At 40.7% G+C, this 66,131-nt stretch overlaps 6 protein-coding genes across 9 annotated transcripts; 3 read left to right on the forward strand and 3 right to left on the reverse strand.

Moving 5' to 3' along the window:
- The first annotated feature begins 2,326 nt into the window (after positions 1-2,326).
- LOC102704781 (protein TIC 55, chloroplastic) lies at positions 2,327-5,135 on the forward strand. Its single transcript, XM_040521115.1, has 3 exons — positions 2,327-2,865; positions 3,705-3,807; positions 3,890-5,135. Exons 1-3 carry the CDS (start codon positions 2,432-2,434, stop codon positions 5,006-5,008), a joined length of 1,656 nt encoding a protein of 551 aa, XP_040377049.1. The 5' UTR covers positions 2,327-2,431; the 3' UTR covers positions 5,009-5,135.
- A 227-nt stretch (positions 5,136-5,362) lies between these two features.
- LOC102705052 (probable serine incorporator) lies at positions 5,363-9,036 on the reverse strand. Its single transcript, XM_006649059.3, has 6 exons — positions 8,668-9,036; positions 8,311-8,550; positions 6,780-6,891; positions 6,504-6,678; positions 5,990-6,230; positions 5,363-5,914 (listed from the first exon to the last, which is right to left on the reverse strand). Exons 1-6 carry the CDS (start codon positions 8,849-8,851, stop codon positions 5,622-5,624), a joined length of 1,245 nt encoding a protein of 414 aa, XP_006649122.3. The 5' UTR covers positions 8,852-9,036; the 3' UTR covers positions 5,363-5,621.
- Positions 9,037-10,732: 1,696 nt separating this feature from the next.
- LOC102705604 (zinc finger CCCH domain-containing protein 18) lies at positions 10,733-14,492 on the reverse strand. Its single transcript, XM_006649061.3, has 4 exons — positions 14,227-14,492; positions 13,139-13,450; positions 12,296-12,356; positions 10,733-12,030 (listed from the first exon to the last, which is right to left on the reverse strand). The coding sequence occupies exons 1-4, from the start codon at positions 14,362-14,364 to the stop codon at positions 11,027-11,029; spliced, it is 1,515 nt and encodes a 504-aa protein (XP_006649124.2). The 5' UTR covers positions 14,365-14,492; the 3' UTR covers positions 10,733-11,026.
- A 320-nt stretch (positions 14,493-14,812) lies between these two features.
- Positions 14,813-17,822, forward strand: LOC102720679 (putative pentatricopeptide repeat-containing protein At4g17915). The gene is made up of 3 exons (XM_006647975.3): positions 14,813-16,703; positions 16,814-17,318; positions 17,492-17,822. Exon 1 carries the CDS (start codon positions 14,905-14,907, stop codon positions 16,354-16,356), a length of 1,452 nt encoding a protein of 483 aa, XP_006648038.2. The 5' UTR covers positions 14,813-14,904; the 3' UTR covers positions 16,357-16,703; positions 16,814-17,318; positions 17,492-17,822.
- Positions 17,823-20,936: 3,114 nt separating this feature from the next.
- On the forward strand, positions 20,937-29,608 carry LOC102705888 (nudix hydrolase 3). Of its 3 annotated transcripts, none has more exons than XM_015834104.2 (21): positions 20,937-21,117; positions 21,227-21,406; positions 21,980-22,057; positions 22,196-22,292; positions 22,564-22,697; positions 23,300-23,381; positions 23,518-23,604; positions 23,748-23,854; positions 24,374-24,545; positions 24,726-24,967; positions 25,035-25,116; positions 25,667-25,732; positions 26,617-26,694; positions 26,764-26,859; positions 27,465-27,571; positions 27,693-27,861; positions 28,234-28,317; positions 28,572-28,666; positions 28,805-28,895; positions 28,970-29,116; positions 29,226-29,608. In XM_015834104.2, the coding sequence occupies exons 1-21, from the start codon at positions 21,044-21,046 to the stop codon at positions 29,244-29,246; spliced, it is 2,289 nt and encodes a 762-aa protein (XP_015689590.1). In that variant the 5' UTR covers positions 20,937-21,043; the 3' UTR covers positions 29,247-29,608. The 3 variants fall into 3 exon arrangements, with proteins under 3 accessions (XP_015689590.1, XP_015689589.1, XP_040377081.1); XM_015834103.2 differs by having other exon boundaries at positions 29,236-29,608; XM_040521147.1 differs by lacking the exons at positions 20,937-21,117; positions 21,227-21,406; positions 21,980-22,057 and having other exon boundaries at positions 22,217-22,292; positions 22,549-22,697; positions 29,236-29,608.
- A 4,415-nt stretch (positions 29,609-34,023) lies between these two features.
- Positions 34,024-36,849, reverse strand: LOC102720955. Of its 2 annotated transcripts, none has more exons than XM_006647976.3 (2): positions 35,413-36,849; positions 34,024-34,307 (listed from the first exon to the last, which is right to left on the reverse strand). In XM_006647976.3, exon 1 carries the CDS (start codon positions 36,704-36,706, stop codon positions 35,423-35,425), a length of 1,284 nt encoding a protein of 427 aa, XP_006648039.2. In that variant the 5' UTR covers positions 36,707-36,849; the 3' UTR covers positions 34,024-34,307; positions 35,413-35,422. The 2 variants fall into 2 exon arrangements, with proteins under 2 accessions (XP_006648039.2, XP_006648040.2); XM_006647977.3 differs by having other exon boundaries at positions 34,024-34,310.
- Positions 36,850-66,131: the final 29,282 nt, after the last annotated feature.

A 66,131-nucleotide genomic window follows, 5' to 3' on the forward strand; every position in this document is an offset into this window, starting at 1 on the left:
TTTTCTAAGTATTTGTTTTTGATACCCGAGAACACGTATACAAGAATTTACGAATAAATTTATTTTATTTTGTTTGACCATTTATATTGGCAGTGAAAGTGACGCGAGAGCGATGCCTCTCCTTTGTACATTGTCAGGTGACTGGACCCATCATCGTGTGGTAGTGGGAGTACGAGAGATCGGTGCAGATCGCGGCAGATGATCCTACAGCTACAGGGAAAAGATCAAAAGAGAGAGCTGTGTAAGTATGATGATACAGTAGATAGAGGAACGGTTTTGATGGCGACGACGATCAGCTGGTAATGGTTGCAAAGGTGCCATTGGTGAAGGCAAAAGGTAAAAGTTGCATCCATTTTTTTGCTAGTCGTAGTAATAGTTGATGGAGCAATGATGAGGTCTGGGCCGGGTTGGTCATGTGCTGGGCCATGCCGTGTTTGTCTGGGCCTGCCACCGCATAGTGAACCCATTTACTTCACCTTTTTGACAAGTCTGTGCGATCGAATTGCCGTGTAGTCCATGGGACACATGACAATACCCTCCTCTTTTCTGTCCTTGTGAACGACGACCCCACATTCAAATCTCACTGATTGGGCCTGTTAGGCAATGATCTCGGCTAACTGAGAATTAAGCAGAGGAAGAGGCGGTCCAACTTGATCCTTCCGCACATGCCTTCCTAATTTAATCATATGTTACTTCCCACAGTGATGAGTATGGACCGATGAGTCAATAATTTGTGGTTGGCAATACATTTTATTTGAACTTACGAATTAACCGTGAGCGGACATGTGCCCATCCCTACTTTTCTAAACAACTACTCCTATGTTACATTTATAAGAGCCAATGACCAGAGTGGGTCAATCCTGGTCCGGTTCATTTACTATGTGCATGATGGCAGTGGTGATCTGTTGACATCGAGGGAGTTGGACGCATGGTGGTGAAGCATGTGACTTGTGTGTGTGATGACAAAACAGAAAGATGATGGGTGCCGAGAGTGGAGAGCCTCTCGCACTTGGGCAACCGTCGGTGGGTCGTGGTTTTCTCATACCTTCTTCATCAAGGTCCGTCTGGATAAATTGGGACAATTATGGAGGACGGAGATGGAGAGGTTCCACTCTATAATCTAACTCACAAGTATCCACCATATCATTGTCCTTAATGCATTGTAGTTGCCCGTCCTACCTCCGTCGAGCTTTGGATCCACGGAGACAGTTACAGAGGAAGAGCTAGAGGTGGAGGTGAGACGGTGGACCAACAACGCTGTTCTCAATGGCTCCATCCCTTCCTGCCCTACTTCCATATATATGGACATGATGTATATGCCCCACTGCCCTAACTGCTTAAGTGGGAAGGAGAGCGTGGGACAATAACAAAGTAGAGGAGATGATCGGGGATGGCGGAGGAGGAAGGGCAAAGGCAAAGGTTGAGGAGAGAGCAATGGCAGGAGGGCAGCAATAAACCAATAAACCAGTACTTGAAGGAGATCATGGATACAGTTGCTAATTGGAAAGCCAATAGTAGCATTAATTGGAGGGGTGATTCAACTCGAAACATTGGTAGTTAGGTAGCACTCCCTCAGTCTAGAATGTACTTGTTTATATCTATGTTGAGAATCTCTTGTATTTAAGTGCAGAGGCAGTAGGATCCAAGTGCAGAGGCAGCATATACTAATAACATATATAGGCTGTGTTCGTTTGAATGGGGTAAGTTAACTTACCCTGGCACGGAAAACATAGTAATAGATTAGTATATAATTAATTAATTATTAAAAAAATATAACATAGATTAATATGATTTTTTAAAACAACTTTTCTCTAGAAAATTTTTACAAAAAATACACGTTTAACAGTTCGGGAAACATGCGCGTGGAAAACGAGGAGATAAGTTAACTTAGAGGGGGACGAACGCAGCCATAATAGCATAGATCGTTTAGTGAATGTGAAATCACTTCCCTAGTTAGCCAGAGTGGCCCTAAGCTAAAAGGGATGATTCTTTGACAACATATTTATAAATAAAAATAAATTATAATAAAATTATATGTACGTATTTTTAGCGATCTAAAAATTAATATTGATTGATAAATTTTGATGAAAAAAGTCTCAAAATCAACTTTAAATTTAAGGTTATTTAAATTTTTACTTATAAGCATAAGAATAATTGTAAAGATGAGGTTGCAGGTACTCCCAAGTATAGCTGTCAACGTAGCTTAGGGCTGAGGTGGCGAGGATGTTGCGTGTGCGTATGCGTGTGCTTGCCAAGTGGCCTGCAGCGCGAGGGAGACCGACGGCGAAGTGTACTAGCGAGACCGCGGGAGTGTCGTGTGCGCGCGCCTCACTGGTTTGCGTATTCACGTGGTGAGATATCAAGCGAGCTCTCTCCACCACCAACCAAATCGATCGCCGAGCAAGACATCCACTGATCCACACCCGCACACATGACGACGCCGCCTCCCGCCGCCGCCACGACGTTGCCCTTCTCTCTCCTGCTCCTCCCCCGCGCCGCCGCCGCCGCGACTCCTTCTCGCCGCGTCAGGAGCAACCCGGCGGCGGCGGGACGACATGGCGGCGTGCGGTGGACGGGAGGTGGGGCTGGGAGGAGGCGGCAGCGGCAGCGGCGGCGGCTCGTGGGGCTCTGCTGGGCGGCGGTGGTGCAGGAGGACGGCGTGCTGCTGCCCAAGGAAGGGGAGGACGAGGCGGCGAGCGGCGCCGGGGGGAGGTACGACTGGAGGGAGGAGTGGTACCCGCTGTACCTGACCAAGGAGGTGCCCGACGACGCCGCGCTGCCGCTCACCGTGTTCGACCGGCAGCTCGTGCTCTACCGCGACGCCGGCGGCGAGCTCCGCTGCCACGAGGACCGGTGCCCCCACAGGTGCCTCTCCATGCAGCTTCCCTTTTTTTTCCCCTCTTCTTCAGAATACGCAAAATGATCGTTTTTTATACGTGTTAGAGTGTTACCTCACTGTACATGTTGCCACTGCTTTAACAGTTTAACTGATATCAGTAAATAGCTCATGCTACAAGATTTAGCGATGGAGCTGAAGAATCTAGAATTTCACGTTGATAGATCGATTTAGTGAAAAGACAAAGCACAAACGTTCTAATGAACTCCCATTGCCTTTGGCATCTGGAGCGCACCGAACTGGTTCTCCCTGAAATGCATGGGATAAAAATGTGCATTTTACTCCGTTGATCAGGAGTAGATCATCTTGCCAATTCGTAGATGATCCACAATACTAACAGAAAACAAATCAAGATTCTTCAAACTTTATCCCGTAGAGTTATGATCTAAATTCATTTGTACTAGTATAAAAAAGTTCGATTTCGACAAAGCGAAGCGGAGGCGAAGTGGCCTATTGGGCCGTGTGCTGTTGCGGTGTTGTAAGTTTATCCCGATATAGTGAAGATGTTTGTGGACCGACGTCCATGATTTTCCTCTTCTACTTTAGGAGGGTTTTCGACATTAAATCTCGTGTCTTATGTGATTGATCTATTATGTTCATCGTTTATTTGCTCAGGGGCAGATCTAGAGTATAAGGCCCACTCAAATTTAATAATTAGTGTATTACTAGTATGTAATTAAATAAAAAAATTTCAGCACACTAACAATGCTAATAAGGTGCTCCTGCTCGATTTTTGAGCTAGGTCCGCTCCTGTATTTGCTAATTTTTTCCTAACATATCCAAGCTATCGTGTTGATCTATTGATCAGGTTAGCGAAGCTGTCAGAAGGGCAGCTCGTCGACGGCAAGCTGGAGTGCCTGTACCATGGGTGGCAGTTCGACGGGCAGGGCAAGTGCGTCAAGATTCCACAGGTTAGTAGCAGCAAGTGTGTGTGCAAAAGAAAGCAGGAAACTTTGCCGCCTTAACGTGCGACGTCTGCGTCTGGTACCGCAGCTGCCTGATGGCGCGAAGATCCCGAAGAACGCGTGCGCGCGCAGCTACGAGGTGCGGGAGTCGCAGGGCGTGGTGTGGGTGTGGATGTCGGAGTCGAGCCCGCCGGAGGAGAAGAAGCTGCCGTGGTTCGAGCCGTACGCGCGGCCGGGGTTCAGCGACCTGTCGACGGTGCACGAGCTCCCCTACGACCACTCCATCCTGCTGGAGAACCTCATGGACCCGGCGCACGTGCCCATCTCGCACGACCGCACCGACTGGACGGCGAAGCGGGAGGACGCGCAGCCGCTCTTCTTCGAGGTCACCGAGCGCACGCCGCGCGGGTTTGCCGGGTACTGGGGGCGGCAGCGGACGCCGCACCTGCGCAACCTGCTCCGCTTCGAGGCGCCCTGCGTGCTCACCAACACGCTCGAGTTCGTCGACAAGGACGGCAGGGAGCAGTGCTTCTCGGCGCACTTCCTCTGCCGGCCCGCCGGCCAGGGGAAGTCGATGCTCCTCGTGCGCTTCGGCTCCACGGCGAGGTCGCCGCTCGCCATGGTGCTCCCGCCGTGGTACCTGCACCAGAACGCCTGCAAGGTGTTCGAGCAGGACATGGGGTTCCTCTCGTCGCAGAACGAGGTGCTGCTCCGGGAGAAGGTGCCCACCAAGGAGCTCTACCTCAACCTCCGGTCGTCGGACACCTGGGTGGCGGAGTACCGGAGGTGGATGGACAGGGCGGGCCACGGCATGCCCTACTACTTCGGGCACAGCACGCTGTCGCCGCCGCCGGTGCCGGCCGTCGTCGAGCAGGCGCCGGCGGGGGCCGTCGCCGGCATCTCCGCGTCGTTCCCGGCCAAGGGCGGCGTCGGCACGACGCACGCGCCCAACCCGACCAACAGGTACTTCCGCCACGTCGTGCACTGCAAGGGGTGCAGGGACACCGTCAAGAAGTACACCTCCCTCAAGAACGCCTTCGCCGTCCTCGCCGCGGCGGCCGTGGCCGCGGCCGTCCTGGCGGCGACGAGGCAGTGGAAGGCCGTCTTGCTGGCGTCCGCGGCGGCGCTGGCCGCGGCGTCGTACGCCTGTAACTGGGTGCTTTCTCTTATCACGACCAATTTTATTAGGACACACAGGAGACTGTAAATGGTACATACTGTAGTAGCAATGTAGTAGAACGGTAGATATTTCTTTGTTTTGTTCTTGTATATTTGTATCCTTACATGAGTAAAGACGTTCAGTTATTGATAGTATAGTTTTGTTATGAGTGATGCTTGCTTGCCTTGAATGCCACAATGCAATTTGTAGTAACTTTTTTAAAAAAACATTTAATCATTTATCTCATTAAAAAATTTATGTGACTATTATTTATTTTGTTGTGATTAGAATTACTACTAAATGTGTTTTAACCCCAACTTAAAATTTTAAGTATTTGCACAAATTCTTTTAACAAGAAATAATGGTCAAATATGATAAAATAAGTCAACGGAAACATCAAGATGAGGCAAACCAACTCCAATATATATACATACAAAGTAACCAAATTTCACAGTTAAAATACCGGCATAATGCCTGGTCTCACGTTATTACGTGGACAGACTCGATAACCATCACATGAACTGGGACTTCTTGCCACGGGTTTGCTCACGGATTATATATTACAGACCACACCGCAAGAGACGGCTAAGATATAACAGCACACAAGATAGATGCTCCAAAAGGATGCATTCACAGCATTTAAGCACTAACGTTGGTTGATCTAGAACTCCCTGTCAGGGAAGAGGAGTGGAGCGACAAGGGACCAGATGTACAGACCTGCCGTTGCCCACTGGGTTGCAATCCTGACCCAAACCGATGGCCACCCAACATCAACAAGCTTTCCGCTCTCACCAACTGAGGTTGACCAGCCAGTCAAGAGCATCGCGGAGTACATGCTTGCCAAGGAGAAGATGAGGTGGAAGAACGAGTAGGAGTATGTCACAGGCCTTGGCACATCCTTCTTTTCCGCTTCCTCATCTGCCTTACTGAAAGGAAGCAATGGCTTGTCGGCACCTGAACAAAGGAAAACATGATTATCTACACATAAATATGGAACATTAGTTCAGTAGATAGAGAGCGCAATCTAACCAGCACGTGGTGAGTCTGGGGCTGAGAGCACAGTTGCGGAAGAGCCAGCACGGACAGCCGAGTAGACAACAGAAAGGATGGTGGTTAGCAATCCCAATGAAAGGCTACCAGTTGACACAGCTTTGGAGTGATTGTGCAGTCCATTGCATTCATAATCCCTTGGCTCACTGGAAAGTCCACTGTAGCACAAATAGGTGCAGTAGAGGGCGATAACTGATGCTGGCAGCAAGCTACCATTGATCTGTCAAAATCGTAAAAAGAATCCATTCATCATTGTTATAAGCAGGCAACTATTAACAGAAAATTTTGTAGCAATAGCATGTGGGCATAATAGCTATAACTCAAAAAACAGACCCATAGCAGATCTTGCACAAACAAATCATAATGCAGAGAAACATTTCCAACAGGTTTTCATGATCAAACTATGGACTACATATTGCCAACGATCAAGTTTACATAGACTATGTTACTCTGTATATCTCATAATGAGACAGAGCAGGCCAGAAGAAAATACCTTTGGGTGCAGCGCAACAATAGCAAAAACGAAAACAAGAATCAATGTGAAGACGATGAAGAACATATTGAGTCCGCAGTCATGTCCAGATGGAGTGAACCAGTGAAAGAGCAGACCCGAAAAAGAGAATGCACCGATGTAACAGACAACTGAGACAACCAATAGAGCCATGTACCTGCAGTAATAAACAGAAGAATTAATAAAAGAATTTAATAAACAGAAGCTCACACTACACTAATAGAACCTGAAGGTAAACAAGGGGAAAGAGGTACCAACCAGAACTGTTCATCCTTGGCAACCCAGTTCTCGTTCCACCCATGCACAAAGTCCAACAAAAGAACAACCTGAACAAGGAGGAACAGTCCAGATCCAAACTTGGAAATTGATTCTGCAAATACAAATAACTGAGTAAGGATCGGCAACTTAGAACAAGGAAGCACAGACTCCAATAGGAAAAACAAAGTAACATGACATCTAAGCTGATGATATGTACGTCTGCTCGGCTGCTTCATGCAGCTGGTTGCAGCTGTTCTGCTTAGACGCAGCCACAGCAGCCGATCAGGCCCATAGCTCCATGCAAAACAGATTGACGGCTCAAAACTGTTTAAGAAGCAGCAGAGGGTATCAATCTGGTATGTGGTAACTTGGAAATCAGACTAGAAGTTACAGCAGCAGCAAGCTTATCGAGTACTATACATATCAACCGATCACCAATGACCATGCTACCAACTCATGTTTTTTTATTACCAATAAACAAGAATAATATCAGTAATTGATGGTGTATCTCATAGAACTAAAAAGCTGGAGCAGATATCAGCATCCACTTTGTTCCATGTCTGTTTCAAAATACATGGACACTTGAAAGGACCAGTGGAATACAGGTCAAATATAGGCACACGCAAATGCAACAATGGCACTAACAGCTTTTCTGACACAATTTCATTTCTCTGTTTCAAAATACTCAACCACAGGGACACATGCCTCTTGAAAACGACATTGGACCATTGGAGATCACTGCAATATGTCTACCAACAGGCTACAATTGCTGTAGAAGCTGAGAAACTTATTGTTCATGTAGTTTCAAAACTTCTCTTGATAATGCATAACCCATACATCCAAGTAATATTTTTGCAAATTAGTCGGTCTGCAATTCACATTTACTTTAATGATCATACTCTTCTAAGAGAAGGCAATGATAGTGGTAATGAATCTGCCATCCACTAAGTTTGCTATATATTATTTTTTATCAACTACCTCTTCATGTGCTTTAATATTATGAAATAATTCTACATATTGATTCGCGCTTATTTCATCTCTAAAATACAAGTTTATCATGCAAAAGATATCTATAGGGATGAATTGTCGTAAAAACCTCAGAATTAATTTGTTCCAAACAGTACTAGCAAGCCATATAATTCATATTTATCCGTAACAAAGCACAAGCATTTGGACATTTAGCTAGTATCTGAAACTATTCCAGCTTAGAACTTACTCAGACTAATAGGAACATCCTTTTTCCAGAAAAATCTTCTAGAACAGGGTATCAAAAGTGAAATGCATGCATTGGGAAACTCCTACTCTCCAGCTCCCACCTTTTCCCTCTTAAAAGTATTGACGACACCTTTGGTTAATCCTATCGTTTATTCTTTTATGAATTATCATATACAGATATACTACTTTTATTGATATTAGGGCTAACATCTTCCAATAAAATGTCCTTGCGGTGTCTCCAAAATCCCGTTCAATAAATGCAACACATCATATGCGATGAATTGATGGTACACAGTGCAAGGTGAAAGGGGCTCACCATAGAAGCTAACGACACCGTTAGGCACGAAGAACATAAGGAAGACGATGACAACCCAGCAGAATATCTTGGCCATCCAGCCACCATGGTGTATCTTGTCGCGGGGGTCCTTCTGGTCCTTGATGCCAGCCATGATGATGGCGAGGATGGTGAAGAAGACGAAGTTGCCGAGGCTAACCCTAAGCACGGCATCGGTCTCGAACCACTCGCGGTCCGGCGTCTTGTGGAAGTGGTTAATCCCTGCACAGAGAGGAATACGCGCCATGATAAATTCGATCGATTCGAGAGAAAATCGAACTGAATCGGGGGAGAAGGGGGAGAGGCGACGAGGCGACGAGGCGGGTAGCATGTACGCACATGGGATGGACTGGAGGAGGGGCGCCGCGACCTCGCGGAGCGCCCAGGAGGCGAAGAGGGAGAGCGCGAAGAGGCCGCAGTAGGCGATGCGGGCGGAGCGGCGGCCGATGCTGCCGACCGCCGTCCGGCACGCCTCGCACGCGCACGCGGCGCAGCACGACGCCAGGCACGACGCCGCCCACATGGCTGCCCGGTGGTCGTCCTCCCTTCTGGCGGCGGCGGCGGCGGCGGCGGTGCGATAAGATCGAATCGATCGGTGGGCGAAGGCGGCGGCGGCGGCAGCGGCTTCTTCGGAATTGGGGATTTCTGCGAACTCTCGAGGGGAGGATTTGGGGGAACGCGTGAGGAGGAGGGGACGGAAGAGAAGAGGCAAGGAAGCCGGTCCGATTTTTGTTTTTCCTTTTTTTTTTTCTTTTCCGTTACGGAGTGGGTGGCCGCCGGGCCGGTTGGGTTGGGTTGGACCGGACCACCCCGGCCAAACAGGAGACCGAGTCAGCTGTCGGCTACGTTTGTTCAGGATGCGGAAGATAAAGGTTATTTGATTTTTTTAAAAAAATAGATATTTAATGATATAAAAGATGAAATTAGTTATTATAAAAATTAAAATTTGATTTTATAAACGTGAGAAAAATCTAGAGGAACACAGAGTCGGTCAACTACTGTATCAATCAATGGCGCTAAAAATTGATCAAGGCATCAACTCATTTGGACTAAAGTATTATAGTGGGAATTATAAAAGAATCAAATCCTTTGAAAAATATTCTAGCTAGATTGTTGTTTGGAGCATAGTATTCAAGGTTACTAAATTCCTTTGGATTGCTTTATATGCTTTATTTTTATAGAATTTTAGCATAGTAGTATACTGCTAGTGTGTTATGACAGGATTTTATAAAAGAAAATTATTGTTAACATGTTGTTACCATTACTTTTTTCATACTAGATAGGTACACAGTGGTTTGCTAGATAAAACAAACTATGCAGTATTTTGGAACTAGTTAAGTTAATTATGAAGGTCTCTTTGTTTCACAGAAATTTTACATGAATTTCAGAGGAAACAGTTCAATTCCTCCAGTTTTTCTGTAAAAATCATTTGAAACGAAGAGGCCCTGAAATTTTTCAAACAATTTTATTCTTACCAATAGCTTGCACGGTAAGCTTGTATTATAGAGATGAAATAATATATTAATAATATATAGAAGGTTTTTTTATAAAATTCAAGCACATAAAGTAATTTGTAAAAAAAAATCGACATAGGTGGTGGGGGTGGTAAAGTACAAAGGGTGATTGCTTGACTTATTTAGGAAAAGTCAAACGGCATATTTATAAATAAAAAATGATTTATGAATAAAACTTTATATGCATATTATTAGCAATCTAAAAGCCAGGTGGAAAAATAAAATACGATAAAAAAACACCAAATTTTTAAGTTTGCAATTTAAGTCTTGGCTTATATTTATTACTAACATATGACTCTATTAGGGCATGTTCGATGGTAGAGTTTACTATGGACTCTATCTCAAAATGTTAACAAGAAAAACTTCTCATATAAAGAACAATCTTTTAAACTAACTCTTCGTAATTACAGGCTAATTAATTCCTGGTTTACACTTTATCTGATCAACGTCTCTGATTAGAGTCAGCACACGTACAAAGCAGAAAATAGAGTCAGCATACGTATAAAGCAGATTTTCTAGTTGTTTCCTCATTTTATGCGTCAAAAGTCGATGTTTTGCTGACTCCATACAAAATAGCCATTTTTCTCTCTCATATCATCTCTCTTCCATATCAGCAAGCATGCAACTATAGAGATGATAATAAGAGCCTTTTGTTACCCTTAGACACCACGATCGTAGATGGGCTCCAATCTCATTATATTTTTTCTTTAACAAGTCGAAAGCGGCCATGCATCTTTTCTACTCCTTTGTCTCTCCTCTTTAGAATCCATCCAAACTCATGCGTGGGAAACTCTCACTTCTCTCTCTAAAGCTATGACATCTCATTCATGCGTTTTTTTTCCGTATTTCATATATTTTTAAAATCATGCGTTTCAAATGAGCCCAAGCAAAGTTAAGACATGATATCAACGTATCATCATCAACTTCCATAGAACAGAATAGATATCAAAATGATCGGTGTAAGTTTGCGAGTTCAAAACTTCGAAAGAATATGGTTCTGAACTCCTGATGGACCAATCTAGCTATCACACTCTACCTCTTCCCTACAAAGCTACAACAAAGCTCCTAAAACATTACATACACTGTAAGACATGAGAGAAGCAAGCAATCTGAAGTTGCCTCAGGACAATCTTTAAGCATTACAATGGACATAGATAGATGTAAATTGATACATCAAATTAACATCAGAATTTCAACCACTTCTTCTCTTTCTCCTTTCTAGCAACTGCGTTGGTTGCTGAAGCATGGGTTGCTTCAGCATCAGCCAGAGCTTTTCGGGTTTGTTCCAGTTTCTTCAAAGCTGCTTCGTAGAATGCCTTGTCCTTGCGGTTTCGCTCCATCATTTCTTCTAGCTTCTCAACACGGCTCCTAAGTTCCTTCACTTCGTCGTCGTATGCAAGCAAGGATTTTCTGTCTTCCTTCTTAGAATGTCCAATTGCCTCACCAGATGAGTCCTTTTTAGATTTCATGGCTGAACCTTCTGCAACATCTTGAGCCACTAGTTGACTATTGATAAAGCTGAAGACAGACCTCTCCTCTTCTTCAGCCTTAGCAGCCCTTGCCTGTTCTGCAAACTTCTTTTCACGCTTTCTTTTCCCACCCCGACTGCGCTTTTTTCCAGGCCCTACACTATCATTAACCTCACTTGCAGCCACAGCATGATCAAGAGATTGCTTTGGGGGCAGTACCTTAACTGGGATTGGATCGAGCATGCCTTGGCCAGATGCACCTAGACCCATTCCCTCTCGGTACCCCATTTTTGCCATCATTTTGGAGGCAACGCCCCTGGTATGATGCTCCCACTTTGCAAAGATCGCAGTCTCAGTCTGAACACCACTTAAATTTTTGGATTCCAAAAGGCCGAGACCCTGATGGACAGAATCATCCTCTTGATCTCCATTCTCACTGAAATCAGATCCTTCCTCGCTTGAGCTTCCTTCACCATCTTCATCGCTCACATCAGCATATTCTGAGATAGAAAGAGAATCACTGGGAAGCCTTGCAGAACTCCCATCATCTTGAAAAACAATATGACCAAGATTCAGATCATCATCCCATGACTCAAGCTCGGCTCTTCTCCAAAGGCCAGAATGATGCCCAGAAGCAGCCAGTATGCTGGACCCTACCAAGGACTGTTGCCATCTAGTCGGAGTGAATTGCCTCAAGGACAGAGTAGGAATTACAATACCTGAGGATAAACTTTGGATTATGACATTTTACATATTATATCTAGGAAAACAGAAAGAAGTAAATTTGTGGATGAATACAATGTTCACAAAAAAAATTGCAATGTCAACCATTTGAAGGAACAATCCATCATATGAAGTCGACACCATTACATGGTGTATTTATTGCTTCACATGAAAGGCAATGGAACAAGAGCTCAATGTCAAAGCACATTTGTAGGGGCAAACAATCTTTCCCTTTGAAGGGCAAAATAAGCATTTACATACCATGGGACAAGCGGCAGTTACTACCAAACCGACATCGTTGCTGGAGAAAGAACTTGCACATCTGCACTATGAGCAGATTGATTAGTTTATTTGCTGGTAACAATGAACCTTTCGTTCTGCCCATTACATTCCTATCAACCAATAGAAAGATATGGTTGATGGAGAGTGAATGGTACCCACCTGTGACCTTTTAAGGGTCTCCCCCTCAATCCCATTTATTCATGTATATACATTGGTGGTGCAATGCAAGAGGATAGGGGGACACTCTCAAGCTTTGCTACAAGGTTTATTTCAGAGCAGATGGCCATATGGCTTCATTGCAAAATAAAATACTAGCATATGCGCAATGCACACATGGTTTTAATAAAAAATAAAATAAAACATGTATTGCTGAGTTGCTTTGGAGAGAACTTCAGCAACCGCTCACAGAGAAGAGCTTAAAATAAACACAGGAATAACCCCATTAACAACAGTACCCAGCTCGGCAGCCCAGTATGGACTTGTGTTGATAAAATTGGAACTTATTTCCTTAAGCTGTTAGGCCATGAACCTATCCAAGGCCATTCAGCAAAATAACCACACAGGTCATATGATGTATCTCCTATGTGCCGGCGTCATTATATATCAAGGAAGAGAAAAGTAGAAAAAATAGTAAATACTGACAAATAACAATCCACTTCAAAGTAGCTGGAGTACCATTAATCCAAATAGATAAAATAGCAAGTTAACAAACATACTGGCAGGTAGAGGGTTAAGTGTAGGGTTTAATAGGAACCATGAGTGCTACAACTCAAAAGGGAAAAATATATTTATAAAAATGATAGATCCAATGGCAGTACTCACCAACATGTTTTCAGACGTGGGTGTCAGAAATGATATCCTTGCATCACTTGAGCCTTCAAGTCCTATAATACATCCATTATACCAGCGCCCGTCTTTGTGCCTGAATCTACACTTAGATCCAACCGGAAATTCCTGTGGCTCCAATGGTTCTGGCTCAACATCATCTAGTGTCTCAGCAGAAAATTCTGGTGCTTTAGATGTTGACTCCTGGTTAGGAAAGATTTCATCTATTTGTTTCACTAGCCTAGAGCGTTTCAAGTGGAGAAGTCCCTCCTCTGCATCCTTAATTGCAGCAAGAAGTTCCTCATGGACCTTCAAACAGTACACATTGTAACTTAGAATTTGCGTAATAGAAGTGTAGAATATATAAGTCAAAACTACCAAAGACTATGATATACTAATATCAATATATGGTCTGAAATGTCAAAAAAAGCTCCACTGCTTTCTCTAAATATTTGTTAGACATTGTTCTCTGAAGATTTTTTTTTTTGGTTACGGAAAGTCGGAAACCTAATTAGATATTCACATCTCAGGAATGCAAAAATGCAGAAACTAGTCATCTTTCCTACAGGTATTCCACTGGCGAGCTATAATGTGAATATCACTCAGCTCTTGGTATATCAGACTCAACATGTTCAGTCGACATCTAAATAAACTGATGTACACGAATTAACATCCATCTCCAGCTAATTTCTCATATTAGCTGACATACTGACTGCCAATGACATAATCCATGAACAAATCACATCAGAAAAGCGCCATGTCTCACAAAATGCACATGATTCTCATATAAGGACCGAAGCAACCATACCAAATTAACAAGTAACATCGTCCAAATACTCCTCGTTGCAACTCATTGCTAGAAACAGATGATATACTACCTAATCCCAACATCTACGCGAGATGGATAAGAGCAATAATCCGAGGAGCACATCTGCACTCATAACCATCTGGGGATCGCCCATGAGTCCGTGAAATCCCCACAACTTGGGAGTCAAACTTAGGAGCCCAGGGGTAACCGAAACTTCAACGACCAGTGGCCGCGGAGGATTGGGAGTTAATCAAAGCGAGGTGATACCGAACCGTACCTCTAGGAGGTCGGCGTTCGAGGGGTCGGCGGCGAGGGCCTCGTCGACGGCGGTGAGGGATGCCCGCTGCTCCTGCAGGTGCTGCTCCAGCTGCAGCTCGATCGACGCCGCCTCGTCCTCCCCTTCTCCCCCCGCCATAGGTGGCGGCGGGACGGATTGGATCGCCGCCGCCGCCGCCGCCGCCCGCTCTTCCTCCGATGCGACGGCGGGGGCGGTGGGAGGTCGGAACGCCAGCCAGCGGCCGCTCTCTGCTGCGCGAGGTCAGTACCGTGTCGCGATGATGTGGGCTTGGGCTGATGGGCCTTGACACGAAGAAGACGAACTTTTTGTTCCGGCCCAGGGATTCTGGGGGGGACGGCCAGTGCGTGTTGCCGCCTGGGGGCTTGCCGCCGCCTTGTACGCCTTGGGCAGCCGGCAGCGGCAGCAGCTTCCTGGGCGCCTCCGCCGTTGTGGGCGCCGCCGCCCCGGCGCCGACGACGATTTCCGTTGCCCTTGCCGTTTTCGGAGCCGCGTTGACCGCCTTCGCCGGAGCCAAAGCCGGTGTTGTGCGCCGGGTTCTTGCCTGTGTTGCTGGTGGCGATGAAGGCAGCAGACGTGCTGGAGGCTCGTGGTGTCTTGGTGAGTTCCTCCAGGCGAAGAAGAGACCAAGACTCGGCGAATGTGGGGAAGGGACGCTGCATGGGGATCAAACAACCAAGCTGTATGCCCGCATGGTATTCCAAGGCGTCGGGAGCAATGGCTCGGGGTCGGGGTCGGGGGCGGTGGCTGCTGCCGACGCGGCTGTTGAACGTCTGCCTCGCCGCGCTCTGCCGCGGGGGGAGCCTCGCCCTGGCGGAATCCATGCTCGTCGATGCCATCCGCCTCGGCCTGCCCCCCGACGCCGTCACCTACAACACCCTCCTCGCCGCCCACTGCCGCGCCGCCGGGCTCGAAGCGGGCATCGCCGTCATGGGGCGGATGCGGGAGGCTGGGGTGGAGCCCGACACCGTCACCTACAACTCCCTCATCGCCGGCGCCTCACGCCGCGGGCTCCCGATACACGCCCTCGACCTGTTCGACGAAATGCTCCGGGCGGGGATTGCCCCCGACTCCTGGAGCTACAATGCCCTCATGCACTGCCTGTTCCGGTCCGGCCACCCGGAGGATGCCTACCGGGTGTTCGCTGATATGGCTGAGAAAGGCATTGCACCATGTGGCACCACCTACAACACTCTCCTCGACGGGATGCTCAGGGCCGGCTATGCGATGAACGCGTACAGGATGTTCAGGTACCTGCAGAGGGCGGGGCTCCCCGTGGGCATCGTGACTTACAACACCATGATCAGCGGGCTATGCAGGTCAGGCAAGGTGGGCTATGCCCGCATGGTCCTTAGGGAGCTTGGGAGGACTGATCATGCCCCAAATGTTGTCACTTACACAGCAGTTATGAAATGCTGCTTTAGGTATGGTAGGTTTCAGCAAGGGTTGGACACCTTCTTGTCATTGCTGGACAAAGGGTGCATTTCTGATGTCTTCCCATACTGCACAGTGATCAGCGCATTGGTCAAGAAGGGCCGGATGGAAGAAGCCAATACCTATTGTGACCTCATGCTGAAAAATGGATCTAGGCTTGACAGTGTGTGCTACAACATGCTTATTCACATGCGATGCCAAGAAGGGAAGCTGGATGACGCATTTGAGCTTGTGAGCATGATGGAAGATGGCGGCCTGGAGAGTGATGAGTACACATTTGCAATTTTGGTTAACGGGCTGTGCAAAATGGGGCATATTGAGGCTGCAGAAAAGCATTTATGTTACATGGAGATGAGGGGCATGCAATCTAATGTTGTGGCATACAATTGTTTGGTTGATGCGCTCTGCAAACTTCAAGAGGTGGATGCAGCTATCAGATTACTGCAGTGTATGAAACTAAAGGATGATTTTACTTACACATCACTAGTCCATGGTCTATGTAGGGTGGGTAGGTACCATATGGCATCGAAATTCTTGCGAATCTGCTTGCATGAAGGTAATAATGTTCTTGCATCTGCAAAGCGTGCTGTCATTGATGGGCTTCGTAGCTCAGGGTTTAAAAATGATTTGAGGAAAGTCCAGGTAGCATTAAATATGGCTAAGCTGTTACGACCATAATACAAGAAAAAATTCCTGCAACTTGGTTGGATGATCCTGCAACATTTGAACGATCAATTTACAAGAGAAATGACTGGATGATCCTGCTGGAGTTTAAAGATGAAATATCTGGTCGGTGGGTTCAGTACATCATGCTGTAGAAGAAGGAATGAAGGATAGTGGTGATACTCTTTTCCTGGAGATACCATAACCATAGGCTGGTGATATGCAATAAGCTTTTTCACTGTCAAAACTAAGCAGAATAAAATTAAACATCTAGTTGGCAGACGGTACCAGCTCAGTATGTCCACAAAGCTAGCACTAACTGGCGTACACCTTGTCTAGTTGCCTTGGATTTTGTTGGGAAGGTAATAGGATATTTATTTTAAATTAAGTATCTTATGCTTAAATTAGTTCTTATAATCATCATTCACAGTCAATTATTCTAAATTTACCCTCTTGTGGGTGGTTATTGCAGATTGATTCGATTAGTTATCTGTTGCTCCAGACCAGACGACACACAGCAAGCAATTTAAAAAAAACGTACAAAAAGCTGCAGTTTTGTACATAAACTCATTTGTTCATCATTTTTTTTGTTCTGTTCTTTAATTCTTATGGTGCACCAGATGTCATAGTATTAACATGTTACAAGTTTTATACGCTAATGAAAAACATGGCAAGGGGATAAACATATTTTTGGTATGCTGCAGTGCTGCCTGTCCTTTAATTTTTCCGTTTCACAGTAATTTGATATGTCAGTGGCTGCGAAGCTCGAGCAGTCTGTTGAACTTGACAAGATGACAAGTCGAGTACCTCTTTATGATGGAGCACCATATATTGTTTGCACGGCGGCATATGAAAATTGAACTCAATTGAGGTAAAGGTTGGTATCGGTTGAAGAAGTGGATTGATCTGGGTTGGTAGCAATCAAGAGATGTTTGGTGGATTGGATTAGTTCTGGGAGGTACAGTTTGCTAACATAGGTAGGTCTGGAAACGGTTTAGTTTTTTAGTCATTAGCAGGTCTAGTCCAAATGTATAGTTATTGTCACATTCTACCAGCTATTTTTGAAGGATATGTTGAGAGAGAATTAATTTACATATCATGGCAAATTTATGTTCGAGATGGATTTACGAAAGTATTTTCTGTGATCCAGGGAGTTTTCAAACGACTGCTTCGAGTGTCAATAAACTTGAGAGCAGCACCAGATCATATCCACGCATCGGCATGTACTCCACTTGCCAGAATGCTCGTGCCGATCCATACATTAGAAGTATGAAGGCATGAAGCCCAGTCCAGGAACAGATGTGGTATCATCTTTGAGGATGCAATACAGGCTGAGGGCAGCTGCTACCAAGCGGCTAAGAATTACATAGACACCCAGCTCAAGGCAGCTAAACCTTTAAAAGCGCTGAAGAGAAGATGATCAGAGAGTAATGGTAAAAGAAGATGAGTACCATTCAGCCGTTTATTATGTAATTCCTTCAACATGAATTTTGCGAAAGCAGTCCAATTTTAACTTGATTTGGGAAATAGAATCCATACGTCAGAACTTCGGGAACAGGCATATCAGGTGAAGATGAGCCGTCCTCTTTGTTAGGAGACGGTAGATTCTAATTCTAAAATATCACATATATGAGTTTCAGCAAAAATTCCACAAAAGGTTTCTGCTACTCAATTCACACTTTTGTATACACCGTATGATACGGTATTGAGTTTTTTTCAAAAGAAACTGAAAATTGATAATTATCTGGAAATAGCTTATTTTCAACTGTTTTCTGTCCATATAAATTACCAAATCTATCTATGAAAACACAACTTTTAAATAAGTCACCACGTATAATCTAGATGCTATAAATTATTACATCCGAGAAATCTGACTAAAATAAAAAAAAATAACTTTTAGATTACGGTGGATCCAAATAACAACGTTATAGATTCATCAATATAGTTATACATAAAATACAATTATACTGGTAACATCCCAGCCCAAGTCTTAATAGAATTTGAAAGATACTCATACCAACAAGTTGTAACTTCTTTTCTAAAAGCTTATCTCAAAGGAACTCTAAGATTAAGCGTGATTGACCTAGAGCAATCTTGGGATGGGTGACTGAGCACAAGGTGCGCAGAAAAGACATGTGTTGGTTGTGTGAGAAAAGTCTTGATGTTTTAAAGCACGGGCCCGACCTAGGGGTTCCTAGGGTCGGGGCGTGACAATACTAATAAAAATAACAACAACCAGTTATATATGAAATCTAAGAATATAAAAATAGAATCAAAGATTTACAAATTACAAATGAAATATAAATATGTTTGTTGGATCTATAATATAATTTTAAAGTTGTATTAACTCCGTGTGAATTATCTATGTGGGCAGTCCCTATTTGTTCAGAAAACCCAACACAAGCAAATCATCTCTTTCCCTATCGAGAATTTTTAATTTTAATTTTTTTAATAAATAATTTTATTACTAGACCTCGAATAAAAAAGTTCACCGTAGAAACTTTTTGACCACATCAGTGTTGGTTTATATGATAAAAAATATTTTTCTTCGAGACCTAGTAATAAAATTATTTATTAAAAAGATTTAAAAAAATAAAAAAAATTCTCCTATCAACGGAGACATATTTGGCTAATGGGACAGGGTGAAAGAGTATATCAAGGCCTAGAGGGGGGCTGAATGGACGATTTAAAAATTAAATCTAAAAAGCGGAAGCTGAGACTTTCGGAAGTTCCGGTCAGGGGCTTCGGAACTTCCGGCCTTCGGAAGTTCCGTTGATCTTCGGAACTTCCGACAGCACCAGATTTAGAACGAGAAATGAGTCGGCCTTCGGATGTTCCGTTGATCTTCGGAACTTCTGACAGCACCAAATCAAGAACGAGAAATGAGTAGATCTAGCCAACCAAATCTTAGATAAGCAAACTACCTTAAGTCTTGGCACAACCAGCAACTAGAGTACGCGCGGTAACCAAAAGCAAGGCTAAAAACACAAGTTAGAGAAATATCATTACAAGTAGAGACGGAGACTTTTTATCAAAGTTCCAATCATTGAGGGATTGTACTCTCCGTTAAGAAGCTCAAACTTGAGCCGGGTTCTACAACCCTTTCCTCGGGGTTGCACTCGTGCACTCCCCCTCACTCGAGGTGTCTATTTTCTTTCGGAGGTGAGACCCAACCTTCACAAACCTTTCTCGGCGCACCACAAGAACTTTGACGGCTCTAGGAATGACGCCTAGCCGTTTAGGTGTTCTCAACCACCAAGAGTAACAAGCTAGCAAAGAGATCTTGGGGATGAATCTAGTGCTCAAGAAATTTCTCACGAAGTCAACACCAAGCACTCAAACCAACTCAAACCAACCAACTCTCACACACACAAAATCCAAATCACTTAGATCCGTGGAGAGGAGGAAGTGAGGAAGCGAGGCTCAAAGTGAATCTCAAGAAATCAAACTAAGGGCCAAGAGGATGAACAATGGAAGTAGCAACCCTAGCTTGAGGGGTTGGGGGAGGGGTATTTATACCCTTCTCTCAATTTCTGTCCGGTGGGGGCAAAAGATTCTCTCTTCAGAACTTCCGGAGGTCTTCTTCGAAACTTTCGGTCAGTTCAAAATAATAGCCCCTAACACTTAGAAAATTCAAAGTCAACTGCGAAAGGTCAAGTCAATGGAAGTTCCGGTCAAGACCTTCGGAACTTCCGTGAATCTTATAGAACTATTTCTGGCTCATTTGGAACTTCTGTGATTCTTACAGAACCGATTCTGGCATCTTCGGAACTTTCGAAGGTCTCCTTCGGAACTTCCATGAATCATACAGAACTGAATCTGCCCTCTTCATAAGTTCCGACAGTACCTTCGGAACTTCCGTAAATTCCGCACAACTTCAAAAAGATAGTAAAAGATGTACTTTAAAAATATTTCCGAGCACCGGATTCATTCCTAGATTTTATTTGCGCACCCCTACGTCATTCCTAGTTGACTCGAATTCAAAGTAAACACATATGTCGACACGAATATACCGATTTTTCTTCTCTTTTCACGTGGGCGGTGCAATAACAATTTTTCCATGAGGACTATCTATACCTTCATATTCTCATACACATCATCAGTTCTCATCATTTGATAGTCATTAATCACTAAAACAAATTAGGGGCCTAGACGCACTTTCATAGAGAAATGAATTCCCACCCAACAAAGGATATCTTAAAATCTCATTAATATATTCTTCCCAGGCTATTTCATCCTAACCGTCCATACATTGTTATTTCCACCCCTTGCAACCCATTATTCAACAGGGTTATTTGAGGGGTATTTGTTTATAGGGACTTAAAGTTTAGTCTCTAGTCACATTGGATATTTAGACACTTATTATAAATAGTAAATATAGACTATTAATAAAATCTATCCATAATCATGGACTAATTCACAAGACAAATCTGATGAGCCTAATTAATCCATGATTAGTCTATATGATGCTATAGTAAATATTTGCTAATTATAGATTAATTAAGCTTAAAAAATTCATCTCACGGATTAGCTCTATAAAATTAGTTTTTTATTAATCTATATTTAATATTTCAAATTAGTGTCTTCTGAACAACAGCGAATAACCTTACGACTCCGATTTCCACGCGATCCAACCTAAAAGTCCACTTCGACCACTTCACCCCGTCGCCGCCGCCGCCGCCGCCGCGACTTCGGTTCCCCGATGGCCGCCCAGCCGGAGGAGCGCCTCGACGTACTCACCGCCGGCGGCGAGAAGACAGGCACCTCCAAGCCCAGGCACGACGCAGCTACCCCAACGTATTCACTTCCCGCCGCTTCGGTTGGATTCGATCGGATCGCGTAACTCCGCCGCCCGCGGTCTGCTCGTTTGGCTTGTTTCCCGCAGGTCGGAGGTGCACAGGGACGGCGATTACCACCGGGCGGTGCACGTGTGGATCTACAGCGAGAGCACCGGGGAGCTGCTGCTGCAGCGCCGCGCTGACTGCAAGGACTCGTGGCCCGGGCAGTGGGACATCTCCAGCGCCGGCCATATTTCCGCCGGCGACTCCTCTCTCTCCTCCGCGCAGTGAGCTCGCTTACCTTGCCCCCCTTAATAGAATTTTAGGACGCCATTGTATGAATTCTGCATGGGGAATCGTAGTGGCGTGGAGAAACACTGGCTACTCTGCTTTAAAACACTGGCTACTCTGCTTTATTTATGCGGGAATTCTAGTCTCTGAGATATTGCTCTTCATCTTATCGATGCAGCTGCTGAAACTAGATTGAACTTATGTGATGAATGGTTCCATATATAACATTGTGACATAGCGTTAGAGATATTGAGATGCGCTTCTAGCGCAGTTGGCAAAGGTGCCAGGGTTCGAATCCTGAACCCCTCGCGGATTAAATAAAGGGTTGGAATAAATATGTGGCTCCTCCTTTCTTAATCCATTGGATGGCTAGCTCCTTCTAGCCATCCCAACATTTAGTGTTTGAGATATTGTTCATGTCTTGTGTTAGTTTATTGCATAGGATCACTGACTTATTTGCAATTATTCGCTTGGCTATTACTCTATTGCGTGATTCTGTGCTAGGCTAGGTAACTGCAATATTAAAATGATGCATTCTAATTGGTAATAGCATTGACATGGATCATCAGGCGGGAGCTCGATGAAGAACTAGGCATCAAACTTCCATCCGACGCTTTTGAGCTGCTATTTGTTTTTCTTCAGGAATGGTTAGTATCATTGTCTCTTAGTTCATTATCTTATCGTGAGTTTGCGAACTATGTAACAAACCAATATTCTTATCTTTTTGCACTGGGTAAAACTATTCAGGGACGTTAAATAATGATATCCTCTGATTCTTGATGCAGTGTTATCAACAATGGGACATACACCAACAATGAGTACAATGATGTTTATCTTGTGACTACGTTAGCTCCAATTCCACTTGAGGCAATCACTCTCCAAGTGAGAATACAATAATTAGTAATACTTTACATTATGTCCTTTTCACTTACTGTTGTATGTTCGTGGTTGACAACATCAAGTGTGGAATACAATAAAGTCCATACTTATGTTGCTGCCACCAAAGGAAATATATCTGAGCACGTAAATTGTGCCAACATGACAAAATGAACACTATCAAAATTTTCCAGTATTTAACTATTTATGATGTTATGTCTTTATTTACTGGTTCTATTTCTTATTTCATAATCAATTTTAGAAGTTTTAATTATAGGAAAGTGAAGTATCTGCGGTTAGGTATATGCGTCTAGATGAGTACAAAGGCTGCCTTGCAAAAGAAAGCAGAGAATATGTACCTTACGATGTGGATGGGGCATATGGTCAACTATTTAGTATTATTGAAGAACGGTAAGCATCTTAATTCTTTGTCCACTCATTTTTTTTTCAATTTGTGGCCTCGACTGTCTAAGGGATAATTGTATTCACTTTGGAAAAATTGAAATGGAACTTTTGTGTGATTGGTACAAAATTTACTACCACCAACAGGCTGTAAGAAAGGTGCTGGTTTAGGTTTAAACATCGGGTAGCTGGAGTGAGTATTTGTGTCACTGGGATGCCAACAGTCGGTTCTTAGGAGTTAGGATTCATTGTTTAGTTCTTTTAACTCATCAGAGGAGTTCTTTTTTTGTTGAAAATGTGATGTGATGTGATGTCATCGAGCATTTTATTTCTCCTAATATTATCTAATAGGTAGTCATGTGATGGGTAAGTCTCTAAGCAAAGATTTAGCTTTTGGCGAAACATGGATTGGTACTGTATGTTTTGAGCAGCATCTGCTCCCTGTTAACAACCCACCATAATTGGAACTTTGGAGGAATGATTTCTTTATCTTCATCTCTTTCCACTTACCACTTTGAAGCCATTCAGCATATCATTCCCTCTGGCAATCCTTTTTGCTCCACGTTTTTGTCTAAATTATCTTCCTTGGACCTTTCATGTCACGTTCATAGGTACAAAGACAATATCAAATCCCGCAGTTTAACCTTGCAAAAGCAAATCAACCGTTATGCTCCCATCCATTTGGAACCAGAGGTAAGCCGTCTATATTTTTTGAAACAATTGGATGGAGACAAGGAGTTTGATTCATCATATATATAAATATAGTATGGCATGTCGGCATGCTTTTATGTATTTGGGATCCTTGAGGTTTCAATATTTGGTTTTGCAGTTGACTAGTCTGTCTGAAGGAGATAGGGAAGCCTTGGGGTATATTCTTAAAGCATCAATAGTTATTGATGACATATTTTATGAGCAGGTACATCCATCATCAAATATTTTTCGAACACATTTTTTTATTCTTATTGGTTGAACGTGTCACATACAATTAATTAGAAAAAATTATCTTCAGTAATTTTTTTTACTGCATCCCAACCTCTTACTACCTTGGTTCCTGATTAGGTTTGGAATAGCAACCGTGCACTGAGAGACTGGCTGAAAGCACATGCTAACTCCTCATCTTTTGATAAATTGAAGTGGTCATATTATTCTATTAACAGGAGTCCATGGTAAATTCTTTTTCAATCGAAGTTTCTTTATTTATGTTGACTACTTTAGGTTTTTTCATGCACCGGATATTTGTTGGTGGCACGAACTCTTTCCTATGAGTTAATATTCATGACCTTCTGCAGTCTGCATTTAGAATTTATCTTTTGGTAGCTATATCTTGGGGCAGAGGGGGTATGTTTGTTTCAAACCCATGTTATCTAATTAGATTATGTATTCCCTCCATTTCAAAATATATGGTGTATTTTGTTTCATTGGTATAAGGGTTTGACCAAAGATTACTCTATTAGGATAAATTTTTGTGACACAAAATTAATATTATTAGATTTGTATTCGAAAGTATTTCCTTGTGATTATACTTTTGTGTCACATAAGTGATATTTAAATAGAGTAATCTTTGGTCAAACCCTTTTCCTAACAAACTAAAAATACGCCCTATATTTTGAAATGGAGGGAGTAACTACTGTGTATCCTTTTAGCATCTTGATAGATGTTATCATTTTAATATTTTTCCTTAACAGGTCCTGCCTTGATGAAAATAAGGCTTTTCTATCAACTGCAGATTCTGCTGTGAAATTACTCACAGATGCCACCAAATCAGTTTCAGGATGGAAGGGGATCGAGTATCGTGCTGCATTTCCTCTAAATAAGCCTCCTGGGGCAAATTTTTATCCTCCTGATATGGACAAAATGGTAATAGTGCTTAGGCACTTTTCTGCTTCCTGTGCTCAAAATATACAGTAGAAATTTCATGTGTATACTGCAAACCTGAGGGTACTGTCTGCTTACTGAGTTAATGTACCAGTACATTGGATGTGTACTTGGTCCTGTATTGACTGAAACTGGGTTTTTTTTTGGGTGCTTTGTCTGTAGGAGTTTGAAATATGGAAAAATGGACTGCCTGAAAAGGAGCAAAAAGATGCAACTGGATTTTTCACTGTAATAAAACGCAGTGACGCTTTATTGCCTTCAACACTAGCTCAGTCAGATGGATCAAATCAAGCCAAAACATCAGATGATCTTTTTATTGTTCCATACTCTGAGGAGCACAAATCATCCCTTGTGAAAGCTGCTGAGCTTCTTCATAAAGCATCTGAGTGTTCTGATTCTCCAAGGTTAGCTAGTAAATTATCATCTTTTAATTTCTCAAGTTATAATTTATTTGCTTTCATCTTCTTGTAGCCTCAAGAATTTTCTCAGAACCAAGGCAGACGCCTTCCTTTCAAATGATTACTATGAATCTGATATAGCTTGGATGGAGCTGGTTAGTACCCTATACCCTAACTCTCAGTTTTAGTTCATTTTTTTCTTTAAATATTAAAATGTATTATTTGTCTTTCTCACTGGCTTTGATTCCCTTGTTCTTGGAGAAATTGTTCTTGAATGTTTAAGGTAATGTTCAATCTTTACTTGTGAAAGAGAACATTAGGACAGTTCCCTACTGTAGAATGTATATTTGATAGTGCAAACATACAAGGTCTGCAAGAGTTTTATGGTGAATTTTGTCTTCAATTATTTCACCTTCTACCTTCCATAACCACATAGGGAGTTTGGAACTTTGGATGATAGTAACTGACCTACTTAGGTGATCATCAGAGCATGTATATGTTTTGTAAGTTCTATAGGACAAAATAAGTTATGCTAGACATTATATAGTTTATGAGCTCTGGAGTGTACAATGAAGTATTACTTCTTATCTGTTGAATGTGTATCCATAAAAATGGTTGTACTGGTCACATTTAACAGCAAGGTTTGGCTTCTAAATGTACTTGCTCATATAACCTATGTATTTGGCATTTCTGTCTTCTGTCTAGGACTCCAACTTGGATGTCACTATTGGCCCATACGAGACATACAAAGATGACCTTTTCAGTTATAAGGTATTTTTTCCCCTTTTGATATCTATAAAGAATTTTCCCTCTGGGAACCTTTCCTACCTTTTCTTGGCATCTAGCCATCTGCTGATCAAACAGCACATATGTTTTTGAAACTTCAGTAAGATTGCTCTTTATCACATATAATGCAAGTCTGAACATTGTTGAGTAACTAAATGCCCCTGCGTTTGTTACTGCAAAAAATAAATCAGAATGATACACATTTGGAGTAAATTAGTGAATTAGTTGTTTTTTTTTTCTAATTGAAGGCACCCTCAGTACTTTTTGTCATAGGGAGCACTTCTAAAATTAACTTTAATACTACATATAAATGTGACAATTAGGTCATCTTAGACCTTTCTGAATTTAAGCTTGAACTTTAGATACTAAATAAAGAAAGGGAAAACAATGGTACGTGAAGGGATTAATATGTAATGTTAGTAACTTCAGGAAGAATTTGGTAAGAGAATGTAGTGTAGAGGTAGGATGGCAGATACACTGCCACCACTGCCATTGGCTTCTTGTAAAAGGAGTATAGAACTATGGATCTTCTGATGGTCATGTTCTAGTAGCTGTGCACTTGTGCTAGCCATTCTCTCATATATCAGTGCTGGTTCTTGAGGCTGCCCATGTTATTTGGGTTAAATCCTAGGGTTTAAATTCAGTTAGACACCATCTTATCCCCAGTGAAGAAAGAAAAATATTGCCTATGATACTATATGGATAAAGCAGGGAACATTACCACTTAGATTAGGACATCTGTTTAAAGGATATGGACATGCACTTTTATGTCTTGAATCAAGTTTAACTGCATACTTCATGTATGCATAGAGTTCAATAAAAATATACCATGTTATTTGTTTTTACTAGTATTTTCTACTCTCTCAAAGGCCACCTTTGAAGCATTTGTTGGGGTGCGGGATGACATTGCGACTTCTCAAGTTAAACTCTTTGGTGATCAACTCCAGGTAATTGTAATTTATTTTCTGTAGAGCAACAGCACCTTTTGATTTACAGAAAATTTGATCTAACTTTAGGATTTGGAGAAGCATCTTCCACTGGACAATATTTACAAATCTGACACTGTATCTGCTGCTCCAATTCGCGTTATCAATCTTCTATACAACTCTGGGGTATGTCCGTTCTGTAACAAACCTTTAGATTTGTTGGGGCTCATTTAATGCTTGATTTTACTACTATAGTTTGTGATAACCCTTGTCGTTTGTTACAATCTGTGTGGCCTGAACTCATCAGTATATAAAGTTTTCATATTTGTTGACACGGAAAAAACATGCTTATTGTTCCTATTTTGCTTAGTAGTAGATGGGCATCACCAAGAACCTTATACCCTTAAATCCCTTAGAAGCAAGTATTCAGCCTTTTTTGTATCTAATGAGAATTGATGATACACAATTTCATGATAGGAATGCTTTCTTTTGCTTTATGATCAAAAGAGAAGGTTGTTTACTTTGTGTGCTTTTCTTATTACTTCCTCAGTGGCATGTTGGCCATACAAAATGTTTAGTGCCATGGAGTTATTGATTTATCACTTCATCTTGCCTGGGTTTGTCACTATCTTGGTAATCATTGGCTAAACCCTTCTTTGGAGATCTTGAGACAATTGAGAGGCTAAGAGCATGGAGGACTTGTGTATGTATTGAAGATGATTTGTTGTGCCAGTGGTTTCATATCCTTGGCAAAAGCTTCATGATGAACTGAACAGGGACTATTGTTGCAGGATGTGGAAGGCCCACAAACTATTGCTTTTAATTTGCCCAATGATGAGCGGATTGTGAATGAACGAGGAACTTCGATGGTTATGCTTAAGAACATTTCAGAAGCTAAGTATGTCCTGTTAGTGATTATTGTCTATAAATTTAAGTCGGTGACTCAGATAATTCATACTTCAGTGGCAATCAAAGTACAGGGGTTCCTGTTTTGACTTCTAATTTTCTTTATATGTCAGGTTTAAGCATATCTTGAAGCCTATAGCTAATGCTTGCATAAGAGAGGAACAGGAAGACTATGTTGATTTTGAGCCTTATTATACACATATAGTTTGCCACGAATGCTGCCATGGAATTGGACCTCATTCCATCACCCTTCCAAGTGGTAAAAGATCAACAGTTAGAATGGTATGTAACTACATATATACATAGAAATGAACATAAATAATTTCATGAACCCTAGGTGCAGTGGCTATGAACCAGTGCTTTGTTACCCTCAAAATTTTGCCACTTTCTTCAACTGTTTTATTCACAACCAAATTTCTCGTCAGATTATTCAGAAATATGTAAAAATAACAAAATTTGTAAATATGGACATTTTACTGAAGAAAATGTGTCATATTCACTTACCAATGGAAATTAACTTTGCTATTACACATGTAGAAAAAAAATGCCATGCTTGTTTATCTGTCTTCACACTTTAAATTTGGAATGCTGACTATTAATTTTATTAATGTCTGATATCTGATTCATTGATGTCCTCTCCATGAAAAAAAATAGGAACTCCAGGAATTTCATTCAGCATTGGAGGAGGCTAAAGCTGATATAGTTGGTCTATGGGCACTGAATTTTCTTATTAAAAAGGTCAGTTGTTCATCACTTATCAGGTTCCCATTGCACTTAGCTTACCAGGCTGTCAAATCCTGTTATTGTGTAAATACATATCGGGAATGCATAAACTAATTTTCATTTGCCTATATACTTATTTGTACCGCCATTGCATGAGTACTTAGGGGCAAAAAAAAAACGGTTTGTCCAAACTGCTTGAATTGCAAATTGCATGAGTTTTGCAAGTGTGCCACCACCTACTAATAACACAATTCCTTCTGATCTACCAGTGTTTACTTCCTAAAAGCCTATCAGAATCGATGTATGTATCATTCCTGGCTGGATGCTTCCGATCAATCCGCTTTGGACTAGAAGAAGCCCATGGGTAAGAATCCTTTTACCCTGTTACCAAACTGAATTATTTCTGGGAAATGGAGAACACAAATACTTCTAAATCTCAATAGAATTTTTTTGTACTGTCCTGAGCTCTTGATTACAAATTACTGTTTCTATGTGTGTGCAGAAAAGGGCAGGTTTTGCAATTTAACTGGTTGTATGAGAAAGGAGCTTTTGTCTTGCATTCTGATGGAAAATTCTCAGTTGATTTCACTAAGGTATTTCTTTGTTCTTTGAACATGGTTATTATCATCATGCTATAAACGCTCATTAGAACTTTCTGCTGAGAAAGGTTGAGGATGCCGTTGAAAGTCTCAGTAGAGAGATCCTAACAATACAAGCTAAGGGCGACAAGCATGCTGCCAAGTCCCTCCTCGAGTCCCGTGCAAGCTTGACGCAACCATTGCGCGTGGCGTTGGACAAAATAGAAAGCATGCAGGTAGTTGTCAAATTTACCTGTTCATACAAATTTTTTAGAGCTGAAGAAAATCAAAACATGTTGGATTGGGTTGTCTATTGTCTTACTCTTTTCTATTAACATGCTTTAGATTTTTCTAGGTACCTGTTGATATCACTCCTATATTCGGCACAGCAAATAAGCTGTTTGCAAGCGATCAGTAGGGCGCTCAGTTTAGCAAGCACTGTGCTTCGGTGGAACTTTGCAACAACCAGATTATACTCGTTCACAAGATGGTCCATAACGGGAAAACGAAATAGAAATTTAGGAATAAATGAACAAATTCTTTGGAAATAATAATGTTAGTGCCTTCTTTTGATATTTGCCTCTTTGATTGAGGGAAGGAATCCCTTGTAATGTCTCTGCAGAACAGTACCATACTGCTGCTGAATAATTGCGAGTTTTTTGCTCTCTAATATTGTGGATGTGTGGCTCAACGCCTGTTTTATGGTTGTTAGTGAGTTTGTTCAGGCATGTTCTCCAGTCTCCACTCCCCCCCACCCCCCCTCTCTCCCTCTCTCTCTCACGTTCTTGCTTTCTCCTGCCCCTCTATTTCATGTTATAATTCTTTTCCGAGATTGAACATCTTTTAATCAAATTTATAATATTTATAATGCAAAATAAATATACTATAATTAACACAATTTAATGAAACTAATTTTATATTAGGAATGTTATTATAATTTTCTATAAATTTGGTCAATTTAAAGAGGTTTAATTTAAAGCAAATATAAAGTGATTTATAATATAAAATGTAGGGATGCTAGTGGGCTGGGGTGGGCACGGTAAGACTAAATCCATGTTTGCCCCTGCACTGACCCACTCCTAATACGGGTAGAGTTCTACTCTTGTTTTATGTGTATACACACGTGCATCCCTTTAGTATAATCTATTCTACCCCCTCATTTCCAAGGCTTCTCTTCTTAAGGCCTTCTAAGACCCATCTTATCTCCCACCCTTCTTCCAAAGCTTAAAAATAACCTCACCTCATTTAAATGCTAGTCAAAGGGTCAACCTCGTAGATCAACCCTCGTGGGTTTCCTCTTATATCTATCTAAGCTCACCACTCGTCTCATAGGAATTGTGCAGTAACACGACGACAAAAATGCAGTAACACGATAACTAATTTACAGTAACAACGTCAAAACATACCCATGAGAGATTTACTTTTTTAAAATAATTTTTTTCAAAAATATGACTATAAAAATTAAAAAAAAATAATATATGAGGTGAGAGATAAAATTATTTAAAGTTCAAAATCTTAACGCTATGTTGCTATATAAAATATGTGTATTGTTACTGCATAATTGCAGTAACATCGTGATATAATTTGAGTAACATCGCGATATACGTGCAGTAACATATGTGTATAATTGCAGTAACGTCGTGATATAATTTCAGTAACATCGCAATATACGTGCAGTACCATGTGTGTTGCACAATTGCAGTAACGTCGTGATAGAAGTACAGTAACATCACGATAGAAGTATAGTAACATCATGACTGCATACTGTTGCTATAGTACAACTAATGTATGTAAGAGAGCTAAAAGATTATATTCCCAATTTTTAGAGAGCAATATCTCATGTGTTTTATATTATTTTTCAAAACCGTTTTCACTACAATGGTTAAAAAAATATGATTTAAAAACTAGATCCGTCATGACTATATTTTAATATTGTTACTGTATTTTATAAGGCATGTTACCGTATTTTTGTCTTCGTGTTACTGTACTTTTTAGATAGACGGGAGTTAACAAATGTAGGGTGCGGAGTGAGGTCAAAGTACAGGTTTGACCGGCGGGAGATAGCTTTGACCAGGCTAAAAGAGGGGTTTTAGGCTTTTGGAAGGGGGTGGGAGGGGGTTTAGGTCTTATGGGAGGGAGGGGGCACAAAATAGCTTATTCTAATAGGGTATACATATTATATATATATATGTATATGTATATATATATATATATATATATATATATATATACATATATATATTCTAGAGTCATTACCATCTATATAAACCTAGTCAATATTAGCAAATCGACTGTACCACCATACTCGATGGGCACATGTATATTCGACAGGTACCCATTGGTATCACGTGAATAATATCTCTATATAGATAATTTATTAAAGACTAACATAATCAATATGTTATAAAATCACCACCAATGGTTCAAAAAATTAAACAAATTATTACCAAACTTACGTAATTTTATCAAAGTTCAAGGCATCAAATGAGCAAAGGAGAAATGGTATTATAGATGGGACGAAATCAACTAATGCATGTATATTGAGTTGGATATGGGTTACAAGGGTCGTCAACGAACCGAGCTCGAATGAGCTTGTCAGTCTAGGCTTGAACTCGATACAAGCCCGAGTTAAGTCTATTCTACCTTCTCGATCAAGCTCGAGCTCGGAAGCCAAGCTTCATAGTAACTACTGTAGCATATATTTTTAATAATAATATCTTAATAGATACAATTATTTTCTAGTTAATTATATTAATAAAAAAGTAGAAAAGGGAATAAGATAAATATACATTACTAACACATGCTAATTTATTGATTAGATCGATACTAATGTTTATTTATCAAATAAAATTAATACACACTATAAATTATACAGAGTCAAGCTCGTTAGAAGCTCGAGCTTGGCTCGGCAAAGCTAGCGAGCTTTGGTTTGGGCTTGAGCGCGACTCGTTTAGAGCTACTCAAGCTTAGGACGAGCCAAGCTTGAGTTACTCATGAACCTTGAGCTTTTTTTGATAGTTCTATGGGTTATCCCCATGGGTAAAATAAAAAACTCAGTGAACGTCCAATCGATTATTCGATCTAAGATGAAAGTGGTCACAAGCAAAAAACTGAACCCACTCCGTGGGTAAAAATTGACATCCCTAGTTGAGCGGTTCGGTTGAAAGTAATTTTAGCAATTTTGAGTACCCAATGACAAACATGGGTAATTTAACCAAAGTATAGACTCTGCTTCATCGTCACCATAAGTTTTTTAAAGACGTATAGATAGCTGGATACTCTAAGTAGAGAAGAAACTTTTAAAATACAATACAACTACGCCTGCGTGTACGTTTTGGACAATACTGAGGTCAAGATTTTATAATTTTAACTATCAATAACTTTTAAAATGTTTTGTTTAAAATAATAAGGCAACATGTATAAATAAGCCTTAAAGTACTTTAAAAAATTAAATTTTTATTTATTAATTGTATATATTGTAGCAAAAAATCTTAGTCAAAGATAGATTTTAGAGACCGGGTCATTGTCCAAAATAACATGAATTATTAAAATAGAGGGAGTATTTCTACATTCTCATCTGAACTAATTACGACCTTCTCCTATTTAATTATTTGTATTCTTTTTTCATCTCAACCAATCGAAGCTATTTCTTATTTCAACATTTATTCTTTAGACTATTTTGAGATGGCGGGAGTCACAAATCTTAGGCTGTGCGCTAGATTGCACGGATACTCCGATACGGCCACAGCTATGCGCGCTCGAAAAAGGGTCTGTTGCTGCACAAACCTCCTCGTAAGTGTATTAATTTATCATGGTCTTTAATATTGTTGTTGTTTTCTTTTATAATACAAGATTAACGACTAAGATCACATGAAAATATTTTGAAATATAAATTTAATGGTATTACTTGTGTGTCAAAAAAATGATAGCTTAAATAAGTACATTTCTTATAATTTGGACATGGGAGTTGTTAATGAATAGCCTTGATTTAGGCTTTCCATGCACCTCAAATATATAACGATATCTAGACTGGAGGCATCGGTGGTGAAGTATCTCCCCAAGTAGTATGTCCAAGAAGTATCAAGAATTTATTTATTTGAAAGAAAAAATCACTGATACTTGTCCAAAACGGGATTCGCTAGGTTTTAGAAGTATTTGGGTGGTAACATAGGCTGCACACGCTTTTTAATGAGTCATAGCTAAAATGTTAGTACTCCTCTGATCATAAGAAAAACAGGCAAAGTAGATAACGGGATCCTGTCTAAACGTGATAAGTCATAAAGCTAATGATATTAATTAATATCATCTGATAAATATAGCACGGAGAGACGGTACAGTCTGAGGGGGAGGGGCACGTGCAGGAGCACGAAGCCATTGGGGGAAGCTGCGGGAACAGAGATCGGCACTGGCGACGGAGGGGAGCAACGGTAGACAGAGATCGACGCATGCGATAAAGCAATGCAGGAAAAGCTGGCGTCATCGCGTGAAGCAACGTGGAGACAGAGATAAAAAGCATCGCGGAGGATGCACGGTCTACAGCCTATTGTCTAACAAATTATTGCTAAGCTTTGTTTTAGAGTTTTACATCTAGCAGGAGCAGATGCGCACCATCATGCTTTCTAATAGACGGTATAGATAGCTGGATACTGTGAGTAGACAAGAAACTTTTAAAATACAATACTACTACCCCTGAGTGTACGTTTTGGACAATATTAAGGTCAAGATTTTATAATTTTGACCACCAATAACTTTTAAAATGTTCTATGTAAAATACTTAAGACAACATGTATAAATAAGCCTTAAAAGTACTTTAAAAAATTAAATTTTTTTTAATTTATTGTATATATTTTAGCAGAAAATCTTAGTCATAAAATAGACTTTAGAGACCGGGTAATTGTCCAAAATAACATGAATTATTAAAATAGAGGGAGGATTTCTACCTTCTCATCTTAACCAATCAAGACCTTCTCCTGGCACATCTGTTGGCGGTCGTGTTGCTTACTCGACCTTATACTAGTGCATCCCTGGTTGATATAGTGTTGTAAACACTAAATGCTTGTGTACAGAATGAGCTAGACTTGATCTTAAAAAAAAAAGAAAGAAAGAGACACACTCAAGGTCTTACAAGCATCACTCGTCCACATAATTTTCATGCAACATCACAAAAATAATCTGGACAGCATTCGAGTAGGTTCAAATTCAGAGTAGCGAATATAGAGAATATTTTCTCCAACATTACAGGCCAAAAAATGTCCCCAGCGTGGTTACAAAGTAACACACCTTTGAGATCTTTGATGCAATGCACCATACCTTCAGTATAACATATTTATGCTGCACTTGATTTCCCATCGTCAACTTGCTCTGACTGGTTCATCAAGCGTCCTAAGTTGCTACCTGGTACCGCATCCAAGGAACTAGCACAAACCCCTGCTGAAGCATACAGCAAACAAACCAACTTTTTTAGAGAGAGCAACAATAATCAGATATGATGAGACCATAAAATATTTTTTTTGTTCAAAAATTTTACTCCCTTCAGTAAAAAAGAATTGAGGTTTAGGACAAGATTTGATCAAACTTTTAAAATTTTGAGTATCAATTTTATATCAGAATAAACTTATAAAATCTAATAATTTATGATAATATGGAAGTACTTCTCTAGGCAACTCTAAGCATGACATTTTTTTTGTTTGTAAACTAAGAATCGAGACATTATTGATGGGTTGGAATTTTAAATGTTTTTAACCGGAGGGAGTACTACAAACTCCGCTATCCAATTAAGACCTGTCAAAATACTAGTAACATCATTGTTAGTTAAACCATTAATATCAAGTTAACCTAGCCATCGACTTAGTGCAGACATGTGTCCTTCTCTTAAGATACAAGTCCAACAGGAGAGTTCTCCACGATAAGTCCCTTGTATCAATTTAAGATGAAAATGGATATTGGTCATCTTCACTACTAAATTATCAACCACATACCAACCTCACACCAATACATTAACTTAGTACAGCCAACTACAGAACTGGCATGTAAAGGAAGTATAACAATGTTCAAATGCATCAGACCAAAGTGTAAAAGCAACTAAGATCGTGACCACATAAAAAAGAACCATGCAGTATAAACTGGTAATGCACAATACATTCACTACAAAGCAGGTTTACATACTTCATTTCTGGTCCCCTGATCTCTCGGTATTTATATTTTATACAAAGGAAAAGGCACAATGACCAGTTAAAAACAGGAAGTACAAAATAGTTTTGTGTTCAAATAGGGAGAAGACATTTACTTATATGGGTAGGTACTAAGTAGATCTGTAGCCATGACATGGGCCACCATAAAGCAATTATCGAGTTTGATTCAATTTTTTAAACATCAATTAGGTGCATTCTTAACTCCAAGCCTCCATCCTGTTAATAATGGAGCATCTGCTTTTCAACAGATTGTCAATGAACCACTTATCCTATCAATGGCTCCTTTTACATGTAAATAAATTATAGGATTAGGAATTTAGTGCTACAATATAACTAATTACCTGGAGTAGTTCATGCATCCATATAACTGGAGATCCTACTAGGACAATACGCGAGGGATAAACCCAATGTTCTGTCAATGCCAAACTCAGCCAGTGCTTGTATTTTGTTGCCCTTAACATCAACAGCAAGAACCCAAGCCTCAGGTTGCATGAATTTGACCTTGGTCAGCAAGTAAACAGCACCTTGATCATCCAGGCTGAGAGTAGGTTGACATGGGAGGAGGTTCTGCAACTTCCTTTCTTTGCCTTCCTCTGTTTTATTATAGAGCAATCCCGAATGCCGTAATTTCCAATGCATTGCTGGGTCAATATTGATGTTAGAAGCTTCAACTCTGTGCTCCAATTGCCAATCCTCCCAAGCACCAGTGATCCTCCTGTTGGTATACATGCAGAGCTCCCAGTTATCGACTCTAAAATTATGGAGCCCAGTTTCAGGGTCATGATTAGGAAGTATTTCACCATGAACATCCAATTCAACCATCCTGAGGCAACCATCAACAACAGCAATGCCCCTATTTGGCTTAGGGCAGCCGTCGATTCCCTTGTGGTGATTGATCAAGGCAGACGGCAGCGGCAAGGGAACACCACGGAGTGTGGGGGTGGCGCTTAACACATCACAAAACAGGATACCGCGCCAGAGATCAACCCAGCCCATTGTGCCACCTTTACCTCCAAGCGTGATCACCGTGGTTGTAATATGCATGTTGAGCCGAGCAGCGTTCCTGGGGATTTGGATAGGAAATGGTCTCTGCTTTGTCACTACTGGCACTTTGCTGACATTGGTCCAGTTCCAGGTCTCAGACTTGAACAATTGGAGGTTGAACCCGTTTAGAGACACGGATAGCACAGCGATTGTGAAGTGCTCACCACGGGGAAGGAGCCCAGCTTCGTCGTCATTGAAGGGGAGGGGCTTAGGGAGCCGCCGAAGCGACGGCCGTCCAGCCTGGTACCGGTAGATGAAGTAGTCCTCCTCCTTCTTCTTCTTCTGCAATGGAATTTTGGGCCAGACGATGCAGACGCGGAGGAGGAGAACGCCATCGGCGCTGCACACAATATGGGCCTCATCGCAGAACAAGTCGGGGTCCAGGTTGGGGATGTGCACGAACAAGCGGGAGGGGCTCGGCGGCGCAGCAGCCCAAATGGACACCTGGATGGAACGATTGCTGCTCGTCAATTCTTCCGCAGTGGTACCGTTGGGGCGGTCACCGATGTAGGCATGGGCGTCGAAGAGGATTGACGGGTGAAGAGGAGTGGAAGATGCGGCTGGATCTGGATCTGCGGTGGAGCTCGCCATGGAGGCCGCCGGCCTTCAGTTTGGTTGGGTGTAGTCGGATAGGAAGAAGAAGGTAAGAGGAAAGGCGGCGGCGGCGTCAGCCATGGTGCGCCCGGAAGTAGGAAACCCTAATGTGGCGTTCGGGCAAAACAAGTCGCACGCTGCTCGCTACTGCTAGTTTTTCTTTCCTTAAAAAAACTTTTTTTCTTCTAAATTTTAGAAGAAAGTCCTGACGGAGTACCAGGCTTTCCAAAACCGGCGACACGACCATCATCCAAACCAAGGAATTTTTTTAATTTGTTTATTAAATAATTTACAAATTTAATTTTGCATTTCGAAAAATCATAATTCTAATATTCTGCCGCCCTCTCCCAGGACGAAAAGCCTACGTGACAGATGGCGGGAGGGGACGGGATCACGGCAGGGTGAAGAAAATTTGTATTTAGCCTGACAATGGTTTTTTTCTTAAAAAAAATCCAGCCCGCGACCGAGAGGGGAGGCGTGGCGCCGACCATTTTGCAGATGGCCCACTTGCCGCCCTTCAGCTTGGCGGATAAGATCAGCCTGGCCTATATAAGGCCGAAAGCCAGCCGCTGTGGCCATTTCCCCCTCCCCTCCATGAGAGCTCTCCTCCGGGCTCTCTTCTAGGGAGAATTTTAGCGCAGCGAAGCCTTGCTGGATTTTCGCGCTGATCTATTTTCAAAATCTTTTTATTTGTAAAATAAATGTCATTAGTACTTAGAATATGACAATTAATTTAGAATGCAAATTTTAGTTAGGACAAAATTAATTTTTATATTTGTAATGACTTGGTAAAATAGGAGTAAGTACAGTAGAAAGAAAAATTAAAGTATGTTTCTAGTTTAGTTTATTGCAAAATATAGTTAGGTTCAATGTAGTTAATAATGTAGTCATTCAATGCAAATTTTAGTTAGGACAAAATTAATTTATATGTTTATAATTATATGGTAAAATATGAGTAAGTACAATTAATTTCTATATTTATTGCAAAATATAGTTAGGTTGTAATGTAGTTAATAACGTACTTTAGAATGGAAATTTTAGTTAGGACAAAATTTATTTCTATGTTTATAATTACAAGGTAAAATAGAAGTAAGCACATTTAATTTCTATATTTATTGAAAAATATAGTGAGGTTGTAATGTAGTTAAAAATGTAGTTTAGAATGCAAATTTTAGTTGGGAGAAAATTAATTTCTATGTTTATAATGAAATGGTATAATATCAGTTAGTACAATAGAAAATTACAGACGGTTTGTAATTTAGTTTATTGCAAAATATAGTAAGGTTGTAGTGTAGTTAAGATGTAGTTTAGAATGCACATTTTACTTAGGAAAACGTTAATTTCCATGTTTATAATGACATGGTAAAATAGGAGTTAGTACAGTAGAAAATTAAAGTATGTTTCTAATTTAGTTTATTGCAAAATATAGTTAGCTTGTAATGTAGTTTATAATGTAGTATAAAATGATTTATAAAATGTAGTATTAGACATGTTAGTTTTAAAATATAGTATGACATAATATAGGGAAAATGCCAGTAGTCATTACTGAGTACATTTTGTAATCAATAGTTGAAATACAATGTTGCGACATTAGCGATCGTGAATGTACAAATGTTGTAAATGTTGTAGTGCCCTATCTGTCCAGCTATAGGGCGGCAAGGGGGCCGCTGTAAAATGGCTAGCCCCCTGCCTCCCTCCCCGCTCAGCCGGCCATGCATATTTTGCATATAGGCCCTTGCCGTCCTTCATAAGGATGGTAAGAGTATAAATGCAATTTTCTTTCGCCCCCGTCGTCTGCCACGTAGGCTTTCTGCTCTACTAGAGGACGGCAGGAGGTTAGAATTATGATTTTTTGAATTATAAAATTAAATTTATAAATTATTTAATAAATAAAATCAAAAATTCCAAAACCAAGATAATCATAATTATCATAAAAAAAGACATGATAATGATGCTCCACCGAACGACAATTACAGAGACCTCTAAGTTAACACAAACCCTAGGACATAAATTAAATCATAACGAAATAATTAATAATTATATAATATTTTTAATAAGGATTAAGAAAGTCCAGATGGAATATTAGTTTTTCTTTTATTAGAAAAACGCTTCTTCGTCTACGGAATGAACTCCCGTCCGGACGGGAGTCCTTACGCTGCTTTTGGCGCTGGTGCCGCTTCTCCGCGATGCTCCATCTTTGCCTCCATGCTGCTTCACGCGATGGCGGCAGCTTTTCCTACGCTGCTTCCCCTCCATCGGCTTTGTCGCCGGTGCCGATCTCTGTTCCTGCTGCTTCCCCCAACGGCTTCGTGCTCCAGCACATGCCCCCCTTCCCCTGGCACTATATCACTCCTCCACGTTTGTGCGCCGATGCTACCAATTAGTATCATCAGTTTTATAACTTATCCTATCTAGACATGATCCCGTTATCTAATCGATCTGTTTTTCTAATGATCAGCTAAAGAGGATCGAGGAGTAGTTACTTTTTAGCTATAACTCATTAAAAAACATGTGTAGCCTATGTTACCACCCAAATACTACTTCTAAAACCTATCGACCCGACGAACTTCAAAATCTAAAGAATTTACTGGCCGATCAACCGGAGCATCGCCGGAGTTTGTATTATCCATGGAAAACTGAAGTCTTTGAAAGACGCTTTTGACCAGAACAGTAGTCCTGACAATCTGGGCATAAGAACAATTTGCACGCCTGATGGAAGCCAAGGCAGAACGTTTTTTCGGTGGAACTGCAGTCAACTCCTTATCTATCTTTCTTTTCAGCCAATTGTCCTTTAGGAGTTGGGAAGAAGGTAGTCAAGCTCTGTGGTTTCAGTATACCAGGACAGAGATTTTACAACTTACATATTGATAAATTGCCTGATAACAAGAACAAAGGAGTTGCTATAAGGATTTTATCGATAAAGAAGGGCACTGCTGATGGTAATAGAGTGACTAAAGAGTTGACTGATCTGTTCCCTGGTCTAAAATGGGATTGGAAAGTGAAACAACTGAATGAGAAGGATTTCCTAGTTTCATTCCCTTCAGAAGAAAATAGGAACTTCTTCACCAGATTCCCCAGCTTTGATTTTAGATGCTTGACGATCAAGGCTAGTGTTGTGGCTTCAAACATGACCGAAGAGGCTATCGATGAGTTGATTTCGATCTGGGTAAAGATGAAGGGTGTGCCTGAAATTGCTAAAACTGAGACCTATATCAGAGCTATCACTGAGATGATGGGAGAGTTTGAAGAGCTGGATGACAGTAGTCTGATGGGTGATGGGCCAGTTAGAGTGAAATGTGCTTGCATGGACCCTAGAGCTCTATTTTTTAAGGTGCACATTTATATTAACAAAGTGGGATATGATATTTTCTGGGAACCAGAGGGCTATCAGCCAAAAGGGAAAGATGAGGACCCTCCTAGAGATGATGGGGATGATGATCATGAGAAGGGGGATGGGGGGAGATGATAAGGATGGTGGGGGTGATGATGGCCACTTTGAGGATGATGATCTCTTGGATGAGGAAGAAGAGGATTCTGAATTCAAGAAAATGGCTGATAAGTTGCTTTCAGATAGAATTTCTAAATCAGCCCCCCTACCCACAAAAGGAAATCTTATGCGGAAATAATTACTAACTCTCTGGGGAAGAACCTGAAGAAAGAAGAAGTTTCAGACAAAGCTCTAGTCATTTGGGAGGATAAAGTTTTCCTAGAGTCACAGGAAGATGGGCTACCCTTGAGTGCTCTACCCTCTCCCAGTCTGAAAAGATTTCTGAGGAAGAGTTGTCCAGGGATATAGAGTTCTCTCAGGAAGAAAAATGTGATATACCAACAGATTCTGACATGGAGAGATTGAGAGAGGAGGAAGAGATGGAGGATAATGTGATGTTCCAGGAGGTGATTTCAAAGAAGAAAGATAATGCCAAGAGGAAGGGACCTAGTATGGCTACAAGAATGAGCCTAAGGCAAAAAGACAAAGAGATCCCAATTCCTGTGAAAGCTAAACTTCTGACTCAGAAGAGAAACCTGGAAGGGTAATTGTTTGAACCCTTTTGCTATTTTTGCAGGTGTTGATTCTGATTCCTTAAATAGCATTGCTATTGCTGCTAATATTAGTTTAGGTGGTTCTAAAGAGGAAATTGAGAATAATATTGAGACTATTAAAGCTAAAGAGATGGCACAAGCTAAGATTGCTGAATTAGCTTGGAAGTTAAAAAATGAGAAGGATAAACCCCAAAATATTAGCTCTAGTGTGGAGGAGGGGGACACTAGAGTGGATAATGAGGGGGATCCTGAGCAAGCAAAGAAGAGATATGTTCACAAAAATAAAAACAAAAAAAGATGAATATTTTATTTTGGAATGCAAGAGGTTTGGGAACTGTAGGTAGGATAGATCAGTTGAAAGAGTTGATTAGAGATCATAAGACTCAAATTCTTTGTATTCAGGAAACTAAGAAAGAGATTTTTGATGATAAAGATTTCTTTGATTTGGGTAAAGGGGATTTTGTGTGGTCCTGGAAAGCTTCCCTGGACGCTTCTGGGGGGATCTTGATTGGGGTTCATAAGGAGAGTTTTGAGTTGATCAATACACATGTGGGGGCCTTTTACTTAAGTGTGGTTGTTGTTAATAAAAAAGACAAAGAGAGATGGGAGATCATCTGTGTGTATGGACCTACCTCTGACTCAAAAAAGAGGGAGTTTATTTCAGAGTTAGAGTTTCATCTAGGAGGGGGAGATAGCCCTTTCATTATTGGGGGTGATTTTAACCCGTATAGATTTGCCCATGAAAAATCTAATGATCACCTAAATATTAGGAACATGGATATCTTTAATGCTTTTATTGCTAGATAGAACCTTAGGGAACTCCATAGATTTGGGAGAAAATTTACTTGGTCTAATAACCAAGTTTGCCCCACTCAAGTGGTGCTAGATAGAGTTTTAGTTAGTTGTAACTGGGAAGAGTTATATCCTCTAGCAATCCTGAGGTCCCTGTTGAGAGTTGGCTCAGATCATACTCCTTTGATTCTCTCTCTGGAACAAGAACAGAGGGGTAAGTCTAATTTTTTCAGGTTTGAACCAGCTTGGTTTTTAATTGAGGGTTTCAAAGAGTTGCTGTTGCATAAGTTGATTCCCAGAAATGGTGAATATATTCTTAGTTATTGGAAGAATAAAATAGCTGAGCTAAGGAAATTTCTGAAGGGGTGGAGTGCTAATAATAGAAGGGCTCAAAGACAGGTGAAAACAACCTATTTAGAACAGTTGGAAATGCTGGATGAGATAGATGAATCAGAAGGTTTGACTTTGGAACAATGGCAGGAGAGATGTGACATTGAAGAATCTTTAGAGAAACTTTATGAGATGGAGGAGAGAGTTTGGATGAAAAGGAGTGGGGAACAATGGCTTTTAGAGGGAGATAGGAATACTAGATTTTTCCATGCTGTAGCTAATGGTAGAAGAAGAAAATGCAATATACCTTTCCTAGAAGATGGAGAGATGGTACTATCTGATCAAGAGGGTCTTACTCACCATATAGTAAATTACTGCAAAGGGCTGTTTAGAGATGAGATAAATGCTTCTATTCATCTTAGTGATGGAATTTGGAGGGAAACTCTGTGTCTAGCAGATGATGACAGAGAGGTGCTTACTGAACCTTTTAGCATGGCAAAGTTAGATAAAGTGATTAAAGAGGCTAAGTTAAATACAGCTCCAGGGCCTGATGGTTTCCCAATCCAGTTTTACAGAGTTTTTTGCGAGGTTATTAAACCTGATTTTTTAGAAATGTTAGTTATGTTACATAACAATGAACTAGATGTGAAGAGACTGAATTTTGGGGTCCAAAAGTAGATGAAGCTATTAGTATTAAACAATATAGACCTATTTGTGTTCTTAATGAAAGTTTTAAGATTATCATAAAAGTTCTGACTAATAGGCTCACAAATGTTGCACATAAGGTAATCTCTTCTACCCAGAATGCTTTTATTCCAGGTAGATATATTTTGGAGGGTTGTGTAATTTTACAGGAGGTTATGCATGAGTTGAAAACTAAAGAGTTGTCTGGGATTTTCTTTCAGATTGACTTTGAGAAAGCTTATGATAGGGTAAAATGGTCTTTTCTCAAAGAGATGATGATAAGAAAGAATTTCCTAGATAAATGGATTCAGTGGAGGGAGAGATGTATTTATGGGGGAAATGTTTGTGTAAATGTTAATGGCCAGAAGAGTGAATTTTTTAATGCCTCTAGAGGGTTGAGACAGGGTGATCCTCTGTCACCTTTGCTTTTTAATCTAGTCAGTGATGCATTAGCAGGTGTTTTAGATAGTGCTAAGAGTGTAGGGTTAATTACAGGCCTTGTTCCTAACATTTTTAGGGGAGGTTTGACTCACTTACAGTATGCAGATGATACAGTTATAATGATGCCTTTTGATTGTAATGAGATTTTGATCACTAAATTTTTGTTATATTGTTTTGAGGAGATTTCGGGCATGAATGTTAATTATCACAAAAGTGAGGTATTTACTGTGGGTTTGAATGAGGTTGACAAAGATAAAGTGGAGTGTATGCTTAATTGTGTGGGTGATATGTTTCCAATGAAATATCTTGGTTTGAAGATTAGCCCAGAGAAACTATTAAGCTGTGATCTAGATTTCATCACTCAAAAAGTTGAGAAGTTGGGCACCTAGCAAGCTAGGTGTTTGTCCTTTGGTAGCAGGGCAACTAGGTTAGAAGCCTGCCTTTCTGCCATTCCTACTTATGCTATGGGTTTATACTTCCATCCGGATGGGATACACAAGAAGTTAGATTCTATTAGAGCTAGATACTACTGGGAAGGAATTGGGGATAAAAGAAAATATCATATGAGTAATTGGGAGAGTTTGGCTTTACCAAAAGATTTTGGGGGATTAGGTTTTTTAGATACCAGGCTGAGAAACCTAGCTTTGCTGGCAAAGTGGATTTTTCTGGTTGAAAATGGGGTACCAGATAATCTTTGTGCTGAGCTTTTGAGAAAGAAGTATTTAACAAGAGGGGGGATTTTTCAGTTCAATAAAATAGAGGGTTCACAGTTCTGGAAGGGGTTGTTGAATATTAGAGGTTGGGTTAAAAGGGGTTGCAGTTGGTTGGTGGGTAAAGGCTCTCATGTTTTCTTCTGGGAGGATGTATGGGCTAGGAGTTGCCCTTTGAAAGTTTATTTTCACTCTTTATACATAATCTGTAATCAGCAAGGTTGTGTGGTGGCTGATGCAGCGAGGATGGGTATTGATGGTTTTACTTTTAGGAGGAATTTTGATCAAACTGAGAGGGTCGAGTGGGAAGAGCTTAGAGATATTGTTGAGAATATTACCCTCACTAATGATAATGACATGTTGCAGTGGGATCTGGAACATAAGAAAACCTTTTCTTCAAGTTCGATGTATAGGTTTTTATCTTTTAGAGGAATAGCTGACTATAAGATGAATATTATGTGGAAAGCACCTATTCCCTTAAAAGTTAAGCATTTTTTGTGGTTAGTGTCAAGAGATAGAATCCAAGCGGCCGCGGTGTTGAAAAGCAGGAACTGGGAAGGGGGTCGGATTTCTGTAAGATATATGGGGAGGTTAAAACAACTAAACATGTAATGTTTGACTGTCCCATGGCTAAATTTGTTTGGTGTGTTTGTCGGGATGCTCTAGATTGGGCTATTGTTCCAGGGAGTTTTGAGATGGTTTTGCATCTTGGCCTGGAGGGTTTCTCAGATAAACATTGCAAAACTGTTATGATGATCATAGGAGCTTTTTGTTGGACTATCGGGTTAACGAGAAATGAGATGATTTTCAGAGACAAACTTGTTAATTCTCCTTGTCCGATAATTTTTAGGGGCATTTCAGTTCTGACGCACTGGAGATCGTTAGTTCGAACTGATGAAGAACATAAGCTGGAGACGTTGAAGCAGAGGATGCTGACGAAGATGCGACAAATTCATCGGAGGGTTGGAGTAGGTTAAAATTAGCCTGGATGGTTTGTCTTTAGAAGGTTTCTTAGAGCTGTGGGTGAGCTGTCTGTTTTTGGGTGCAAGTTTGGAGCTGTTTTCATCCAATCACATTAGCTCTCTCTGGACTTGTTTCATTATGCTCGTTTTGTAAGCTGGTAACCCCAGCACAACATACTTGCTTAATAAAAAGTAGGGCTTAAATGCCTTTTCTCTAAAAACTCCTTATCTTTCTCACTGCACCAGACATCATACTCCCATTGCCAATTTGGGCCACCATTTCTCCAAAGAAAGAATCGCAAAGCAAAATCATTGCAAGTATAATATTTACGATAAATCCAAAGGCCAACTTGTTTCGAACAAACCACAAAGGAAAAAATTGCGATCTTTCAAAGACTGAACATTAAGATCAGCCGAAGAACCACCAATTGCCGCTTGAAGAGCCAAAGCCACCGAAGAAGTATTTAGCCTAAAGTTGGAACGAGGTAGATCAACAACTAACTGAAACGGAATAGGGCTGAATTTTCTTGAGAAGTGCACCAGAGAACGAAAACGCCTTCAAGCTTCTTCACGGAGAGCATCGTCGGGGGAGAAATCCCAACCCCCCAACGGTGTTGGCATCACCATTTGGTTCATCGAGAATCGCCCATCCACAAAACCCGAATCTCTCGCATGGCCTATCAGAGTTGGGTTAGTTCACTTGGGTAGATCTTGCCGACCATTCCCCCCTAAGGTAAGCTCCATCCGCCTACCTACATGAATCCACCATGGCTTAGGTGTCGCCTTCACTTAGTTATTTACTATGCTAGGTCTGTACCCATTCAAGAAACATAACTATACGGGGGTCGTTTCATGTATAGCTCTATGGCCGAGTCCTTAATTGACTAGGACGGTCTAACTTTTCCCGAAAACCACCCATATTCTAACCAACCGCTCGGTCGAAATCATTTGTGCTAAATACACGTGAAGGCCTAGGAGTCTTTGCGTCGCTTCAGTGTAGGAACTAAATTCTTAGAAATGATGTGAGCGTGCCAGTCAGTTTGATCATGCAACTGACAAGATAAAGATTAAAACAAGTTGATCGGCTATCGAGCAGATAGGTAATTAAGAACCTAGCTAATAGGATATTGATGTGGCAATGTTTAGCCGATAGGTTAACAATCTACTGTTGAAGACTGAGACCGGTTAGGAATCTGATATAAATAAACTCGAATAAGTAAACAATGAACTCTTTGTTACGATCGAAGAAAACCAACTTGCATGTAATTCTTAATAACCGATGTAACACTTAAATGACTAACAAAACCGATTGGTGTAGAAGCAATGTAGCATGGCAATCAACTATCTTATTGATATAAATAGAACGAGAATGTAGACTGGCTAGAATCATCAACTATAATCAACTGATGACCTATCAAGAGCTATAAAATATCTAGTCTAGCTTATTGGGAGTAATCTTAGAAGATCGAATTGAAGTGAGACCGTTCAAGATTAGGCCTAGCCATGTCAGGATGCGCTGTCAAGCCGATGAGCCAATGACTGATAACTTACCGACTGTAACTCCGATAAAATAATGAGCAATATACATCGATTTGATATAAACTATCTGATAAACGCAATCTAATAAATATGAGCAAACCAAGACAGTATTAGATTGAAGATATCAAACAATAAATATCAAGCCAACGTAAATCGCCCAAAGTGGTCGACCAGATATCTTAGATTGAAACTGATACAATAACCAGTAACAGTACAACTAGATCAAAAGATCGGAGCGAACCTAGACAATTCTGATCTAGCCGATACAGCTACCAGGGTCGACGAAACGTAGGACTTACACCTCCACCGAAGATCGAAGCGATGTAGCCCCGCATCAAGTGCCAAGTTTAGACGGTGATGAAACCTCTGTGAAGAGGGTGGCAATGCGCCGAGAGTACTTTTTTCTAAACACAAAAGGAAACATAATCCTAGTAGGATATGAGACAAAACTTACTAAAGATAAAAGGAAAATTACTAAATAAATATATAGAATTAATTTGCCATCTCTTGGTCTTCACGGTTCTTTCTTGAACTCAGACTCTTTTGGATAAGCTTTCAATCGGCTGATTGCGTTATTTTCTTAACCGAATCCACTAAGAAATCTTACCAAATTTTGGTATTAACAGTGACAAGCTGACTTACATCGTAAGAGTTTGAACTTAATCAATGCATCCTTACTCCAATAGCCCGCTCTGTTGAAAGGGTGTGCGGCGATGCGCCAAATTTGTATTGATTTGAATATATCTTTACAGGGATCAATGGTGTACATATTTATACCCTCGCTTTAGGGCGAACCTTATCGAATATGTACTAGAATCTCTCCTTAACTGTAAGCATCCATACAGATTTGACATGCCTTATCAGATGTTATCTGTTCTATCATACGAACTCTTATAGCCGATCTCCTCTTGGATTTTATCTTTAACACGACTTCTAGTCTATTTCGGCTTCTATCGGCTATTGATTCCATGCGCTATTCGATTGCTTCTTATCAATTGGCTTTGATCGGGTCAACTTCCTATCCGATCTAGCATTTATCTCTACGGGAAATACTATAGTACGGGATCCATCGATGGGATACGACTACGGTAGAGGCGATGACGATGACGACGACGGTCGGGAGTAGCCAGCGGCGGTCGACGTCAGTTGTGGTGGCGGCTACGATGACAGCTGCGGCGGCGGCGATGATTACGACGGCTGCGACAACGACAACGACGACTGTGGCGGCGACATGCGATGAGGATTCAATAGCTTTTGGGGTGGTACTAATCGAATATCAGATGTTGCCGCACTGGTATCACCTGGTACTGGTGCGGTATCAAATCTGATATCGATGAGGTAACATGTTTGATACCTCATCGTAATCACCCCGTTCCAGTATCAGATCTGGTACCGATGAGGTATCATGTTTGATACCTTATCAAAATCATCTCGTTTCCAGTATCAGGTCTGATACCAATAAGGTATCGTGCTTGATACCTCGTCGGAATCATCCCATTTTATCGGATTCATCCCATTTTAAAACAGGATATTGCATTGTAGCGGTGCCTATCTCTAATGACCGTTAATGTCAATTTTTGCTATTAACACATGCCCTAATTTCAGAATAAGTTAATGTTATGAAATTCTCTCTCCCATCCATCAGGTGTTTTCCTGTCTATCACCGGTCTAATCACCTTATCTTGTCTAATCACTTTATCACCTCAGCCCTCAAAACTCTCAATGGCTATCTATTTTTTGATTTTATAAAATGCCGTTGCCTCGACGCCACCTTCACCCATTCCTTTAGCAGCTATTCTAGGCCCTTTTCCTCCACTGTTCTCACTCCTAAGCAACCGTCTACCATCACCTCCATTTGCGATTCACATCTCGAAATCGCCTCTCTCCGGGAACCACTGCCACTAGGTCCGTACCTGCATTGCGTTGACAATCACCGCTGCCAAGTCTGTACCCGCATCGCGCCAACAACACTGCCACATTCGCAATGGCCAATTCGGACAATGTACCTGAGGTAATCCTTCATATTTATTCTTCTCTCATCCCATGTTATTTTCCTTGGCTCATCCATGCATCCCAGCTGTGTTTTCGCATTTGTGCAAAAATACGAAAATTGTAGCCCCCGATTACGCTAATCGGTAACCTTCTGTGTTTATCAGTATCAATCCCTGAATCAGTAGTTAATACACACATACATAGTTGGATCATCACATATCACGACAAAAGGATAAGGCTGAAAGGATTTAATTAAGAACCTTTGGTTAAATCAAAACCTTTACAACAGCAACAGCGAAAGCGAAAGGGAACATGAGGGCACAGCTGACATGACATAGGCGACGACTGGGAGACAAGAACCGCTAGACGACCGCTTCAAACTTCGTAGTTCTACAGCGGATCTGGAGCCAGATCCTCTTGAGCACTGGAGGTTTGGATTTAGCAAGAGTGAGTACATGGTACTCAGCAAATCACCACGAAAATATACATATGCAGGGCCACAACAAGGAATGCTATAGGGTTCTTTTGCGTAAAAGCAGCTTTCTCAAGTAGTTTTCACACAACCTATTTGTAGCAGTAGATTCTATACCATGAGTATAATTAAATAGCTACGAAGGTTCTATTTGCCATCCACTGATGGTTTCCTTTCATGGCTTCCACGCCATCTTCTAGATAATTCAATCCATTGCTACTCAAGGAGTGAATTAACTAGACAACACATAACATCTTTTATTTTCATCACCATACTTATCTTTTAGGTTTTATTAGTCTACCCAAGTGTATGTCATGTCCCGATGCTAATATCCGAGAGAGCGGCTATTTGAATAGATTTAAACACATTGCAGTGGTTGTACTCTCTCCCCGTGCTCCACGACTACCCAACACATGAGCCTCGTCTCAATACATGAGACGGTCGTGGCAAAGCCTTTCGATAACCTTACTTCGGTAGGGCCCGCTCCACGAACTTTAGTCTCCATTGCACTCTAGACATACAATTACTAATAGTGAGGAGAGTTCTGGCGTTCCCGAGGGAGGAGTAAACCAACAAACACATACACAACACACCACAATTAACCGGGACTAAACTTCCTGGTCATCCCTTGTGCAATAGGCTTCCTACCTACTTGCACACTCATAAGAACCACCATGGCTTGGGCACTGCCTCCGCTCGGCTATTTACTAAGCTAGGTCTATACCCATTCGAGAAACACGGTTGTATGGTGATCATTTCATGTATAACCGCATGGCTCGGTCCTTAATTGATCAGGGCGGGCCAACCCTTCCCTAGAACCACCCATATTCTCACTCGATCGAAAATAATTTTTATCTTAACAACTCATTCTCAACATGGCCAGGTGGCGCTCATGTCTCTACCTGCCGTCATGCAATTACTCCCATTGAGTAATGCCTCAACATCATCATAATCATTTTAAAAGTATAATATTAAATAAAATACAACTAATAACAGGGCTAAGCAATGTCATAAGTTGACTAGGTTATAATTAAGTAATGAGGCTACAAAGGTTTCAGGGTAATCAAGCATATGACAGGTATAACTAACTACAGTGGGTCTCTAATTGTTCTGCATGCAATTTAAAGTAAAAGAATAGATTTTCGAAACATAGGTTCAACATGGTCAAAAACTGTGGTGACTTGCCTCGCTCGGAGTCTTGCGAAACCGGTTCTTTGCACGGCTCGCTTGCTACACCCAGATCTTCACACGACTCGCTCACTACTCCTACATCCTCGCACGACTTGATTGCTACTCCCAACACTAACAAAGCGAATAGTCGGCTTAATTGTGATTTCGCTAGCAATAAAAAGGACTTGACGTGACTTCTATAAACGATCGGGAAACAAGCAAAGACTTTTATAAATATTTTGGAAACACACTTTTATTTTAGAAACAAAATAATATAGAAGGTTTAAAATTAAGTAAAGGTTTTGAAAGCCACTAAAGGTTTTGAAATAAAATAAATCACATTTAAAAAGGTAAACAAATAAATTAAATAAAACGGAGGACGACGGCTAGAAGGGGTTTTAAATAAAACAAGGGTTTTTGTTAATAAGATAGTTATAGATAAAGTATAGGTTTTAAATAAATAGAAGCACTAACATATATATAGGTGGCGCTCATGTCTCTACCCGCCGTCATGCAATTACTCCCATTGAGTAATGCCTCAACATCATCATAATCATTTTAAAAGTATAATATTAAATAAAATACAGCTAATAATAGGGCTAAGCAATGTCATAAGTTGACTAGGTTATAATTAAGTAATGAGGCTACAAAGGTTTCAGGGTAATCAAGCATATGACAGGTATAACTAACTAGAGTGGGTCTCTAATTGTTATGCATACAATTTAAAGTAAAAGAATATATTTTCGAAACATAGGTTCAACATGATCAAAAACTGTGGTGACTTGCCTGGCTCGGAGTCTTGCGAAACCAGTTCTTTGCACGGCTCGCTTGCTACACCCAGATCTTCACACGACTCGCTCACTACTCCTACATCCTCGCACGACTTGATTGCTACTCCCAACACTAACAAAGCGAATAGTCGACTTAATTGTGATTTCGCTAGCAATAAAAAGACTTGACGTGACTTCTATAAACGATCGGGAAACAAGCAAAGACTTTTATAAATATTTTGGAAACACACTTTTATTTTAGAAACAAAATAATATAGAAGGTTTAAAATTAAGTAAAGGTTTTGAAAGCCACTAAAGGTTTTGAAATAAAATAAATCACATTTAAAAAGGTAAACAAATAAATTAAATAAAACGGAGGGCGACGGCTAGAAGGGGTTTTAAATAAAACAAGGGTTTTTGTTAATAAGATAGTTATAGATAAAGTATAGGTTTTAAATAAATAGAAGCACTAACACACACACACACACACATATATATATATATATATATATGCGACCGTACGTACTGATGTGATATTCCACCCAAAAATTTTGGGATCTAAACGCTACCTAAAGGGGCGGCTCGGCATGGCGCGATGCGACGCGATGGCGGCGGCAGGGGATGGGCTTGGCGGGACCGACGCCGGCTGGCGATGGTGACTGCGGCGTCGTGGCGGCGCAGAGGGGCAGGGCAGCACAGGGAAGGCATGGGATAACGGGAATGGATCCGGACTCAGTGATATTGTCCCATGATATTCTCGATGACATTGAGTCACTGACGCATGAGATCTATATGTGCCTAGACCCACGTGGATCCTACATGTCAGTGACTCAATATCACTGTCAACGAAAATGTCACGGGGCAATGTTAGTAAATCCACGTCCAGCGGGGATAGAGATGGCAGCCGGTAGCAGTGCGTGCGTGCACTCAGCGCACAGGAACAATGACGACGACGTATCAAACTGTTTTTGATGGAGTTAGCTCATGCAGGTGTGTAGCTGGTTGGGGTGCTTCCATGTACCATGTACGTGAAATAAATGCGTGTAGCGTCCGTAGAAATAATAGAGATGTATTAGATTGAATGAGAGGAAAGGATAAATAGAGGGAATTAATTTATTGGCCGGGAATATTTAGATAGATCGAACAATTGATTTTTACCATAATAATGGGGTTTGTGATAAATAGAACAGATAAAGGACGAGACGAATGATATTTAGTCAGTCTACCGAGTATTGTGAATAAAAAGAATAGATAATGGATGAAGCGATTAATATTTATTTGGATGATCGGGGTCTAGAATAAAAAGGAATATCGAGACAGATGCAAGACATGAAAAGATATTTAATTTGACGGTTAAGATCGGAATAAAATATTCTGAACGGAGATTAGATAAGACAAATAAAATTCGTCGGGATGATTAAGGACTAGAATAAGTAAATTCCGACAACAGGAAATTTTACGTGCGCGATTAAATTCTTTGAAAAGAATTTTAGTCGCATGGATTTTTGAGAGTCAGAGACGCCGGAAAAAAGAATAGATGATTTATTATTTCTCTAAAACAATTGAACTCAGGTGTTTGGTACGATAATCAGGATTTTTGAAATTGTGATTTTTGATTATCGGAATTTTTGGACTTGCCAAAAATCAGGATGTTACATAAATGTAGGGTTTACTATAGCAATGTCATAGATATGCTAAAATTTCATCTTCATTTGGCCACGCCGTATTTATACTCTTTAATAATGCCTTAAGTCATCTATGAAAACCCCTTCTAAGCCGATTTGACACTCATACTCCTGTTATGCGCTGTTTTATTCTTACGAGATGATAGGCCGCGCCACCTAAATAAAACATCGGTTAATATTTAAGTCATTTTGGTTTTGTTGATGGATGGCTGCCGAAAAGCAGTCGACCATGCATACACCATGTAACAAGCGATAATCAAGGAGAGTAATCTTCAGCTTAGTGACTGGTCTTATACAAATCAGTACGGTGCATGTTATTATGATACATGTGAACATGGGACATTTTCGATTTTTGTTAACTCAGGCACAACTTAATTTCATACATAAAAATTGTACTGCCTCCGTTACATATTATAAGATTTTCTAGCCTTACCAAAATCCATTCATTGATGAATGTATATAATTTATATATACGTCTAGATTCATTAGCATCCATATGAATCTAGACAATGCTAGAAAATCTTATATTGCGAAACAGAGGGAGTACATAATTTCCTCAACCAGAGACAATACACAATCGTACTCTATAATTTGTTCAAGCGCTATTCAAACAGGCGACAATCACGGTCAACACTCACCGATTAATTGGGGTCATAAAAAATTTGTCCAACTTGGTTTTTGTTAATATCATCATTCAAGAATTGGAGTTTTATCAAGCGTAACGGTTGCATAAGCATAATTTACCGACAACAAAACGACTCAAGTTCCTACTTGTGATACGAAAGAGAAATCCTAGATAAAACACATATATAATGTGTGGTAAATGTTACTATTCTGTTTGATATATCATAAAGAACCCGACACTAAATCTATTTGCATTCTGGAGTGCCACTTTAGCATAAACTTCAATTAAAACAATATATGAGTATATATCACTATAATTCAGCACTTAGATCAAATCCATGCACCAATAGTATAAAAAGGGGTATACAACTCTTAAAAGATAAATAAAGAAATATTTTCCAGTACCATGTACAATTCAGAACCAGTAGAGTGCTCATAATTTTATTTAGACTTAAAAATAAGAAGAGATTGTTTTCAATATGAGCGAACTTTGATCTTTGAAAGTTTAATCCAAAATTTGTACAAGGTAGTACCCCGATCATAACGGCATAGATAGCACCTTTGCAAGCTCCTAAATCTACTCCTTTTCAAAGCATCACTATCTAAGCACCTGCCGACGAGCAAGCTGACAAACAGGCTTAGGAATGAGCTTTATTGCAATTTCCTCAACAAGTTTATTGTAGTTGTTGTGTCAGCGAAGTTTGATAGAAGGGTTGTTTTTAACCAAAAAAAATTGTCCTAAGATTCAGTGGCCCTACCGTTCTAGGGTACTGAATAGAACCAAGAGATACAACCAAACCATGGCTTTTAGAATGTCGTTCATGTATGCAGCTCTGGTGACAAAAGTCCTCCAGTCTCAGTAACAGCGCAATAGTGAATCCATGGTTCTGGTAATGTTAGAGAAGATAAATGGCAATACGAAGAGTCATAAATCAGTAGCCTATTTATGGCATATTATAAGCTATTCACAATTGAAATTTGCAAGTAGCATAGCTGCATATAAAATAAGAGAAGCTCATTACAAGTTGTGTATGTATGGGTTTACCTACTAAGCCAATTTCATTGCTTTCCACCACCACTACCCCCAGCATCTCTTCTAGAGTATTTACATGTATTTAACAAGTACAAATCCTGTAGCCCCTGCAACAAGTAACTGCTCAGGAAAATAGTTGTATATATATGGTTTTTCCCCCCAAAAAAAAGATGTTCGGATTTTGGGATGCATGCAGGCTTTAAAATCTGGGGAAAAAAGCCAATGCTTTCAAGAAAATGAAAAATAAATCGTATGAAAAATAAAGCTTTCAAGAAAATGAAAAATAAATTATATTACTGACAGGTTTTAATAGCCACTCTAATATGGGATCCAAACAAATTTGTGGAAAACCTAATCCGATAGTATTTCTTACCATTAGGTATCATCAACTTTACAAAGTTAAAGGTGGCAATAGTGTATAGCTATTCTGTTAACAACTTATAAAGATGAAATAAATAAGGTTAAAATCATATGACAAAGATATCATAGAATTTTTCGCCTTCATGAAATTAGTTGACAAGGTTATTTTAATGGCAATGTATCCTAAACGAACTGAGTTGGGTAGCTAGACCTAAAGTATAAATTGAGAGTTTTTGGCTTAATCTTTACTACTTTAAAAGAAGATTTCGTCCAATTCTTCACCTCATGTCGTCTGTCGTACCACCCACACGTCGCACATTCTGTCATCCGCCGCTGCCTCCAAATCCGAACATATTTTGCCGTAGTTCTTAAATTACAACAAGTATGGTTGTTTACCAACTGGTTAGCTTGTGAAGCTTTCAACGAGGTGGTAGCTTCGAAACCTGTAGTTCTTTTATCTACACAAAGAACTTTTTTGTATTTCTTTATACATTCTTTTTTTTATGCTTAGCAATTTTTCGTATTTTTTATACACACTTTCTTATTTTTTTTTGTAGTTCTCTACCCAATCTTAAATTTATTTATTTTTTGATTGTCTTATGTGAAAGCACAACACCATCTCTAATCCGGTCCCATCCTTTGCACGTAAATCGATGTATATCCTACACTTATCCTATACTATAATAGATATAAGCTTAATTTCTAGCGTTTCTGGCGTTGCCTGGATTTATATGGATGCTAATGAATACACATATATAAATTATATACATTCATCCATGAATAAATTTAGGCAAGACTAGAAAGACTTACAATATGAAACGGAGGTAGTACTTAAAAAAAGATGTTTACTCATTAACCAAATATTTTCTGGCTGAATGTGTTGGTTAACTTGTGTGAGAAAAACGCCATTAATTAAATATCTAAATGGTTAACTGGTCAGGGAAAACACCCAAATTAATTAGTCCTACTGATATTCTAGGTTACCAAACAAAAACACACTTCAATTCAAACACTTGGCAAGGTGTTTATACTGTACAGCGCACATTCTTTGGCACAATGACTGCACGATCTTGATTTTTCCAAAATGATTTTGTTGACCAAAAAATTTAAAAACAAATAGTTAATTAGCAGTTGTTCAGAAAGATTTTATATTTCACAAGCAATCAAAACTTCCCCATGCTTGTGAGATAAGACGCACAGGAGATATGATCGATCGATGTATGGACAGGACATGAAGCGATCGATCGGTCATGCACACTCACCTTGGGAATGGGCTGTTCTTGACTGCCTTTTGCACATACTAGCTTCCTCCACCTGTAGCCATCCTCAAGGTGATCGATCTCGCTCTTGGCCATGAACACGAACCTCGGCTGGCGCGCCCTCTTCTGCTCCTTCTTCACCATCGCCACCGGCCTAACACACACAATTAAACATGCGCAGTGTCAAAAACTTATCAGACTGTAATTCAGAACCTCCATGAAAAACCTGATCAAAACTTGGTAATTTCAGCAGCGAAACTGTGACATCATATCATATCATTCTATTCTACCGATCGATTCGCTGGAAGCTGCAATAGCGTAGTAGTAAATTGGGCTAGGTTCAGATAGATGTCTGCATGGAGCCCAGGGTTTCATGAGTGCTTCGAACAACTTGGCCAAGGCAAGGCAAAGAAATCGGTCGGTCGGTTGTTAGGTCAGTCTTGTAGACAGGGCTACGTACGTGTAGATAGCCCCACTGGTACACTTAGAAGGAAGAGAGGGATAGAGAAGCTCGCGTGTGCTAAGGTCCGCCGCTCGCCGGAGAAGCAAACGGTGGTGGTTACGTCAGCCCGCAACGAACGAACTAACGCATGCGCGCAACGCCACGTGTACTTACGCTGGCTCAGCGGCGGCGGGAGGCCGCTTGATATGTGTGCTGCCGTTTTAAATAGCAAGACTTTTTAGCTTTATCTAAATTTATTAATGGATGAATGTATATAGTTTATATATATATACCTAGATTCATTAGCATTAATATAAATCTAGACAATACTAAAAGTCTTACATTCTGAAATGGAGGGAGTACCAAAATTTATTTGTTGGAAGGGGGCAATAGTACTAATCTTTTGAAATTTGACAAAAGCTACAATAAATATAGTGCAAATGTACAGAGCTTGGGGGAAGCGAGGTGCCTGCTTGCTCCGCCCCTGTTCTGCAGTCTGGATAGTTTGTTTTGATATCAGGACGACCATATGTAGCACAATTCAGGGTAGTTTGACAATTGTGCCAAAATCCCTAATGAGGTCAGAATGTTAGTTTGAGACATTCAGTTGCCTTCACATATCACAAATTTACCATCATCTCTCAAAGGGTAACAATTACACCTACTGCTGAGGGTAAAAATAGCATCGTATTGTCCCAACTCCCAAACAATGATTTAAAAAAAACAAACAGTCTGTATGTGAGCCACAGATAATACCACATTGGGTAAAACATACCACCAGCCTCCTTGGTGATTGAAAATTGTGAATAGAAGTATGTTACCCCAAATCTCTTAACTCATTTTTGACAAATTAGCTATCAAAGCCAGAACTTTAGAAAATCTAATATATCACATTCCGCCGCCGCCGCCGTGCTCATCAGCAGCGTCCCTATCCCTGGTCCGCCTCCCACCCCGACCGCCGTCGCCGCTAGGCCAGGGAGCTCCCTTACCGCACGCCCTCCCCGCAGCGCGTCGGCGAGGAGCTTGGAGACCGACGGGGGCGGCCACACTGGCGGCGGCATCAGCAGGGGAGGATGACAGCGTCTGGAGGAGGAGGAAATTGCTATTTAGGCCACAAACCGAACGGGCTTCCCTCACTTCAATGGTGTTCGAACCGAGGGCTTCTTAAAAAGGACTTTGTATCCTACGCTTGTGCTTTAAAAATGATCTTTTCGAATTTGTGAACTCAGAAAAAAAAATTGTCAACAATATTTTGGACTGAAATACCCGAGATCGTCGTTCTCTCCCTCGCGCGCGCTCTCTCTCGTGAAGAACAGGGCGACGCCGGAGAGCCCCCTCGCCGCCCCACCCCACCGTCATCCCCCGCTCGCGCCGGCCACGACCTCCCCCGACGCCCGCGACGACGCTGAGGCTCGCGCGGAGGCGAGGGTGAGCTCCTCCATCCACCTGGTTGGGAGTTCGGGGCCCGTGATGGCGCTGCCGCACGGCTGGAGACGAGCGGCGGCACGAGACGGCGAGGAGCGGAGGCCGTGACGGTCGTGAACTCCGACGCACAAGGTTTGGTTCTGCGCTGGAATGGCACAGTGGTTAGTTTGATATCTATATTTTCGGGTTCTTTGAAGTGTGTTCATGTTTGAATGGAACAGTTCGGGTGTGCGTGAATAGCCGATTAAGGAATTCGTGCGTTGTTTCTGTCATATTTCGCTTATTTTCCTTGGAAAGTTTAGATATTTTAGGTCAATTGGTGCTAAGTTTAATAGAGAAGTGCGAAACTTTAGTCCAGATCGCCGGCGGGGAGAGGGCAGCCGGCCGACTTGGAGATGGCGGCGGCGGGGTGGGGCGGAAAGAGGGTGGGGACAAGTCCGCCCGGCGGCGGGGTGGGGCGGCGAGGGGGCTCTCCGGCGGGGCCGCGCGCGGCCGGCCATGAGAGTGCCGGCGTCGCCCTGTTCTTCACGAGAGAGAGCACGCGGGAGAAAACAACGCGAGAGAGACCAACGATTTCTGATTTTTTGCACAGGGGTATTTCGGTCCAAAATGTTGTTGACCGGTTGACAAATTTTTTTTCGGAGTTCACAAATTCGAAAATGCCATTTTAAAGTACAAGACGTCGAATACAAGCCCTTTTTTAGAGAAGCCTCGGTTTGGAGGCCATTTGAGCGAAGCCGTTCGATTTCATGGTCTAAGAGCAAGACTAATAATATAGCCAACAAACAAGGTTCTTATAGTCTTTTCTTAACTCACTCATACAATAGTTAGCTTTTTATTATTAAATATAGAACTCACATGTCTCTCTTACATAGATTCTTGATTTTTGTATTTAAGTTGGCTATAAGATTACAGTTCACTTCTTCTCTCTCATCATCTCTCTCCTTCACATAAGCATTTAGTCATCTTATAGCCTGCTATTATACTTGCTCTAATAGCAATTTCCTCATAGAGGAGGAGGGGGCGACGGCGTTAGGCCATGTTTTTTTAACTTAAGATTATTATAATCTAGATTATTGAGTCAGATTATTATAAGCTAGATTGTTATAATCTATAGCGGAATAAGCTGTGAGTTGTTTCTTTTTTAGATTATTAGAGCATAGATTATTGGGTTTGCAAGTCTAAAGAGGAAGTGGGGTGACATGGTGGGTAATTTTTCAGCCAATAAGCTAAAAAAAGCTCACCTAAATAAGTTTATCAGATTATAATAAGCTGAGCTCTAAATTATAATAAGCTACTTCAATAAATTGTCTGTTTCTTTAAGCTTACTCCCAATAATCTGGATTATAATAATCGTAAGCTAAAAGAAACAGGGCTTAGTTGGGCTTGAGCGGCCTCAACATAGAAACAGATACTCCGACTTGAGTTACTGTCACGTAGGCCCCACCTTATTATGGCCCACATGTCAGTAGCAAAACCGCATAGCAATTACGTCAGACAAGCCTCATCGCCTATATACGGGGCTAAGGAGGCCGGGGAAAACCCTAGAGGAGAAGCGGCTGGAGCTGAGCATCTCCATGGCTGCTGCTCCGCATCGCCGCGGAGGTGAAGAGCGGTGGTCTGGCCGTAGCGGTTAGGTGGTTAGTATTTTTATAGGAAACCAGGCGGGCCCCACGCATGTATCGGTAATCAGCGAACTGACAGACAGGAGCGCAGGAGGGAGCAACCAGCGAGCAAATCCAGCCACACGCACCACATTCGATGGCCAATAAAAATCGGGATGACGTGGCCCGCGCAGCCATCGCCCTGGCCCGCCAGCCTTTATATTCTTAGATACAACCATCATCAACTATTAAGATGTCCCTGACCCTTGGTCGGTGAATAGGTACGATGGATTGAACAGTGAATGTTTTTCTTAGATTTGGAAATATTTTTCTTAGATTTGGGTTCAGTCTATCCTACTAAAATGGTGAAACCGATCATCTCAGGACGGTTCGACGACGCTAAAGTTTTATATGGTTTGATGATGCATCATTTGATGTGTTTAACCAGTGAATTTATTTATGATAAAACACAAATTGAGATTGAGCTTGTTGTACTGCATGTGCATATGTGATATTTATTGTAAAATGTCTATTTTATTTTATTAAAACTATTTAAAGTATTTTAAATGTATAACTATACATTTAATTACTTTAGATGTAATTTAAATGTTGCGAATCGATCTCCCCTTTTTTTAAGTGGGACACAACCTCCTTTATAGTAGTAAGGGGTCACCACAGTTGCCCTAGCTCTACCTCCTACTGGCGAGTAGGTCATCATGATGCTATGACAACTGGTCCCCCACCTGGTTGGGTCACGGTCCCTGTGACCCGCCGTTGTCTTGTCATCCTTAGTCTGTCAGAGGGTAGGTGGACATGTCAGTCACACTGTCCTTACTCGGTCTCATCAGTCAGAGGGTTGGCGGAGGGGGCGATCACGCCTCCCCTGCTTGGTCCCATCGGTTAGTGTCTCATCCTAGGGGTGGGCGATCGTTTCGAGCAACGGGGTAGCCGCCATCCTTCCTCTTGCTGTTTGTCAATTGCATTAAACACGACTGTGATGGAGTGAGAGTTGGTACCTTGACACGGCTGCGGGGTGTCTGCCTTGCCAGAGGTACCTGCCCACTCTTTGCCTCATTTTCTGCGGAAGGCGCCACCAGGGGCGCATGTGTGCCTGCCCCACATTAAGTGCGGGACAGATACACGTCTTTCTCTGCCACCCGGGTGACGCGTACTCGAAGTCCTCTTCCATCGCATTAAATACGAAGGTTGAATCCTAGGGGCGCGCCCCCCTCCTTGATAGGTGGGCCTTGCAGCAGTCTGGAGACGTGCCGGGGGTCGGGGCGGCCTGACCCCGACCCCTTGATCTAGCAGCTAACTCAGGGGTCCGTCGCGGGGCACGTGTCGCTTGGGGCCGACTCCCTTCCCGAGGATTCCTGGGCCCACAGCTGTCACACGCCACACTCGTGGGGATACCCCGGATCCATATCACCGACATCTCTATTATCAAGTTAAACATAAGATTGTGTCCAAATTTGAGGTGCATACAAGTTTAAACATATGATCTTTATCATATTCTCTATTTCTTTTTTTATTTTATTCCTCCATTGTGAAGTAAGATACACAAAAATAATTATATTATATTGAAATCACAGTGCTGCTAAAAGCATTTGAACCATTTCTCGCCAGCAGGCAGTACGAAGAGGGCGATTGTTTGATTTTTTTTTATGGAAAAAAACAAAGGTATATTTGCAAACGAAAATAATTTATGAATAACAATTTTATATATGTATTTTTAGTGATCTAAAAGTCAAGATTGAAAATTAAACTTAGTAAAAAAACCCAAAATCAACTTCAAATTTAAGATTAAAAATTTAAATTTTAGCTCATAAGCATATGCAGAATCGAAAATATGGGGGTGAAAAATTAAATTTCAAATTCCATACGTTTTCACCCCCACCGGAGACAATTAGTTAAGAAATGTTTGTTTTAAACATGGTAGCGTAGATACTTTTATATATACTAGAAAAATACACATGCTTTGTTATAGAAATATATTACAAAATGTTACTAATATTACTTACTTGAACCAAATATGAACTATTCCATAATATCAAAAAATATCATGGGCTAAGTTGCAAAAAAACTGTAGAAATTACCGCACGCCAGAGACATTTAAAGTAATATGAATGCACCCTAAACCCAACACCCTAAACATAAATACGTACATGCTCGCTCTTACGAATATATATATATGCATCCTACTCTATACGTACCTCTACGAGACCAAATTAGTATACCTTAAATTAACATAGTTCATATAGGTTGCGTTCAAGTCCATGGATAGATTTTGAATTATTGCAAGCGTGTATCCAAGCTCGTAAATGATACATACATACATACATACATATTTTTATTATCCTACCCTTTAAACATATTTTTCACTCAATTCAGACATTTATATCGTAAATAATTATAAAAATATAGATGATTCTTCATCTCAAAGATCTGTCGTCTATCCCCCAGAGAATAATTGGAATGGAAATTTGGCTCCTTTCGGAGTTACAACTGCTTATAAGCCAACATTTAATTTTTAAAACTTAATTCTGAACTTGATTTTGTGGTTTTCTCATTGTAGTTTGTTTTACAAATCTTACTTTTAAATCACTATGAACATGTATATAAAAACTTTAATTATAAATTATTTTTTACTTATGTTGACGTCAAAAGTGGACTTGATGATGTGTTACACACGTAGGCCTAAAAGTCACTCTAAGACCGTATCGGTGCAAGACCTAAATTCTTAGAAAACGCGGGCGTGTCAGTCAGTTTGACCCTACAACTGACAAGATATGAAAAACATATATAAAATGTTAAACCTAAAGGGTCTATTGGCCAGACAGCCAATATCGCATAAGAACCCGAGCCGATGGACGATGTCAATCGGCTTTACAGGAATTTTATGATATATAAATTTAAAATACCTTATCAGCTGAATTGTGAGTATGATAATTATCAAAACATGCTAATTAAGTTGGCTATTCCTGAAATATCGGACTTAACCGAGTCAGTCTCAAGGTTAACCAGTTGATCGGCTTGATTTAGCGATTATCGCTCATGAAGTCAGCAGTCGATAGAGTTCAGTGCAAACTAAATTACTAGAGTAATCACTAGCGTATGACAATATCAAGTAATAACATACAAGTTCGAACTAAACCTAGAAGATTGGACTAAACTAAGATAGTTTAGGTTTAAACGTGTCCAGGCATGAAACCGACATAATATTGCACAACACTAATAATTAACCACTAAAACAGCACAATCCTTCAACTTATTTACTAGACCCAATAACTCAGACATGCTTATAGGACCAGATGGACCAAATTAACATAGATCGGACCAAACCGAGATCGTATGCAATATGTACCGATATAATCACATAGATATGATGATTTATAGGCTTAATAAACGAATCGATGGATCACTTCAAGATAATACAGGCTAGAAGTCCAGCAAAAGGAACACGCAAACGTTCAATCTAATCTATAAACATAGATTCAACAAACAAGATTGATCGGACTAAATCGAGACAGAATCATATAAATCGGACCTACATCAATAAACTCGACGAAACACAAGCATAGACTTTGATCGAGGATAAACTATTACTCCAAACTAGAACATAGATCGAAACAATAGCAAACCTTAAGTAAACCGTTGAACATGAAAGTACATCTAGCCCCTGAAGCATTGTTTTGGATGATTAATGACAATCCTAGTCTAGCATGTGTGCGCTAATGATTTGTGATTGCAGAGAAGTAAAGAAATTGGCTCATGAATGGAATGCGTGAAATAGTTTAAAGCGAAAGTGATCCAAAGGCGAATGTTGACGGAGTCGGAGCGGTCGAAGACGAATTTTATTTTCGTTTTTGAGTCATATGACATCCGTACTATTAAGAAGGGTCACTAAGTCTCTACATGCATCCATACGTGAGTCATGAGAGTTAGATGCTTAGTATTAAAGTAATTCCAAAGACGCAGGACCGGACAGTCCCCAGTCTAGCCAGGACCGGACAGTCCGACCTCTGCTCACAGCTTGAGCCTAAGTGTAGGCCGGAAAGTCCGTCCCCTGAGCCCGGACGGTCTGGCCCCTGGAACTTTTCCCAACGGCTAGCTGACGTGTGACAACACTATTTATTCCACCTCAGGATTCTAGCCGTTAGTGAGGCTGCCAGTTCAAACTCTAGGGTTCCTATGCCTGTTCTAGCCCCTACCAAGCCTTCCCCACTAATCTAAACACATCCAAAAGTGATTAATGCAAGGATCTAGGCTAGGGTTGTGAGATTAGGATTAGTAAGTGATCTTGAGTGTTCTTGAGTGAAAAATGGATGCATGTGGCGTCTTAGTGGTTTATTACTCTTGGAGTTTGATCTCCTAGACGGATAGGCATCGCCCGCGAGCCTCCAAGCTTTGTGGGTTGCCCAGGATCAAGTCTGTGAAGGTTCGTGCCTAACATCCGCAAGGAAATAGGTGAGATTCATAGTGAAGTCTTACGCTTCTTCATAGAGGGATGTAGGGTAGAGCAAATTGCAACCTAGGGCTGGACGAGGCGTCTTGATCTTGACCTTGGTGGTCGATTAAGGGCTTGCTAGTCCTTAGGTGTGAATTCGGAGACCCGTGTTAGCTTTGTGGGAGGAAGCCAAGAGAGAAAAATGATTGAGAGAGATCCCGCTCGTAGGAGCGCCTCAACGGAAAGTACGATCAAAAGATCTGAACTTCAAGACAAAATTGCTCATGACTTCCTTTGTGTTTCCCGGTTTCTCTCTATTTCTATGACCTTTCTGCTTTCATCTTGTGCGCACAAACACAACACATTACCAGGAACTTCACTGTAAAAGGGGATTTCAAAATCCCTCCTTTTACTGACCGGATGGTCCGGCCAGAGCTCTCGACTTAACCCGAGAGCGTCGACCAGACAGTCCGGCCCCTACTAACAGCTGATTTTGGAAGAATTTTTTAGGACACCTATTCACCTCCTCTAAATTGTCTCCCTGGGACTTCAGAACAAACTAGATAGGAGATTGAACTGAACTGAGACAATTCTATCTATTCGATCCGATGGGTTGACAATTATAAACTCACATTGCGAAGTTGACTAACCTCATGCCGAGAGCTCGCTCCTGTCGAAAGTTATGGCGATGCGCCAAAAATTGTATTGATCGGATGGTTGTTGATTATCTTACAAGCTACAGGGCGTGATATTTATACCCCTGAAACTAAACTAAAACGGATACAAACTCGTATCTATTAGCTAACTTATTAGACATGGTTTCTATCTAAATATATTGCTACTTTATGGACTCTATTTTCTTCCCAAATCCATCTCTACTCTTTCCACATCCAGTCGGACTTTCCTTTAATCCGACTCATTTTCCTATCGGCTTGTCAGATTCTGCTTACAGCCGATTAGTCTGATTGTCATAATTCAATCCGATTCGGCTATATATTTTCACTTTTATCTCTAACGGCTAAATTTCGTTGTTAATAACTTATATAAACATTTTTTTCTAAAAAACGAACGGTAGGAGGCTTTATTAGAGCATCCCAACAAATTATCTAAATTTAGTCATCCATATCTTCATTTGGATGATCATCTAAAACAATTGCATTCTCTATATCTTTTTGTACTCCAGCAGATTATTCATATATGACATCCTCTATAATTTTTTTTTGATGATGGAGAGAGAACATCTAAGTTTCTCTCTAAATATGGATGACAGATGTTACGTTGGAACTTAATCTTTTATCTTTTATCCTCTATTAGAATAAAAAACGAGACATATTAACTGTGAGATACTCTTACTTTTTTATCCTTTATTTTTAGAATAAAAGACTAGACATATTAACTGTTTGATACTCCTGCTTGCTTACTGACAAGTGGTCTGTGCCCACGCTCCACTGCCTCGGTGCGCGGATGGTCCACGATTGCAAGTAGAAGGCAATAGAAAGCTGTGCCCCGCATGACACAAAAGGCCAACATGCATGTCCCTGCACATATTTTTTCCTCCCATGGTTTGACTTTTGCTACCGTTCATGACCCAACTGTTAAACTTTAAAATTTAAATTTAAAGTGATTTTATTTTTTATTGTAGTTTATTTTATAATATTTATTTTAAATCGCTATAAATATATATAAACATTTTATTAAAAAATATTTTTCATTTATAGATAAACCATTTTGCCTTTTTTTTCTTTTAAATTAAAAGGTAAAACGATGAGAGCATTTAACTATCGGTTAGTTCCAACCAGGTTTTGCGGTACCACGCTTACCGCCGCGGTAACCGCGCCCTTCGCAGAGGCTCGGTTTCGGTAAGCCGCGATAACCAAGTTTAAATTATAGGAGAATTTAAAATTTTGAAGAAATTTAATGAAAAAAAATATATGTTGTATAGGTTGATATATCTGGAATTTTGATCCCTTTGAAAAACTTATTTTACAAATAGACCCTGAAAAAACTTATTGCATAAATAGACTTTTTGGCCACGCCAACGTCATTGGCACCATCGTTGTCCTCCTGCCACACGAACATAACATTATCATTTGGAGGACAGCGCCAATATCCTATACAACGACGGCGCCAATGATGTTGGCGCAGTCAAAAAGATCTATTTGTACAATAAGTTTTTTCAGAAGTCTATTTGTAAAATAAGCTTTGTAAAAGGGCCAAAATGTGAAAATTGCAAGGTTGATATATATGTAGTTTTGTCCAAGAAATTCATGAAAAAAAACGTATTTCTGGCGTAATTAAAAATCATAAACGAGAATTTCAGAAAAAATTAAAAAAATAGCCTATTGTAAATAATATTTCATAGGAAGATGGTTAAGAATATTTTGTTGTTGAGTCATTATTAATTTGCACTAGACACTAGGATAAATAATATTAAAATATAAATATACCACGATGGATATATGGAAAATATGTATGGAGAAAAATTATATGTGTACGTTAGTATATACATAATAGTTTTGTTCGTAATAATGGGTAGTAGGTATAGTTCTGACGTAATAATCAAAATGAAGTTGTTGTTACTTGTTATTGGTGTGAATTATTTGGTGAAGAGTGATATGCGGTATATGTTTGTATGTTGCA

This window comes from Oryza brachyantha, chromosome 2, assembly GCF_000231095.2.
Source record: "Oryza brachyantha chromosome 2, ObraRS2, whole genome shotgun sequence".
NCBI lineage: Eukaryota > Viridiplantae > Streptophyta > Magnoliopsida > Poales > Poaceae > Oryza > Oryza brachyantha.

Coding starts and splice junctions, on each gene's coding strand:
- LOC102704781 (XM_040521115.1), top strand. CDS start 2,432: ATGACGACGCCGCCTCCCGCCGCCGCCACGACGTTGCCCTTCTCTCTC. Junction 2,866..3,704: donor GAGGACCGGTGCCCCCACAG/GTGCCTCTCCAT, acceptor TCTATTGATCAG/GTTAGCGAAGCTGTCAGAAG. Junction 3,808..3,889: donor AGTGCGTCAAGATTCCACAG/GTTAGTAGCAGC, acceptor CTGGTACCGCAG/CTGCCTGATGGCGCGAAGAT.
- LOC102705052 (XM_006649059.3), bottom strand. CDS start 8,851: ATGTGGGCGGCGTCGTGCCTGGCGTCGTGCTGCGCCGCGTGCGCGTGC. Junction 6,892..8,310: donor CGGTGTCGTTAGCTTCTATG/GTGAGCCCCTTT, acceptor TTGTATTTGCAG/AATCAATTTCCAAGTTTGGA. Junction 5,915..5,989: donor CCCAGACTCACCACGTGCTG/GTTAGATTGCGC, acceptor TCCTTTGTTCAG/GTGCCGACAAGCCATTGCTT.
- LOC102705604 (XM_006649061.3), bottom strand. CDS start 14,364: ATGGCGGGGGGAGAAGGGGAGGACGAGGCGGCGTCGATCGAGCTGCAG. Junction 12,357..13,138: donor CCACGTCTGAAAACATGTTG/GTGAGTACTGCC, acceptor CTCATAGTGCAG/ATGTGCAAGTTCTTTCTCCA. Junction 12,031..12,295: donor TAACTGCCGCTTGTCCCATG/GTATGTAAATGC, acceptor GTTTATCCTCAG/GTATTGTAATTCCTACTCTG.
- LOC102720679 (XM_006647975.3), top strand. CDS start 14,905: ATGGGGATCAAACAACCAAGCTGTATGCCCGCATGGTATTCCAAGGCG.
- LOC102705888 (XM_015834103.2), top strand. CDS start 21,044: ATGGCCGCCCAGCCGGAGGAGCGCCTCGACGTACTCACCGCCGGCGGC. Junction 26,695..26,763: donor TCTTTGGTGATCAACTCCAG/GTAATTGTAATT, acceptor ATCTAACTTTAG/GATTTGGAGAAGCATCTTCC. Junction 29,117..29,235: donor ACAAAATAGAAAGCATGCAG/GTAGTTGTCAAA, acceptor AGATTTTTCTAG/GTACCTGTTGATATCACTCC.
- LOC102720955 (XM_006647976.3), bottom strand. CDS start 36,706: ATGGCGAGCTCCACCGCAGATCCAGATCCAGCCGCATCTTCCACTCCT.